The sequence below is a fragment of the Panthera onca genome, chromosome A1 (assembly GCF_046562875.1).
Source record: "Panthera onca isolate mPanOnc1 chromosome A1, mPanOnc1 haplotype 2, whole genome shotgun sequence".
Classification (NCBI taxonomy): Eukaryota; Metazoa; Chordata; class Mammalia; order Carnivora; family Felidae; genus Panthera; species Panthera onca.
Window position 1 is genome coordinate 194926268 of NC_138339.1, and position 72089 is coordinate 194998356.

Sequence of the window (72089 nt, forward strand, 5' to 3'; positions counted from 1 at the left end):
AATGAGAAAGCTGTGTGTCTTGTAAAAAAACAAAAAAACAACAATCAACAGAATAATGTGAACAATACTAGGAGATATATTTAGCAAAGGCATAGTTCATTTGATAAGAAGATTTTTTTCTTTATCTCAACACCCAAAAAATAACTAATAAATTCATTCTCCTGAAATCAGAATTAAATGTTCAACAAAAATATTTTAAAAGCTTTTTAAAAGAATCTGAACTTGAAAATTTATTCACCTGTAAGATGATTTGTATACTTGCACCATGGAATATATTTTTAGGTGGAGAAATGGTAAGAAATTATTTTATATAAATTCTGAAAATTTTGTAAATGTTAATTAGGGACTTAAGAAAAAAGACTATCCATAGAATCAAAGACTTCTAAAAATATGAAAAATCAATGGAATCAAAATTAGAAAAATTGCAAATGATTTTTAATTTAAGAAGACTCATGAAGTAGATAAAAATACCCTTAATATTTTGAGTATTTTGTATCAACAAAGCTCCAGATTTATAAACAAATTCCCATTTGTGGAATAAAAAGTAAAATTTGTGAATACACATATACACATATGAATATATTATGCATATATGTATATTTGAATATTTTTATTTTTCAAAGAAGAATTTTAGCTATATGTGAAAAAATAGTTTTACATCAGACACTACGTATGTTTGGTCAAAATCTATATTTATTGTAATTCTGTACAAGAGACTGATATTCTCCTTTTATTCCATTCTGCTGCATGTTACATATTAGAAATATCTGTACTCAGTTTTCTAGAGCCACCTCTGTGAAAGGTGCAAATGGATGTAATTGTCAAAATGATTCATTTGCATATATATATACATGCAAATGCTCTGAATCAGTATTAGTTTATGGAATTAAAAAAAATATATGATGAATTTAACAATCTTGTGTTCTTTACCCACTCTCATTCATTGAGTCATGGAAGATTTATTTACAAAGATTTATCGTACTGTTCATTCCAATTCAAGATTTTCTTGGAACAAAAGAAACACTTACCAAATATACAATAATAAAAAAATGGCAGTGTGATTTACATTTTCAATCATGAAATCATACTGCTCATGAACAAGCTAAATTTGGAGCTTCAAGGAAAGGAAGAGCTTCTATGTGTCTTAGCTAGACAGGTACACAAATTTATATTGAAATTGAAACTTTTCATTATACAAATCAATAATAATGTTATATTGACACAAGAAGGATTGAATTTATCTAACTTGGGTAGCAATAGTTTTGAAAATTATATGCTTTTTCTTCTAGGTCAAAATAATTCTTGTAGTATTGATGAACCAGTTTTGTTAAAGTCGATGTAAATATTTATGGAAAATCATATTTTGGTATTTGAAATTTTTGAAGTCTGTTTGATACATCTTGGAGATGTAAATCTACTTTCTCAACTGTAAGTTTTTTTACGTGTAAATAAATCAAGTGTTTCTGATGCAAGCTTAGCATCTGAACTGAGCTGTGCTGTAAGTGTAAAGTCATGCTGGACTTTGAAGAGGCAGTAAAAACAGAGTAAAATACATCCTTAATATTTATATAGATTTTGTTTGGAAATAACAATATTTTGGATATATCAGATAAAAATACATTAGTAAAATTTATTTCATCTATTATTTTTTACTTTTTATGTGACAACTAAAATTGAAATTACATATATAATCCCTATTACATTTCTAATGGACAGTACAGGGTCTGATATATACACACACACACACACACACACACACACACATATATATATTCATGTGAATGATTTTAATCCATGCAAAGACATGTTCTTTTTTAAATTTATTTATTTTTATTTTTGTCTTGTGTTTCAGAAATTACTCCCACACAATAATTTTAGTTTTTTTGCCCAATATAACTAACCACAGTCTTGCATTTCTTGTAAGTGTCTGGTATATAAGTGTCTGGTCCCCTAGACACCACATGCTGGAAAATGTAAAGGGCTGATAGACACTGGCAGGTGGTGGGTGTGGACATGAGCTAATACCCCTCCAGGCTCTGTAAGCAAGGCTTGCTTCTGCTGGTAAGTTAGGCTCAGTGGGAGTGGAAGTTTGAGGGTAATTTGAATGAAATAAATCCTTTCAAATATCATTATTCTCAGTATCGGTCTTCCGTTCTTTCCCAGTGTGTGCTCCAATGAGTACATAAGATATGAGAATTTAATGTATTTTGTATTTTCTCAACCCAGAACATCTGGCTCTGATTTTCTTTTAGGGCAATCATATAAATTTCTTTTTTCTTTTCTTTTCTTTTCTTTCTTTCTTTCTTTCTTTCTTTCTTTCTTTCTTTCTTTCTTTCCTGTGTCTTTATTCAAGAACTTAAGACTTAAAGCCTATCATGTTATAGCAGCTTAAACTCTCCAGTGCATGAAATAGTCATTCACTTATGTTCCTATATTCCTTATTCTCTTAGTAGCCTCCATTTCATCTGCTTAAGGGGCATCAACAGGGATAACTCAGGCAACTCATTTGCAGTTTGCCATGTACAAATTCCTGGTATTCTTTTCAGAAATAAATTAATATACTGCTATCAAGAGCAACCCAACATAAAGTCCAAATACCGATCACTAGAACTGTGTTATCAGTTAGTGTATTGTGTGAGTTTCAGTGACAGATGGAGCCTACTCTAGATAATTTTTACAAGAAAGAAATTTAATAGATGTAATTGTTTAAAACTGTTGGTTGATAAGGTATAGAATCCAGGAATGGCTGTCACAACGATGACTTTGAACTGACCTCCCAAGAGAGCTACAAGCTCTACCATTTCTGAACTCTGGGGAATTGAAAACTATCACCACGACTTCAGGCTTCTGGATTACATTGTCATTGTCATGACCTCAGCCAGAAAGTAAATATTTGCCTGATGATTTGTGAGCATCTGCAGTATTTGTTTACAGAGTAGTCTACGCTTACCCGTGGTTTCCCTTTACATAGTTTCAGTTACCCATGATAACTGCAGTGTGGAAGCCAATGATCCTCCTCTGACATATGGGTAGAAGGTCAATGGTAACCTAATGCTAGCTATGTCACAGTGCCTACATCATTCACCTCACTTCATCTCATGTGACATATATGCATTTTATCATCTCACATCCTCGCAAGAAGAAAAGGGTGAGTGCAGTACAATAAGACATTTTGGGAGAGATTGACCACATTCACGTAACTTTTATTATAGTATATTATTGTAATTATTCTATTTTATTATTAATTATTGTTCATCTTTATTATAAAGGAAGTCTGTAAATAATATCAAACACATTTATTTCAACAGGAAAATATTACAGTTCTGAACTTTTATGTACCTATATAGCTCTCTCAGTGGATTAAGGGGACAAAAACTTCTGTAAGTGTCCAGATAATTTGAACAACATAATTAACAAGCTTTATTTACATGTATAATCCTGAAAAGTAATAAATAATAACGGGGATATTTTAAGTTATTATAAGGCTTATGTAAGAGGGAGACATTATCTCTATCTTCCAACATTATTTGCTGTACAAAAATTCTGGGGGTGGCTGGGTGGCTCGGTCGATTAAGCGTTCGACTTCGGCTCAGGTCATGATCTTACACTTGGTGGGTGTGTGCCCACCAACTGTAAGGTCTGTGCTTACAGCTCAGAGCTGTACTGACAGCTCAGAGCTTGGAACCTGCTTCGGATTCGGTCTCCCTGTTTCCCTGCCCCTCCCCCACTCACACTCTGTTTCTCTTTCTCTCTCTCAAAAATAAATAAACAAAAAAAAATTCTGTAAAATAAAATCCTGGACAAAGGGCAGTTAGTACCTTGCTTGCGTGATATAAAAAAATCCAAAAGATCAGTGGATCTTGTCTCCCACTAATGACTCCATTGAAAGATGCCAGTTTCAGATAACTTACTAATTGTATTAAAATTATATCATCAAATGTAATTTATGTTGCCTCTTAAATCCTGAAAGTCTTACCACAAGTTTGACTTTGTCTTTGTTCTAAGAGGTATACAAATGCACTAACTTGTCTTTCACCTTTGAGGGTATAGCGGATTGTATTATTTATTTAGAATTCTCTCTTTACCTTCACCCATGCCATAGTTCACACAGGAAAAGTATAATTCCCAGCCTCATTGACTTTTGGCCATATAACTTACTTTGTTCAGTGGAAGCTGAGCTGGCTTTAAATGTGCTTGTATGGACTTGCCTGATTGGGCATGCACTCTAACTACCCTACACTGCACCATAAGAAATAAAAACACTCTAAATAATGACTGCTTCTTCAACTTTGGTCCTGAAATGAAAGATTACAGAGCTGGTGTGAGCTCAATCTATAGCCTGAAACAGACACTACACCTACTCCACATATATATGTGCAGAAAAACAAATGCATGTGTTGTAAGCCATTAAGATTTTATAACTGATTTTGTATAGAATTGTTCCAACACAAGTTGACTAATACAGGGGCGGGGTGGGGCGGGGGGAAGTTTATGCCCCAGACCACTGGACACATAAAAAATGTACTTAGGTGTAAATGCCTGAGCTTTCATGGGAATGGTTTCTGAATTACTCTGAATAAGGAATTTTTCAGAAGATTTCTCTGAAACTGAGCATGATTCAGTGTTCCATTCTGGTTCCTTCCTCAAGATGCTGTGTGACATTTCTCTTCACCTCAGCCATATGTGTATTGCATGTGAACAAACCTCTGTGTCTACAGGGTGGCTCACTAAGCAGGGAAATTACATTCCAACCTCAAGACCTCCAAGTTGAAAGGGGAATTCACTAGTAATGTCCATTAAAGTAAAGCTTTTTTACTGTTAATCCAGTTCCTGGGTGATTGTTTGAAGTTCTACGATGGAAATCTTCTAATCCTCCAACTTATAGTAGAAACTTTTTTGTTTCCAAAGTATTTTCATATGCTTTTATTATTTTATTACAAAAATATTATAAAATAATCAAGAAAATATTTGTAATATCTCCATTTTTAAAGAACAATGAGGAATCAGACCATACATAAACTGATAAGAAAAGTAACATACTAAGATTTTGCCCAATACAAGTTGGGGGAATGCTCCTTAGATAATGAGGAAATAGTTTCTTAATAAAACACTCTGTTGATGAATAAAACTTTAATTTTCAAATGACAGCTTGAGAAAAATATCTCTGAATGAAAAAATTTGCATATTTTTGGTTCTGTAAGACTTCAATTTTGTGAGATATCCTTGTTGTTAAAGTATCTTTTGTGGTAGGATGGAGTCTACAAATATTTATTTTATATCTGTGTACTTATACATACACAGATAATCTTTAGAAGTTTCAAAACTTTTAATAAATGTTTATTATGTATGATCTAAAGAGCTCAGATAAAGTAAGAATAAGTGACTTGTAAATAACTAATGTCAGTAAAGACCCACCTGCTATTACTTAATCATACTCGTATTCTACAGCAAAATAGCCATATAAGGGTCATTACTGAGAAGAATGTCAAATTGGCCGATTTAATGTTACTTAGGGCTTACTTTATCTATATAACTGTCTCAGATAAGAATTGCAAGCTAATAATAATTGCATTAGTGTCAGAAGTGTAGGGGACACCTATGGTTTATTTAGTAGGGAGAGAGAGTTTTAATGTTCTAAATTGAGTTTTACTCTCTAAGATAGTTAAAATAGCGTATGTAAAATATTCAAGCATCCATTAATGGTTGATATCTGAGAAATACAATATTGTTTGAAATATTTTAGAGTCTTCCAGTCCAAACTGCTTATTAAAAGGCATGGGGTTGCTTAAATATACTATTGATACATCTAAATAAAATTGCTATAATTTCATGAAGTAAAACAAGCTATTTTTTAAAAAAAGTAAAACTTTTTTTAAGTTACAGGTCATCAGGACCTTCATAGATTTAAAGAGTTTTCTCCTCTTGGTATCAGGTTGCATTCTCTAAATTCATATATCTAGTGGAAAAATCTACAAAAGTAAATTTGTAATAGCAAGCTTTGAAATAATATATTCCATATATGACCATGGTTCTCAGCTAATACACACACACACACACACACACACACACACACACACACGCACGCACACAAAATCCATATTTGACACTGAGCCATCAGAAACAATTATGAAACAGTAAAAATTACAGAAAACTCAGAACAACCTCAAAGCTATTTTAGGAAGTGGAGCTTTTCCACCTAAGTTCCTAATTTTCAAAGATGTTGACCCCCTAGCATATATGCATCACTCTTGTGAACTAAGTAATAAGCACCTTAAAAATATCTGCCATCATCACAACAGTAGTTTGTTTTATTTTAAAACATTTATATATTGAAAACATTGAAAATAATTTGTTACTACATTTTTATTCATAGAAACACAAATGAACATAGAATAGCAGCAAAATATAGATGGATAATATGCAAAAAGAGACCGTTCGATGAGCGTGATTAATTCATTGTTAGCATGAATCTATGCTAACTAGCTAACTAATGTAGCATGGCAGCAGGTAGGTGTATCTAGAGAGGAGTTGTGGAGCACCTGTGGAGAGAGTTTCTCTTTTCTATTCAGAATGAAAAATTTGGGAATTGATGACAAAGGCAAACTTTGCTCCCATTGCTACATCAGCAAATACGGCCGTAGTTAGAAAGATGAAACGTCTAGATGTCCAAAGGGGCCCATTTTAGGTTTATATCTTTTGTTTGAAGTTCAGCTTGTCAAATATTCCAGAACAACTGGTCAAACTGTCTGGAGTATGCCTGTCCGGGAACCACCAAATAACAGGAAAACATATGGATACTGTGCTTTACAATTCACAAAATTCACAAAGCATTTTACCACACATGATCTCATTTGTTCTTCATAACAATGCAGATATATTGGTAGGTTAAACATTATATTCTGCAAGTTCAAAGGTAAATGCTGAAATGAGAGAATTTAAGTGATTCATACATGGACACACAAATTGTAGTAGCAGACCCAGGACCTAGACCAAAGTTTTCTAATTCTAATTACAGACTCCTTTCTATTACCTCTGCTCTCATAAGAAGGTTGAAAACGTGCATTTCATTAAGATTTAATGTATGTCATAATTTTATTAAATGTTAAATATGTGAAAATTCTTCTAAATGAATTCAGCCTGCTAGGAACTTAGTTGCTCTTGAGGCAATCAACATCAGGAAATATCATTTTTCAGGGTATTATTGGGTTAAAATTCATATACCATAGGCCTCCTACTTGGGTGATAATTGTGTTACTGGTATGATAAACCTTTATAAGGGTAGCACAACTTGCAGCATTTTAACATTCTCAGGGAAATGTTCTAAAAGCAAAAATGAATGGGACGAAAGAGAAAGATCTAGGTGTTTCTCTGTAAGTGTGTACATGTGAGTATTTTTTTCCACATATATTATACTTGACATGCCAAATTCCAGTTCAATCTTGGAAATGCAATAAAACAATGATCATTATAGAAAGCTCTACTCCTACATTCAAGAAGCTTATAGTCTAGGAAGGGAGACTGATACTAATCAAATAATAATTTTCATGTATTCATTCATTCATTCAGCTAATACTTACGAAACACTTACAAGTGAGAAATTATTCTGTGTGCTGGTAATGTAAACATCACAGCTATGAAGTGATGCAACTGGGATGCCACATTTCCTGCAACTGAGGGACACAACTTGATCTGTCTGAATGCAGAGGTCTTGTGAACAATTAACCATCTCACCACCCTTCTTCATCTACCAAGAAAATGACAACTGAAGCTGGAAATTTATTTGAAGTTTATTATTTGGTTCAGAAATACATACAATTTTACATTATTTAATAATATATTTATATTTTATGCCATATGATAATAATACATTACAATATATTGTAATAATATGAAGGTATTAGTTTTCATCACCCTTGCCCCCAATTTAAGTAAAATTGATTCTTGAAAGCAGATGTCTTTCTGAGACTTGTTTGGGAAATGGTAAGCAATTATTTCAGCTGCAGCATTATTTTTAAATATGTTCTAAAAAGTACAGGAACCGTGGCACTGCTGTGGCTCAGTCAGTTCAGCCTCCAACTGCGGCTCAGGTCATGATCTCACGGTTCATGAGTTTGAGTCCCACGTAGGGCTCTGTGCTGACAGCTAAGAGGCTGGAGCCTGCTTGGAATTCTGTGTCTCCCCCTCTCTCTAACCCCTCCTCCACTCATGCTCTGTCTCTGTCTCTCAAAAGTAAATAAATGTCAAAAAATGAATAGAAATTAAAAAGTACAGGAACTAAGACTGGAGATAGAGAATATGAAACTGTTCTGTAGACCCATAAATGTAAAGGCAAAATGATGTTGTATTTGGAGAAGACTTATTGCAATCTTTTTCATACTATTAGAACTATTAACACCTACCTTGTAGAAGAGTGACAAGATGATCTATGTATAGGCTTCTCTCAGAGTATAGAACACATGGTAGGATATCAATAAATATTAAAATATATATAGTCTTGAGTACTTTTGCAATAGCTCAGTTTAGAAGTGATGAGGGGTTCATCACTTATTCTTAAAATAAAATTTATGCAAAGTGTGCAACAAATAAAACCTATAGAAAACAGATGTTTCCATCACAATCTGTTGCTTTTCCAAATAATATTTTGAAAACACATTCCTTCAGCCATTATACAGTTCTTAAAATACAAAAGATATTAAATGTTTATTTATTTTTGAGAAAGAGTAATGGGGGGAGGGGCAGAGAGAGGGAGATAGGATCCAAAGTGGGTTCTGCCCTGACAGCAGAGAGCCCAATATGGAGCTTGAACTCATGGACCATGAGATTATGACCAAACCAAAGTCTGACACTTAACTGACTGAGCCACCCAGGTACCCCCAAAAGAAATTAAATCTGTAAGAAAGCCTAGTAGATGGGATTCTGTTCACAGGACTTGGTACTTGGTGGTTTATGCTTCAGTACATGTCACACCATTCACCTCCATTCATGCCACCTTGCCCATAGTAACCTCCACTGCCTGTCATGGCCATAACCACTCAAACCACCAAGAGTACCAATCCTTCGCTGGAATTGTCCCCCATTTCCATCCTTCCAATGGATCCATAATCTCTCTCATTATCCATTCCATCTCTGCTACAGCACCCATTCCAGAACCTCCCATGCCAGACTAGAATTCGAGAAGAGTTTAATGTATTGGTATTGCATCTATTCTTACCGTTAGACATGGTAGCTACTGCATCCTTATATGTTACAAACTCTACATCTGCTTCTCCTGTTGCTCTGTCATCAGCTCCAATATCAGTATCAACTCATATTGGATTTAGTTATGGGGAAAATTAGTGATGTCATTTTCAGTTGAATTAAAAGGTAATCCTCCCATATGTACAAAATGACCACCGAAAAAACCTGAACTTGCATCACTAGCTCCCCCTAGCCATGCCCATCAATATCAACTCTCAATCTGGCATCAAAGCCATCATTTCCATAGCCATAATTATTATAGCCATAATAGTTACCAAAGCCTCCATAACTAGGGACACTGGGGGAGAAAAAGACAGGACAGATGCCAGAGATGGAACAAATGTATTATTAACAGAATTCTATTTAGTTAAAAAATACATAGAGCCTAATGTGTGTCAAGCATTGTGCTGAATGCTTTGAAATACAGCCGAGCCCTAATTTGATATAAAACACAAGAAAAAGATAATCCCATAGTTTGGAAACAGTATGACTATGAGAAAGATATTTAAATGAATAAGAATAAAGATGTCAGAAAGTTGGATCTTGATTGCTGGTACAGGTGAAAGAAGACACATCATTTGATTCAACTCTTAATAGGAAACTTGTTTTTGTTTCTAAATAACAAAGTAAAATGCTGCAGTTCTTGTTATTATTTTTGGGAACTATTTGGAAAAATCTTTTCCATCAATGCCTCCCCTCCCTCCAGTTACAGTATGATAGCTTTGATGAATACTTGACTTAGAATAAATGACCTCCTTTCTTCTCACTGGTAGTTTTACATAGCCAGAAAAAGCTGCCAAAACTTCAGAATGGGAAGTATGAAAATGTGGCTCAAACATCATTATTTCATATAGTATATATATATATACACATATATATATTTACTAATTTCCCTTCTAACATTTTTAGAATATTGATACTTTACTCTTCATTTGTTTTAATATAAGGCTCCAGATTTTATCTTCAATCTGAAATTTTCCTTTCAAAGAGAGATAAGGATTTAAATTTTTTGAAGTTTGTTTGTTTGTTTGTTTGTTTGTTTAGAGAATGAGCAGGGAAGGGGCAGCGGAGAGGGACGCAGAGGATCCAAAACAGTCTCTGTGCTGACAGCAGAGAGCCTGACATGGGCTCAAACTCACAAACTTTGAGATCATGACCTGAGCTGAAGTCCGACACTTTGACTGACTGAGGTACCCAGGCGCCCTGAGTGAGATAAGGATATGAATGACTTTCCTTTTTGCCAGTCTAGGTGCCCCGATGAATATTGGTTTATAGGTATTCAAGTACTGAAACCTCTCAGAATCGATTGATTTCTCAAAGTTTCTTTCATATAGGAAATCTTTTCCTCTTACCTCTAAAAAGTTATTATTATCAATATTATGGAGACCGACAGAGAGATGAAAGGTATGGGACATTTTCTAAAATAAGGTGTCTGTGGCATGTGTGTGTGTGTGTGTGTGTGTGTGTGTGTTTGCATGCATGTGTGGTGTGTACACACATGCGTGTGCTCATCCATACCCATTGGTGGTGGTAAAATATTTTCTTTCCCCTTTACAAATAAAAATGTCTTATTCTAAAGAAGATACATAAACTATCAAATGCAATGTGATGTTTTTGTTAAATAATAAGCAACGGAAGCATACAGAAATAAATATTTCTCATGGAGGTAAAATATATACAACTATAAAATCATAAATATACTGGAGAATTATAATATGAATTTGTAAATTGTATGCAAATAGCTTGAAACCAGATCTATAAAGACATAAATAAAGCAACAAGACTGAAAGGTTTATATGTTGGCTTGTTTATAGAGTAGCACAAACATTTTTCTTTTTTAATTGGCAATTAATTTTCGGCAGCCATCTAGGTACTTTCATGTCAAATTACTTTTCCTACACTAAACAAGATTAGGCATCCAAGCAGCAAAGCACTTACGTGAAAAGTGAGAAACTGACTGTCAAGTAGATATTTTCCACCTATAACCAATTAAAATGTTTCTTTTTTGATGAATGGGTGTTGTAATTTCACATTTTGTATTTTTACCTAAGCACATACCTGTGTAACATCCCAGTTCACAAAGGCTAAAAAAGATGGGTACTGAGATTTCTTTTATTCCTTTTATTCAATACACCTTCAGAATGAAGCAAGCATTTTTGTGCTGTTTCAAAAACAGAGCTTTCTTATGCTACTGCACACAAAAATATAGCAACAGTTCATGTACGTATATATGTTTAGGGGCATATATGTGTGTATGTGTGTATAAGTGTATCAACACACGTGTTTTTATAAACCTCAAAAAATATTTTAATCAAATGATTTTTAGTCTCTTGGTTCCTTGTAGATTATCATTTCACATTAAAATGTAGAGATGTCTGTATTTAAAAATTAAACCATTGACACATCAGGTAAAAAAGTAATGTATTATTGATAATCTTCAAGTGAATGACATAAAAAGGAAAATATTGATTTTTTGGAAGATGTCTCATTTTTCTTACTTCACAGAAGACTGATGCAGGTTCATGAGCCTATCAATATTATTTGAATTAATGCATATTCCCTGCTATTGATTGCCTTAACAATGATTGTCATAACTGATTTATGGGCACTTATGCCTGTTAAATATTTTAAGAGGTAAATATCAGATTTGTATATATAAGTAGTTTGACTTGAATAAACAACAGGGTTGGATGTTAACATTATACCTTTTGATTTAATCCATATTATAATACATTATGCAAGATGTATTTTTAAGATAGCAGCAAAAATTCCAACTAAAGTTGATATTAGATCACATTGTTTACTAGAGTTAAGTGCAGAATTCTCTCTAAGGCTAACAAAGTATTTTCAGTTTTGAGGTAGAAATTCTCATGTCATTTGGAAATGTAGCTAATGTATCTATGAGAAAAACTAGGTCTATCAAGCCAAAATATAAAATTTGAGTATCATTGTAATATACATAAAATTGATTTGTTCTTACTGCTTAGAATAGATCAGGATATAAGATTATATTTCAGCTTTCTATGGTGACTGATACCCAATACTTTCCAAATAAATGAGACAAGTTGTGATGGTGTGAGAGGCAAAAAGAGGGTATATATGTATATACCATCTTATAATTAGTATGAGTATCTTTGACTTCAAATGTGAGATATGATTACTACAGTCATTTACCAAGGACCTGCTTTTTTATTTTTTTTTATTTTTTTTTTCAATATATGAAATTTATTGTCAAATTGGTTTCCATACAACACCCAGTGCTCATCCTAAAAGGTGCCCTCCTCAATACCCAGCACCCACCCTCCCCTCCCTCCCACCCCCCATCAACCCTCAGTTTGTTCTCAGTTTTTAACAGTCTCTTATGCTTTGGCTCTCATTCTAACCTCTTTTTTTTTTTTCTCCTTCCCCTCCCCCTCCCCATGGGTTTCTGTTACGTTTCTCAGGATCCACATAAGAGTGAAACCATATGGTATCTGTCTTTCTCTGTATGGCTTATTTCACTTAGCATCACACTCTCCAGTTCCATCCACGTTGCTACAAAGGGCCATATTTTGTTCTTTCTCATTGCCATGTAGTACTCCATTGTGTATATAAACCACAATTTCTTTATCCATTCATCAGTTGATGGACTTTTAGGCTCTTTCCACAATTTGGCTATTGTTGAGAGTGCTGCTATAAACATTGGGGTACAAGTGCCCCTATGCATCGGTACTCCTGTATCCCTTGGATAAATTCCTAGCAGTGCTATTGCTGGGTCATAGGGTAGGTCTATTTTTAATTTTCCGAGGAACCTCCACACTGTTTTCCAGAGTGGCTGCACCAATTTGCATTCCCACCAACAGTGCAAGAGGGTTCCCGTTTCTCCACATCCTCTCCAGCATCTATAGTCTCCTGATTTGTTCACATTTTGGCCACTCTGACTGGCATGAGGTGATATCTGAGTGTGGTTTTGATTTGTATTTCCCTGATGAGGAGCGACGTTGAGCATCTTTTCATGTGCCTGTTGGCCATCCGGATGTCTTCTTTAGAGAAGTGTCTATTCATGTTTTCTGCCCATTTCTTCACTGGGTTATTTGTTTTTCGGGTGTGGAGTTTGATGAGCTGTTTATAGATTTTGGATACTAGCCCTTTGTCCGATATGCCACTTGCAAATATCTTTTCCCATTCAGTTGGTTGCCTTTTAGTTTTGTTGGTTGTTTCCCTTGCTGTGCAGAAGCTTTTTATCTTCATAAGGTCCCAGTAATTCATTTTTGCTTTTAATTCCCTTGCCTTTGGGGATGTGTCAAGTAAGAGATTGCTACGGCTGAGGTCAGAGAGGAAGGACCTGCTTTTTTAAAGATGAGTTTATTGAGGTATCACATATGCATCTTAAATTCATTTGGTTTAAGAGTATAATTAAATGGTTTTTCAAATTGACAGACAAGTATAAAAATTACCACAATCTAATTGTAGAAAATTTTTGTTACCTCAAACAGATACATGGTGCTCACTACGGTCACTTCCTGTTCCTAAACCCAGTCCCAGATAACCACTGATCTACTTACTGTTTCTAAAGATTTACTGTTTCTGGACACTTCACATAAATAAAATCACCCAAAATGTGGTCTTTTGCATCTGGCTTCTTTCATGTAGCGTAATATTTTAGAGGTTGATCCATGTTGTAGTATGTGTCAGCCTTTCATTCATTTTTATTGCCAAATGCAATTCCATTGTATGGATAAGCACAGCTCTATACATTCACCAGTTGATGGATGCGTTTTTTTCACTTTTTGGCTATTAAAAGTATTTTTGCTATGATCATTCATGCAGAAATCTTACTGTGGACATATGTTTTCATTTCTCTTGCATATTCTAAACATGGGATTGCTTGATTATATGGTAAATTTGTACTTAACTCTTTAAGAAACTGCTAAAATGTCTTCTAAATTGGCCAAGCCATTTGACATTCCTACCTACAATGCATGATGGTTCCAGTTTTGCTACATCCTTGACAATATGTTTTACATTTTCTTTTGATTGTAGCTATCCTAGTAGATGTGAAGTGGTAAATCACTGTGGTTTTGATTTGCATTTCCCTAATGGCTAATGATGTACATCTTTTCCTAAGCTTATTAACCATTGCATATCTTTGTCAAGAAATGAATTTTCAAATTCTTTGTCCATTTTAAACTAGATTATCTCTTTTTTTGGTTTTGGTATTATATGTAAGAAATCATTATCTAATCCAAGGTCATAAGGAGTTATTCTTATATTTTCCTATTCCTAAGGGTTTTATAATGTTAGCTTTTACATTTAAATCAATGATTCATTTTGAATGATTTTTTTTTATGGTGTGAGGTAGGAATCAAAATTCATTCTTCTGCATGTGGATATTGTCTCAGCACCATTTGTTGAAAAGATTATATTCCCCCCCATTGAATTGCCTATTTTCCCCCCATATGCATATCACAGTTTACTTCTCCTTCTCCTCCTCCTCCTCCTCTTCCTCCTCCTTCTCCTTTTTCTTCTTTTCTTTTTTTGCATGTCTCTTAACTTTTTCTTGAAAATTGTGCATTTTAGGTAATATAACAAATCAGAATCTTAACTCTACCTACCCCCTTAGGGTTGATGCTATCATTTATTTGTTTAGTGAATTGGCAAAAATAATTCTATGATGTTTATTGCCATTACAATATGCAGTTGTTTTCTTGTGTTTATCTTTTTACCTGACTAGTAATTGGCCCAGGTCAGCATAAGCTTGTTATTGGTCAACAGGTGTGCTTAAGTTCCCTTGGCCTGCTGGATATTTAATTTTGCAATTAAATGCATGTGTGTTTGGAGGTTGCTATCATAGTTCAGAGTTTACATTTTTTCCCTCTATCTTCCACCCCTTTTGATTAGAACTGATAGCATGGATTTTCCTGTATGATTCTATTTTAGAGGATGCAACCTTGGGCATGTACATAGTCTTCCAGACTGCTACAATGGATGTGATTTTATTGTTAAACCTGGCTTCTTAGTAATTATTTCTGAGTCACAGTAGCTTATTGTTTGGCAGTGTTTGGTTAGAGATTGTGTTTAAGCTCCTAGTTCCAGTGAAGCTTTTACTCTTTGCTATGGATCTGTGTGTGACTTGGGGAATGTTTTCGTTTCTGTCCCATCTCCTGCTCTAATTTTTCCTCAGTTCATTCAGCTTGTGCACAGCCTTTCTGTACCCAAGGGTTAAATGTGATCCTAGTAGTTCTTCATGGATATCTATTTGCTTGGTTCTCTCTGTTAAAATATGTGATTGCTCTGCTCTTTTTTTTTTTTTTTCTACTGGTAGAGCTATGTGTACCTTTTGTTGCTCTCTGCCAAGATCACCATCGTTTATGACATCTCCCCTTTGTCCCTTAGGCATGGAATTCTTCATGCTCTTTTCCAAGCAAAGTCAATTTTCTCAGATAGAACTGTGAAACTCTTTGCTCCTGTGCTGTGTCTTTCCCATTGGGTATAAGCTTTTCATTAACTCACAAGATCTAGGACAGGAACAATGATGCATTTCGACTGGAGTCACACCTTTGCTCTATGACCAAGAACTGTGCAAAGCTGGAGAGTGTTCCCATATTACTGGCTGGAACCAGTTCTTGGAACCTCCACCCTAGAAGCAAGATGGGTTGGGGATCAGGGTTCGGTATTCTGGTCTTGTAATGTCTGGAATAGAGATTTTGCCCTGTGCGTGGGGACTGGGTGTTAGAAGGGAGTCTTGGCCCTCAGGGCTGCGTTGGCCCAAAACATTACTTCAGCCACATGGAGTTGGGGACAATGAGAAATACCAGCTGCCTGCCCATCTCATGTTAATACAGTTGCTTAGATTGGGAACTAGAAGGGGAAGAAGCCCCGTAAGATGAAGCTTTTTGAGTGGAATGCAAAGAGTTGTAGCTTAAATGCCACAGATTCTTAATGTTCTTATTAAAATGTAGTAGATGTTATTGAATGAATGTTTGGTCACCTGTTATATGCTTTCAGAAAAATTTACTTAAAATTGAGTAAAAAGACTTAAAATGTTGATTTTTTGAAAAATAATTTTCTGCAGGGGCGCCTGGGTGGCTCAGTTGGTTAAGCGTCTGACTTCAGTTCGGGTCATGATCTCACAGTCTGTGGGTTAGAGCCCTGCATCAGGCTCTGTGCTGACAGCTTGGGAGCCTAGAGCCTGCTTCAGATTCTGTGTCTCCCTCTCTCTCTGCCCCTACCCTGCTCACACTCTGTCTGTCTCTCTCTCAAAACCAAATAAACTTAAAAAAATAAATAAAAAATAAATAAAATAATTTTCTGCATATAAATGGTTGGTTGGTTGCAAAGAGTTTGCTGAGCTTCTGACTCTGCCTTTTCAAAAGAAATCAGTCTCTTAAGGAACTTACTTTTAAAGATAAATATTTTGTTTCTATTTTCAAAAAAATATTCAAAAAATATTCAAAAAAATAAACATTTTAGGGACTCAAATATATGATAAGCTTTTGTAAATATTACTAAACTCAAATGTTTCTGTCAAAATGAATATTTTGACTAAAAATGCAAAATGGCAACCCTTTACAACATATAATACCATTATCATTCATGTTTTTTTTCCTTCTGAACAGTCTTTATTTAATTGTTCGTGATAAAGTACTATTTGATATCACCAACACCAAAGTCATTGTTAGCATAAATTTTAATTGATAATTTATAGCCTAATTGCTAATCCCATTCTGCCCTAATTTATAATTCTACCTATGTCATAAATATGAATGGATAGTTTCTAACATATACTATCAAGCATTGGTTCAAGGACTTCCTTTAATTACTTCCATTATTACTGATCCTGTGGTGTAGCTGGGAGAAATTTGGGTAACCCTTTGGATGCTACCACTGTTTTATGTGTCAAAATTGGATTAGAAACTATGCATAATGCAAATAACCATGTAATTATTTTGAATTTACAATGTATTTACTATGTAATTGCATAGTAAGTACCATATAATTACAAGATGATTACATGATTATTTCTGCCTTTTACACAGCTTTAAAAGCAAAAGATTTTGTTGCAATTATTATTGGCATTTATTGGTAAGTGTTACATAGTAGGGAACAAAATATTTATCATGTAATCAACGAAGCAAGCAACTGTTATTGTGTCTTTTCAGTTGCGAAATTATATTTTAAAGTTATTGAAGTGAACCTGAAACTGGCCTAAAAAATAAAGTTTATTAATTAAAAAAAAGTTATTGCACTCAAAGAGTTAGCCATAAGTACAAGGCATAACTTGATATATCTAAGATAGCTGATTATTCTGGCTATCGTTCTGTTTACTACAGTTGTGTATTTTTAATTGAAGCTCTGAAATTGAAGTTGATTTTTTAAAATATTCCGAGAAAATTTTAATGGGCCAGAGGAGAAACTCAAGAACTTAAGTAAAAATGATACTTACAAATATCCATACTTATAAGAATAAACCATATCATTACTTTTTTTGTTTACCAATACTTTAATTTCCCCAGATTTATTGAGAAATCATTGACATACATCACTGTATAAGTTTAGGGTATACAGCATGATGGTTTGATTTATATTTATTGTATAATGCTAACCACAATGGGTTCATCCAACATCTGTCTTCTCATATAGTACAATAAAAAGAAAAGAGGAAAAAAAAATTTCCTTGTGATGAGAACTCAGGATTTACTCTCTTATCAAGTTTGCTATCTATCACACAACTGTGTTAGGTATGGTCATCGTGCTGTACGTCATATCCCCACTATGTATTTATCTTGTATCTGGTGGTTTATATCTTGACCACCTTCTTACAATTCCCCCTCACCCCACCCTTTTCCTTTTGTAACCACAAGTGTGATCTCTTTTACTATGAGTTTGAGGGTCTTTGTTTTGTTTTGGGGGATTTTTTTAGATTCCACATATAACAGATCATACAAGTTGTTGCAAATGATAGGATTTTCTCATTTTTTATGGCTGAGTAATACTCCTTCATATATATACCACAACTTCTTCATTCATCCACTAATGGACACTTAGTCTGTTTATGTATCTTGGCTATGGCAAATAATGGACATGGGAGTACAGATATCTTTTTGAGTTGGTGTTTTGAATTAGTGTTTTTCAGTTAGTGTTCTTCATGTGTTTGTGAATTTTCCAGTTTTCTTCTTGCTGTTGATTTCTAGTTTCATGCCATTGTGGTCAGAGAAGATACTTGGCATGATTTGGATAGGCCAGGCTGTGCACCAGAGCCCCTGGCCAGGTGAGCCCCTGGTTTGCTCTGCAAATGAGGGAAGCCACAGGCTATGCTCTCTGTTTAAGTGTCACTCTATTTAGGGCTGTTGAATAGGCCATGGGAGCTTCTCATGTACCCTGGTGAGGTTCCCTGGCTGTATACACTAAAGTCTGTATTCTGTGATGAGTGGAGCTATGAATTAGATTCTCTGCCTGGGCTTAGGGGGAGAAGTAGCTCTAAAGCTGGGAAAAATCTTTGTTTGCTGCTTTAACTCAGGCTGACCCATACCCCAAGTTTCTGGCTGAACGAGGTCACTACCTTTGCTTTGCACGCTATAGCCTCTGCCTGCCCTCCTCAGGGCTCACTGCAGCATGCAGAGAGACACTGCCGGGCCACATAGATCCCAGGAGTTGCTGCCAGCCCTTCTGGTCAAATGGGCTGAAAAGACACATCCCATGCTGGGCGGGGCTATATTTCAGCAACTTTGCCTGGGCAGGAGGGGGAGAGGCTGTTCCAGGTTACTCTTATTTTCCAAAACAGGCTCTCTGTGTGGGAGACGCTGGAACCTACCCTCAGCCTTGGCTCTGAATTAATCCTCCTGACTGTGTATAACATGGGGCTTCCTCATGTCTGATATTGGCTTTGCTTCAGAGGTAACTGCTCTGCCTACCCACCTCTTGGCTGGAGCACCACAGGACCATGTAGTTTCTAGTACTTATCACTAGTCCTTCTGGTCAGATGGGGCCAGAAGACATTCTCCACAGAGGGTAAGGCTGTGGTTCTGCTCCTTGCCTGGGAGTAGACAAACCTAGTTCTAGGGACCAGCAAAACTCCTCGTTTGAAGATTCAAATATGGCAGATCTGCACCTGACTAAATCCTGTGGTCACAGCGTGCCACCAACTTTGCTTCTGTGGATGAGCAAAGCCAAGATCCATATGCTGGTTGTTGCAAGCAACAAATTAGGTAGGTTGTTACCTACCCCCTTTATTTGTCACAGTCAGATCCCCAGTGGTTTAGTTCCATAGATTTCCCTGCAATTCCTGTGATATGAGATCAGAGGAAGGGCTCCCAAAAAGTACCCCCAGTGCTGGGGTGGGTGTTGTCTCCATAGGTTCTTTTTCCCCACTGGAGGAACCAGAGACTCTGAGGAGTCTTCTGTGCATGGTGCTGCACTGACCTGAGGGAGGGGCAATGTGGCCCATGGGTAGCCATGTCCATTACCCTTCTAATGTTGTCTGTCTTGGTAACCATGGTACAGGGGGTGCTTCAGCTTCACTCCATGTTCTGGGATTCTCTCAGTGGCATCTTGTTGTGGAATAGTTGTTGGATGTTCTTGTGAGGAGACAACCTATTTTGCCATCTTAATGACGTTACTCACCCATACCTTTTTTAACTTTATAAAAATAAGCATTTTATTTTAGAGCAATATTAGAGTTACAGGAAAATAATACAGTTGGTACAGAGTTTCCACATACCCTACACACCCAATTTCTGTTATTATTAACATCTTGCATCGATACGGTGTACCTCTTGGTTGTGACAGTTTCTCAGACTTTCCTAGTTTCTGATGACCTTGAAGAATATTTGACTTTTGAAGAATATTGGTAAAGTATTTATAGAATATCTCTCAATTGGGTTTTGTTGAATGCTTTTCTTGGGATTGGACTGTGATTATGTGTTTTGGGGAGGTGGAGCACAAGGACAATGAAGATTATATTAGCACACTGAGGTGCTAATAAGATCAGATTATATTAAGAATACATAAAATAAGTATGATTTATAACTATTATTATTAACCTTGATTGCCTGGGTAATGCAGTATTTCTCTGAGTTCTTAACTGTGAAGTCATTCTTTCTTCCCTCTTTCTATGCTATAGTCTTGAAAGGATGTCAATGTTTGCATCCCACACATAAGAATAAGGAAGTTATAGTCAATCTCCTTGAGGGCAGAATATCTGCATAAATTATTTGGAATTCTTCTGTACAGTAGGTATATCTATTTTCCCCACTTATTTACTCAGTCATTTATTTGTACCATTATGACCTCATGGACAGGTATTTTTTACTTTAAGTTCTAATCTAAAACTGTATGATGTTGCTCAAATTGTTTCATTTTTGGCCATTTAATGCTTTTTCTGTTGGCTCCTATGTCCCTTAGACATCCTGGGTATTGTCAATTTTTTTTGAGCAATTATTATAAAGCACTATGTGCACTTGAATAAAGGTTTTTGTGTGGACATGTTATCAGATCTGCTGAGTAAATATCTAGAAGTGTGATTGCTGGAGTGTGTGGTAAGACTTTGATTAGTTTTATAGGAAACTGAGAATCTGTCTTCCAAAGTGGTTCTACCATTGTGTTCTCACCAGTAATAAAAGAGAGTTTCTTTTGCTTCATATGGTTGTCAACAATTGAAACTGAAGATTTTTGGATTTAGTCATTGAAATAGATATACAGTAGTATCTCATTGTTGCCTTAATTTGCAATTATATGATAAACCGTATTTAACATATTTTCAAATACTTACTTGCCATCTACATATCTTCTTTGGTGAGGCACCTGTTAGATCTGTTGCCTATTTTTCAATTGAATTGTTTACTTTTTTATCGTTGAGCTTCAGAGTTCATTATATAATTTATATATATATCATTCTTCATAAAATATGTGATTTTGAACTATTTTTTCATAGTCCATGATTATATTGTGTTTCTCTTAATAGTGTCTTTTGCTGAGAAGAAGCATTTAATGTAAACAAAGTTTATTGATCAATATTTTGTTTCATGGATTGCGCTTTTTGTGTTGTGTCTGTTTCAGTTGACTAGGGATGTTGTTATAATGTACCACAACCTGAGCAGCTTAAACAACAGAATTGTATCCTCTCATAGTTCTGGAGGCTGGAATTCCAAGATGAAGGTGTCATTAGGGCCGTGCTTTCCCTGAAAGTGTCAGGGAGGGGTCTGTCCAAAGTTTTTATCCTAGCTGCAGGTGTTCTTTGGTTTGTGGCGGCTTAATTCCAATTTTTATTTCAAGCATTCCCTCTGTGTCCAGACTCCCTCTTTATATAAGGACACCAATCATATCAGATTAGAGGCCTCTCTTATCACAGTAAGGTCTCGTCTTGCCTTAACTAATTGCATTTCTGCCATCCTATTTCCAAATAAGGCCATATTAGGAGGTACTAAGAGTTGGGACTTCAACATACATATTTTAGGGGACCCAGTTTAACCCATAATAGCCACTAAAACTCACCACCAAACTCATGGCCACATAGATGTTCTCCTATGCTCTCTTTCAGATGTTCAGTAGAATTGCATTTGACATTTAGGTCAGTGATCCATTTTGGGTAATTTTTTTGAAAGTTGTAAGATTAGTGTCTAGGTTTATTTATTTATTTATTTTTTGCATATGGAGTTGTAGTTGTTACATTACCACTTGGTGAAAATATTAGGCTTCCTTCATTGAATTGCCTTTGATCCTTTGCCAAATACTAACTGACTATACTTGTATGGGCATTTTTCTGGGCCCTCTCTTCTGTTCCATTGATCTATATATCTACTGTTTCACCAATACCATGCGGTCTTAACTACTACACCTTTGAAATAAGTTTTGAAATCAACTTGTGTAAGTCCTCTAACTTTTTTTGCCCTTCAGTATTGTGTTAGCTATTCTAGTTCTTTTGCTTTTCAATATGAACTGTAGAATGAGATAAATTTTCTCAAAAACATGACAGCATTTCTTGAAAATTCGAGCAGTCATAGCTAAAAGAACAAAATATTGGCCTTTGTCTCTATCTATGGCTAACATAGCTTCTTGTCAGAACGACTCAGTTATTGGACATTGAAACTTCTGCCTTCTAAGAGAACAAGGCAGGAGTGACTTCCGTAGCCCTCAGTTAATGCCTCAGATATGAAAGCATGGAGAGGAAGTTCGTGTGCGACTTTATAGTGCAGATCTGCTTCTGCTGACATAGGCTGCATTGTTAATTGAAATATTACCCTTTTCTGTTGCTGATACATGCTACTGGCTCACACCTAGAGAAGCTTGAAAACCTAGGCAGTGCATTTCAATATTACTGAACATACAAATCACCAAAGGATATTATTAAAATTTACATTGTGATTCAATGTCTGGTTTGGGCCATGATTTTGTGTCTCTAACAAGCTCTTAAGTGATGTTGCCGGTTCTACTGACTACACTTTGAACAGCAGAGAGCTAGAGAGGTTTTTCGTCAAACTTTGACATGCACAAAATGACTTAGGCTGTTTGTTAACATACAGATTATTGGGCTTCATCTACAGAATTTCTGATCCAGTGGAATTGCCAATCCAGTGGAAGGCTCTTCTGGTAGGCAGGTTACTATCACTGGTTCTGCTGCCAGTATTAGTCTGGCCCAATATCTAATCAATGCCAGGCTTTCCTCTGAGAAGGGCATGGGGTGCAGCTAGAACAGTGTAGGTTCACTTATAACCTCTTTCTGCTGTTTTCCCACGATCTGTGTAATTTCTGGTCAGTGATTCCAGGTTTTATATAATTTGTAAGTGTTCAGTTTCTACACAACTTTATCGTCCGCTAAGAATTTAAAAATCACATTCTCTGTTCAGCTGTTAATGCTGGGATCCATATTTAGTTTTATAAGCTACTCCCTGTTTTTAGTTTTGTTTTGGGTTTTTGGCTCATGAATTTTATTTCTGTTTGTCGATAAGAAATGTAAGAGTGGAATGTTAATAAGTTTCAGTTTAGTTCTGTAATGTCAAGAATTTAAAAATTAAAAAAATAATTTTTTAATACTGAGCCTGGGTGGCTCAGTCGTTTGGGCGGCCGACTTCGGCTCAGGTCATGATCTCACGATCTGTGAGTTCGAGCCCCGCGTCGGGCTCTGTGCTGACAGCTCGGAGCCTGGAGCCTGTTTCACATTCTGTGTCTCCCTCTCTCTGACCCTCCCCCGTTCATGCTCTGTCTCTGTCTCAAAAATAAATAAACGTTAAAAAAATTAAAAAAAAATTTTAAAAATGGATTGGTTTAAAAAAAAATCTAAAATGATCTAAAAACCACATGTGAAAACATTGATCCCGAATTCTAACCTACAACTACTCCAAAATGGAGAAGTACCGGGATCCCAGCCCATTTGACAGGTTGTAGGAAAAAAAAAATTTTTTTCTCCCTACACCTCACCGCTTATTGACTCAGCTATTGGCTACATGATGGAAAGGCTGATCTGCATGTATTTTGAGGGAATTCACACTTACTGGCAGTGCCGATGGTTGTAATTAAAATGGTCCAGCTACTAACAAAGATGATTTTATGTTAGCTTTTTTACCTACATAGATTGTAGTATCATTACTGTAAATAGCATTATTTTAACTAATATATAAATAAAATTTCATCCATAATGAAAATATGAGGCCGAAATCGTCACTCATACATTATATTGTAACTACATATTTCTAAGAATTCTAAAAAATATAGACAAAGATAGGTAAGTAAAGTCGACTGGCTATTTAAGGGGTCTCAGTGGTTCAAAGGAGAAAAACCAAGCCACAAAATCAGAATAGTTTACTCACATGACATTAATATAATTGAAGAAACCAGACAGAATTTATCATTTTTTGATACAAATTTCTGTGATGATTCAAAAAACTATTGCGGGGTGCCTGGGTGGCTCAGTCAGTTAAGTGTCTTGACTTCAACTCAGGTCATGGTCTCACAGTTAGTGGGTTCCAGCCTGTGTCCGGGTCTGCGCTGACAGCTCAGAGACTGGAGCCTGCTTTGGATTCTGTGTGTCCCTCTCTCTTTGCCCCTCCCCTGCTTGTGTGCTCTTTCTCTCTCAAAAATAAATAAATAAACATTAAAAATGTACTTAAAACTGTAATGTGCGATGTGACAATTAGATAACATTTTCTGGAAATAATAATAACAAGCCCACAGAATGACTTGTGAAATGTAAATAAATCAAGAGGAAAAAAACAACAACAGAATAAAATAGACTCCATCTTGTGGGAAATGGCTGTAATCTTCCCCAGCTGCTAATGGCTACTCAAACAGTTGCTGAGTCTTAATGCCTGAACTCTTCTCTTTCTCCAACATTTTGCACTTAATTATTCAGCAAATCCACTTGGTCCTGCCTTCCATTTACATACTGAACTTAATCACCCCCACCATCCCTGCTGCTAATACACTAGTCCAGACAACATTTTTCTTTTACTTGGGTATTAACATACCTGCTTAAATGCCCCCTTTGTTTTCCTTATGTGCCCAGCAGAGTATCCTCAACATTGGCTCAGAGTGATCCTTATCAGGCAGATCATATCAGGCAGATCAAATCACTGCTCTTTTCAAAGTTCTTTAGTGGCTTTTTACCACTTGATATAAACTCATTTCTTACTAATCCTCCAAAGCAGCCCACACCCTGGCCCCTGGTAGTAATCTTCCCACCACCCCTTCGCCCTTCTCCCCTTGCTCATTCCAGTCTTCACACCTGCTGGTCATGCCCCTGCCTCAAGGTCTTTGTTGTTTCCTTTGCCTGCTTCTCCAGAAATCTGAAAGCGTTGCTCCCCCACCTACTTCAGCCTTTGATCAAATGTCATCTTCACAATCAGACCTTTCTTGACTGCCCTAAAGTAGTAACTGCTTCTCTTCTCCCACTTCCTCTTCTTCTTCCCTACTTTATATCTCTCCAGAGCACTTATTATTATCTGACATAAAACATATTTTTCTGATTTGTTGTTTGTAGTATCCTATAACATAAGCTGTAAGAAAGTATTTTTTTGGGGGGTGGAGACTTTATCATTCATTGCTGTATACCTCGTACTTAACAAAGTGCTTAATAATTTAAAACAAAAATATAAACAATTGAAAATTAACAGTGAAAATTTAAAAAAGTGTGAAAGACAAATCCAGAGGATCTTATAACTGAATAATAGAAGTTCAATGGAAAAGAAAACAAGGTAGGTGAAGAAAAAATAGTCAAAATAGAGAATGCCTTCCTAAAATAATTTTTAGGTTACAAGTGCACAGAAAATGACTGGGTAGAATAAATAAGTGTATAGACTGTAGCAATAAAGATAAGTCTGGAAACTTGTCAGACATAACAGGTTACCAGCCAAGAATGAGAACCAGGCTGCCATTTTTTTCAAAACTAAAATTTAAAAAACATTTAACAGCATTTATGAACTTATACTAGAAACAGTGGTGTTTGTGAGGGAAACAAAAAGCAACTCATGGACCCCCTGTTTGTGATGGAGATTGTTAGCTTCTACTATAGTATTAGGTTTGTATCTGGCCCAATGTCTGCTCAGCCACAACATACTTCCCCATCACTGAGGTTAGCTGAGGCCACATAACTAAGTTTTTGTTTTTGTTTTTGTTTTTGTAAGTTTATTTATTTTGAGAGTTAAAGAGAGAGTGTGAGTGGAGGAGGGGCAGAGAGAGAGAGGGGGAGTGAGAGAATCCAAAGTAGGCATCGTGCTGTCAGCACAGAGCCTGATTTAGGGCTTGAACTCAAGAACTTGGAGAACATGACCTGAGTTGAAATCAAGAGTTGGATGCGGGGGAACCTGGGTGGCTCAGTTGGTTAAGCATCCGACTTCAGCTCAGGTCATGATCTCCCTGTTTCTGAGTTCAAGCACTGCCTAGGGCTCTATGCTGACAGTTCAGAGCCTGGAGCCTGTTTCAGATTCTGTGTCTCCCTCTCTCTCTGCCCCTCTCTCTCCCACTCATGGTCTGTCTCTCGAAAGAAAGAAAGAAAGAAAGAAAGAAACACTAAAACAACCAGACCAAAAAAGAGTCAGGTGCTTAACTGACTGAGCCATCTAGGTGCCCGTGTTTAAGTTCTTGATAGTAAGTTAGGAACAGATGTGATTATGTACTGGCCTGTGGCCTGAGACATTTGGATGTGCTTTGTTCACCATACCTCTTTCCTTCCCCAGTTTCTACTACCTAGAAAACTCAGTGCCCAGGTGAGTTTAAAAGAAACCTAGGTCTCTCATCAACTCTGAGGAGCAGAGTTGCTTTACACATCCAGATTGTTCACATCAGTGCAAGAAAGAAGAAACCTTCCCCCAAATGAAGAATTCTTATTTCTTAGCTCAGTGGGCAGATGTAGTGCCAGGCAAAGTGGAGGAATAAATTACAGTAAAAGCTTGGATTGGAAATAACTTGTTCTGTGAGTGTTCCACAAAATGAACAAACATTACTAATAAATTTTAACTTGATATATGAGTGATGGCTTGCAATAGAGTAGTACATGATGCCGAATGTCACATAATCACATCTGAGACAATGGTTCCTCTCTCTCTCTCTCTCTCTCTCTCTCTCGCTTGCTCGCTATGGGATTATGATTGATCATCTCCCATGCTCGGATGCTTGGTCTCAGGCCTCGGTGTTTGGCAGAAATCATTGATTTTTCAGAATGTTTGAAGGTGCCCACAACTGACACTAGTGGGTTTTTTTGGCATTTCAAAGCACCTATGGACATTCCTTTGCTTTTCCATTCAAGAGTAAGCTTAGGAATGCTTTGGTTCATCCTAGGTCTGGCTGCAGATATAGATCCTTTCCTCTGCCTTATTGCCAGTTACATTAAATACTGTGTATGACAAGAGTTTATTAATACTGTACTGTAGTCAGTATCCGTGTGAGCATATACAATGGCAGAAGATTCCGTTCAGCCAATAGATAGCAGTGATTCTGTTAGTGATAGTGAAAGTCGCCCTACACAGTAACCCTCCTCTCTCGTCTCCCTCACACCAGCCATGAAAGTTTTCAAAGGAAAGTGCAGGTTAATTTGTTTATTTTTCTTTATATTTTATATTTTCTTTATTATTTTGTATTATATTACAGTGTTGTAATCATTTTTATATGAATATTTTTGGGTGGTGGAATGAATCATCCAAGTTTCCATTATCTTATGGGGAAAATCATTTGAATATACAAGTGCTTTGGATTACAAGCATGTTTCCAGGGCAAATTGTGCTTGTAAACTAAGGTTTTAATGTACACACATGGATGTATATTTAGATATATTTCTGAAATTGAAGGAGAGAGAAATAAAAGTTTTCATTTTTTAGCCACTGAATTTTGAGTCTTTCCATTATAAAGTACAGCCTTCATCCAAAACAATTCACTACTACCCATTTGCCTTTTCTCTAAAGATTATTTAATTAAATATTTTATAGGAGGAAAGAGTCACTTTTACTTCTCAATATATCTCTCTAATGTTGAAATGATGTGTAAGTTACTTTTTACTGTTTTTTTCCTAATAAAAATATGGATTGTAGAAGAAACTAAAAAATCCATAATTCAGTATAGGTTGATGTGTCAAATAATTTAGCTGAATTGGTTATTAAGAAAAGAATCTATATCTATATCTATATATATATTTCTCATCATATAAGGCTTAATTCAAATATTTCCTTCTCCCATAGAATTCTGTTCATATTTCATTATAACTTGTGTAGCACATGATTTTATGAGAATCTAAATGTTACCTTCTCCTTCAAAATTGTGAAAACCTTAAAGACAAGAAATTCATCCTCTGCTGTGATTTATGAAGAAATACTATTCATACTGTTATCAAATAAGAGATGGACTTGATCAGACACCATAAAAATAAAGTGAAACCAGTAAGGTAAAGTGTAGATGGAAAATGCAAATTCTTATATTTGGGTTCAAAATAGCAATTTTATAAGGGGAAGATGAGAAAGGCCCAGCTTAACCACAGTTCATATAAAATGGCTTATGAGATTTTGTTAACTACATAGTCTGTGAGTCAACAATGTAACATGGCTGCCAAAATAAGCAATAAGCACAATGAAAATGTTTCACTTTGCCAGGCTCAATAAACATTATTTTGCTGTTCTGATGGCCTCTAATTAGGATAATTAAGAACTGAAGTGTCAACATTGGCCCCATCTACTAATTTCCTGACTGTTCATGGACTTTCGCCACTCCACATTTTGTTGCTCTGCATTCAACCACTCTGCTCTTTTTGTACCGCCTAAGAAAGGCCCATCACTCACTCTTAGCTGCTCTGATGCTCGTGTTAGACAATTTTCATGAATGTCTACAGAGATGATGTGCTAAGGTATGCAGTCACAGAACTAGCAAGAGGTATTAGGCAATTGCTTTAATATCAGTTGTATCTTCGGCCAAACAGTAGTTTTAAGACTTTCTGATCGACACTAAATTTGATATTATAAATAGGAAGTGTTCATTAAGACCGTCTGCAGTAAGGTTGTTACACAGAGTTTCATTGAAAGATAAAAAACTGAAAAATCTTGGAGAAATTCCTTAAAATTACATTTTGAAAGGCAAATGAGAGAGATGTGCCAGACTGTGGTATTCAGGCACAGGAAATTTGCACACTTACGTAGGTATATCAAGAGTGACAGTATGGCTAATGTCTAGTCACTGGTTATTCAGATTGCATAATGGCATTCAATTGATAAATAACTTTGCTATTTTAAGAAGAGTATTTCATTATGGTATTAACACAATCCTTTATTATAGAGGATAACTCCTTCAACTTTCTCTGTCCTCAAATTATAGGTAAATGTCTTATCTCAAATCAGGGTGAAGAATGTCTCATCTGCCTGAGGTTCAATTTGTGTATGTTTCTCTCACCCAAGTCCATACACTACTTGTTTTCCCATCATTAAAAGCACAAGTCCTTTATTTTCCCTTATCTATTGCCACCATTCCAGATGTAAATATCTTAGATCAAGTTTCTGAAAAGCAAAGTCTGACACAGAGGTCTGAGTGCACATAAGTTATTAATGAAGGACTTTTCAAGAAAAACTTAAGGGAATAGAAGAAGATAGGAAAGGGAAAAATGCAACGCAAAAAATGTGAGTTCAGGTCAAGCCTAGTCTTCAGCTGACTTACATAAACTGCTCTGCTGCCTTGTTCACATTCAAGGCAAGATGATTGGCATTTAAAACCCTATATCAGGGGGCGCCTGGGTGGCGCAGTCGGTTAAGCGTCCGACTTCAGCCAGGTCACGATCTCACGGTCTGTGAGTTCGAGCCCCGCGTCAGGCTCTGGGCTGATGGCTCGGAGCCTGGAGCCTGTTTCCAATTCTGTGTGTCTCCCTCTCTCTCTGCCCCTCCCCCGTTCATGCTCTGTCTCTCTCTGTCCCAAAAATAAATAAAAAACGTTGAAAAAAAAAAAATTAAAACCCTATATCAGGATATCATGGGCTGTGGGCTTCCCTCAGAGTTTGGGCCGACATGTATGCTTCCTGGGTAAGGTGGCTCTAATTGTCAGCCAGTGACAATTTCCGTAGAAAGAGTGGCATCTGCTCCTAGTAGCAGCCGACGTTCACAGCAGCTCAGAAATGGACTGTGACCACAGAACCTGGAAAGGGAATCTGGAGTGGCTGGGTGGGGGCATCATCCAGACATAGCTTTTCAAGAATTCTATGACCAAAATTCCAGAGGTAATTTACAAGAGGACAGTTACTTGGAGAGCTGCAGCCCACCAACACGGATGCTGCAGTTAGCACCAAAGCTGTAACTACCCCCAGAACTTCCCTTCATTCTCGTAGAGCATTTCTGCTGGACTGGAGGCTTGCAAGGTACAATGAGCTGGACCCAAACATTGGAGAATGTTGGCGTCTGGGTCTCAGGTCGCCATGCACTTATCAGATGTGGATGTTGTACGTGCTCATTTACAGTAAAAACTGGGCATGTGGGTACTGCTGGTTGTCTCAATGGATCATTTGAATATCAGATATTTTTCTTCCTTCCCTAATTACAAAACAGAAGTCCTGCCCTTTGATAATAATTAGGGTCAGTGATCCCTGCCAAACTGTGTATTTGTGTAAAGAGTCCAAAGCGGCCCTATAGCAGTCCTAGATTTAGTCTCACTGTGTCTCTTGTTAGGAGGATCCACCCTTTGAGAATGAGCACTTCTGAACTCATCGATCCTAGAGTTTTAGGGATGAGATCAATGAGTTCCTCAAGTGGGTACCTGGAAGGATTTGTAAGTGGGGACTTGTAAGGGCTGAATTATACCCCTTCAAATCCATACGTTGAAGTTCTAACCTCTAGTACCTCAGAATGTGGCATTATTGGGCATAGAGCCTTTAAAGAAGCAATTAAGTTAAAATGAGGCTGTTAGGATGGGCCCTAATGCAATATGGCTACCATTTTTATAAGAAGAGGAATTTTGGACACAAAAAGAGTTATGACGAACACATGTGACCAGAGAAAAACTATGTGAGGGCACAGCAAGAAGGTGGTCATTTGTAAGCCAGGGAGAGAGATCTCAGAAGAAACTAAACCTGCCAACACCATGATCTTGGACTTCTAGCCTTTACAACTGTGAGAAATAAATTTTTGTGTTTTTTTTTTATATCAGCCCTATCATAAGGCCACAGCTGCTTTTACTTCTTGTTTTTCAGACCAACACACTCTATTTACTAGAGATATAGTACTACATAATGACTATTTTTAAAGGAGCACACCCCATACTAAAGATTAGCACCCCTTCTTTGCAAGGATATGGTTTCTCCATACTACTCCTTTAGGCAAGTATCTTTGGGACGCTGTGGTAGGTAGTGACACCAGTGGATCCCATGGTTTTTTGAGTGTACTGTCATACTAACCTCACTGTAAAACAGGTCCCTTTATGTAAGGTGATATTGCATGATATCCCATGTCAATGAATAATGGCACTTACAGAATGGTGGAATAAGAAGATTTGCAAAATCTTTCCAACAATAATAAACTGGACAAATTTCTCAAAAACAATCATTGTGGTTCTCTGAAATTAAAAAAAAAAATGTGAAATTGTTTTTCTAAGAAAAATTACTGAATTTTATGTAAGAACAGTGGGAGACTATGGGGTTTTAGCCTAATATAGATCCTACCTCTCTACTCACACACACTCCAATCCTGCCCCGTCAGAGACAGTTCAGAACATGCAAAGCTCCATGACCAAAGTCATTACTGAAAACAATACTGATTTTGATGGCGACCAACCTTATAGCCACCTGAAGTTGTGATACTGGTTATGGCAAGCAACAGATGAGCAGATACGTCAGGAGTTTATCTAGAAGATCTGGGGAATAAGACATAGTTTTTTTGATAAGCTACCACATATCCTAGGTGGTCTCAATTATATATATGCATATAAGTATGCATATATATGCATAAGGATGCACATAAACTTTGGAGACACTGGAGAGTCCCCAGTCATCTCCATGTCCCTGCATGAATGTAAGGCCATGTGCAGCTTCATAGAAGACATGACAAGGGGCGCCTGGGTGGCGTAGTCGGTTAAGCGTCCGACTTCAGCCAGGTCAAGATCTCGTGGTCCGTGAGTTCGAGCCCCGCGTCAGGCTCTGGGCTGATGGCTCGGAGCCTGGAGCCTGTTTCCGATTCTGTGTCTCCCTCTCTCTCTGCCCCTCCCCTGTTCATGCTCTGTCTCTCTCTGTCCCAAAAATAAATAAAAAACGTTGAAAAAAAAATTTAAAAAAAAAAAAAAAAAAAAAAAAAGAAGACATGACAAGACTCAGGAAGAAGTAAAAACTTGGAGAATTGTAAACTGCCTGAATTATGAATGTATAGCTCATTCTTTACACAAATGCATTGCGGAGTAGAAACCTTACTGAATACAGGTGTTTAAGCACTATCTCTGGTCAATCACTGGCTGACTATTAAGTTATATAATCCACCTGTGATCAGTAGGATCTAAACTGAATAAAAATCAGCAAATGAATAGATAAAATGAAAAGAGAGATCACTGGCTTCGCAATGCACAATAGGCAAACTCTAAATAATTAGTCCAAGTAAGTGTGTAGAAATATAAAAAAAAAAAAAAAAAAAAAAAACTACCTGCAGATTCAATAGGCACAGGCACCAGAATCCAGAGTTGCTACAATATATTATCTAAAATGTTCAGTTTTCAATGAAGTATTATGAGACATACAAAGAAATAGGAATATGTGACACACACACGAAAATAAATCAATATAAACTGTCTGTGCAAGTCCAGATGTTAAACTTCACAAAGACTTCAAAGAAACCATTACAAATATGTTGAAGGAACTAAAGGAAACCATATTTAAAAAATTATAGGAAGGTATGAGAATGACTCCTTAAAGAGTGGATACCAGTAAAGAGATACAAATTATAGAAAAGTAGCCGATGGAAATTCTGGTGTTGAAAAATGAAAAAAAAAAATTGCAATGAAAAATTCACCAGAAATACCTAAACTTGAAGACACAAGTTATGAAAAACAAGAATGAAAGAAGGGTCATCACTATTAACCTTACAGAAATGAAAATAATTATAAAGAAGTAATACAAACAACTTTTTACCAACAAATTAAATAGCTTAGATGGAATGGGCAAATTACCAGAAAGAGCCAAATTACCAAAATTGAGTCAAGAAGAATAAAAAATCTGAATAAGTGTATAACAAGTAAATAAATTAAGTTAGTGATTAAAAATCTTTAGAAACATAAAAGCCCAGGCTTTCCTAGAAACTCTATCAAACATTTCAAAGGAAATAATACTAATCATTCAAACACTCAGACGAGAGAGGTCTTTCTAATTAATTATGAGGTCAATATTAATACCTAAATATAAGGCTAAAGAAAGCCATCACACACATCTACAGACCATTAGCACTCATGAATAGAGACAAAAAATCCTCCGAAATGTTAGCAAACCCAATGCAGAAACATAAAAAGGACTATACACTGTGATCAAGTGGGATTTATCTCAGGAATGCAAAATTGGTTTAGCATTTGAAAATCAATTAGTGCAATACACAATTTTAATAGAATAAGGACAAAAAACATGATCATCCAATAATGCATTAAAAGCTTTTGACAGTATCTTCTCTTGATGATGGTCCAGATTTTGTACATTTTCATGTGTTATCATTTTTATTTAAATGCCAGATATGAAATGGAAGTACATAATATTTATGCTCAGAAAAGGGTAAGCTGCTTGCATCAGGCTGTTTGCTTGTGAGTTGAGGCAATGTAGTAAGTAGTGGTTTGGGGCTTTGTGGTTGCTTGTTGGATTCACTTCGCTGCATGCTTAAATTATTCGAAGGTAGTATAATCTTCCCTTAGCAGGGATCTGAGTGCCCAGAAGGTTTCTGTCAATTCTCTTGTTGGCCCTCAACCTTTGGCACACCAGGTGGTCTGCCCATCAGTGGTTGCCTCTCAGCTCTCTGTCCCCTCTTGCAGTTTTGCTGGCTGCTGCCTTTCCCCCTAGACCCTTTGTGTCCTTTGGTTACCTTTCAATTTTCCCTCTTCAAACTCGGATTTCAGGAAGGCCCTAATACTCATGCCTCAGGTGACTTTTTCTCCAAGGCTCCCGGCTGGGGCTGGGCTCTCTGCCAGAGAGAGATGGGGAGTGTGGATTACTTAGGTAACATCCAGAGTGCCTGGAAAGTTTCCGTTTCTCCCGGGTCTTCCATTTCTGCCTGTACCCTGATGTCAACCTCTGTCGGCTCTCCCGATTGTTAAAAGGTCAACCGAAGCATATTAAAAATTTCAAGAGTTTATTTGAGCAAACATCGATTGGAATACGACATCGCCAAACTGGAAGCGGCTAACAGCTCTCCCTCTACAGGTGGCGGGGAAAAGACTTAACAGAGATCAGAAGGGGAAGCAAAGGAACTTATTTGATTGGCTACAACTTTAAGCTTAGTTGTTGCTGATTGGCCGTCCTCAGGTTTCCGGTTTGATTTTGTAACGCGGGAGGCTTTTGTACGCTTAGGTTTTGGTTTGCTCAGGCAGGCAGTCTGGGCTTTATAACCACCTCAGTCTATTGGCCTCCTTATTTAATTAATTTAACATTTTCTTTTCCAAGTTTTTTATAAATACTCACTGAAGCCCTCTGGAGGAATCAGCAGGTGAGAGCAGAGTCTCTTTGCGTCAGATCACATCATATTGAGCGTTTAAAATTTTATTTAATGTTCAGTTTTTTCTTCTTACCCATGTGTATGGCAGCTTCTTGGTCTCCCTCTCAATATGCAATAATCAAAGCAACAATTATTTCTTTCTCTTCTGGAGGGTACTCGTCATGTGTTATTTCTTTTATTTCATTAGGTTTTATTTGCTATCTCTGAACTTAAGTAAAAAAACAAACAATAACAAAAACTGACGTTTTGTTGGGGGTATCTGGTTTATTCTCTTTGTTAGGTTGGGAGAGATAAATTCTCTTGTGACTTTCTATGTCCTAAGTGGAAGAAATACCCGTTTCATTGATTCCTGTCTTTATCTGTATTATTTTTTATCTTCTACGTAATTTGGATTCATTTTGCCTGTAATTCTCTTGCTTCTTAACGCACAAACATACATTATTAATTTTATATGTTTCTTTTAAAAAGACTGTATAATTTTTTTCAGCACTGCTTTGACTACCTTCCACAATTTTGTAGGTAGTGCTTTTGCTATCATTTAGTTAGAAATATTTTGTAACCTTATTTATATTCACTCCTTTGAGTCAGAGATAATTTGAAATGTGTTGCTTAATTTCTAATATTTTCATGATTTTCTAGATATCTTACTGTAATTAATTTTTAATTTAATTATATTACAGTCAGAAAAATAATTTCTAAGATTTCAGATATTTTTGATATATATTGTGACCCATTTTGTCGCCCAGCTTATGGTTTATTATGGTAGGTGTTCCGTGGGTATGTGAAATCTTTTTTTCTGCAATGATTGGGATTTGTGTTCTGTAAGTCCCAACTAGGCAAGGTTGAATTTTCTAGTTGTTTTATCAGTTACTAAGAGTGGAACATTAAAATCTCCAATGATGACTGTGCACTAATCTATTTTTGCCTTTAGTTCTCCCAACGTTTATTCATGTATTGAATCTGTGCATCTGACTTTATGATTTGTATGCCTTCCTGATATAGCATCCCTTATATAACTGAAATACATTCCTTTTTGTGTCTTTGACTTTATGTCGATTTATCTTTGTGTGTATGTGTGTCCTTATTGTTTGTATGGTTTATCTTTTTTCATTCATTACTGTTTGACAGTGATGTATCTCTATTTAAAGTGTGTCTTTTATAAGAAGCAAATACTTACTTTCTGCCTATTTATCTGGTACAACAACCTCTGCATCATAATGGAGGTGTTTAGTTCATCACATTTAATGTTGTTATTGATCCAATCTGCTTTAAGCCTACCATCTTGCCATTTATTTTCAGTGTTTTCCTCTGATTTGTGTTCTTCTTTCCCTCCATTCATACCCAATATGGGAGTAATTATTTTTGGATTTTTGGAATTCCATTTTAATTCATCTACTGGAGGAATTATAGTTTTGATCTATATGTTTTCCCATAATTTTCTCAGTGTTTGCTATAGGAATTACAATACGTATCTTTATCATAGTCTACTTAGAGATAATATTGTTCTACTTGTGTAAAATGTTAAGAACTTTACATCTACATAATTCTACTTATTATCTTCCTGTTCTTTGTGCTATTTTCTCAAATACAGTAGTTTATTTCTCCATGAATTTTAAAATCCACAATATATATATATTTTTTATTATTTTGAAAGTTACTGTCTTGTTTTAAAAAAATAATGTTTATTTATTTTTGAGAGAGAGAGGGGGACAGAGTGTGAGCAGGTCAGGGGCAGAGAGAGAGGGCTACACAGAATCCCAAGCAGACTCCAGGGTCTGAGCTATCGCACAGAGCCTGATCAGGGTGGGATGGGGTGGGGTGGCGTTGGGTGGGGCTTGAACTCATGAACCGCAAGATCGTGACCGGAGCCCAAGCCGGTCACTTAACTTACTGATCCATCCAGAGGGTCCTTTTATTTTTTCTTTTTGAAAAATGTTTATTTATTTTGAGGAGAGAGAGAGAGAGAGGGGGGGAGAGGGAGAGAGTGTGTGGGCATGTGTGTGTGAGTAAGAGATGAGGAGAGAGGGGGAGAAAGAGAATCCCCAGCAGGCTCTCTGCTGTTGGCACAGAGCCCAACTTGAGGCTGGAATTCACAAACCTTGAGTACAGACTTGTGTAGTTTTGTTTCTTAATCTAAAGATCAAGTTTCTTTGGGCGCCTGGGTGGCTCAGTTGGTTAAGCATCTGACTCTTGATTTCAGCTCGGGTCATGATCTCACGGTTCGTGAATTCGAGCCCCACTTTGGGCTCTGTGCTGGCAGCTTGGAGCCTGCTTGGGATTCTCTCTCTTTCTCTTTCTCTGCCCCTCCCTCACTCATGCTGTGTCTGCTTCTTTCAAACAAATAAATAAACTAAAAAAAAAAAAAAAAGATTAAGTTTCTTCAGCATTTCTTTTAGAGTGGGCTTGTTGGTGCTCAATTTTTGTTTATTCAACTGTATTTCACACTCACATTTGAAACTATTTGCTAGATATGGAGTTGTAAGCACTCTTTTTATTTTCCTTTCAACACTTTGAAGATCTTGTTCCATTGTATTCTTAATCCTCTTGTTTCTGATAAGATATCAAATGCTATTTTCTACAAATTACTGAGGCTTTTCTCGTTTTCTTGGTTTTTTGTTTTTTGGTTTTTTTTCTGTTCAGATTGAATAGTATCTCTTCATGGCCATTGACCCTTTCTTCTGACTCTAGTATATAGTTAAACTTGTCTCTTGGATGTTTATTTTAGTTTTCTATGATTTCTGTTCTGTCCTTTAAAAAAAAAAGAAGCAATTTCCATTCCTTTTCCGAGATTTCCCTCTGCTCATCATCATATCTACATGAAAAAAAAAAAATCTTAAACCAATTTATCATAACTATTTCAAAGTCATTGTCTGATAATTTCATATCTGGGTTTTCTTCAGACCTGTGTCTGTTGATTTCCCCTTCCCCTTTGATATGGACCGCACTTTCATATTTCTTGAACTATTTCTATTTTATTGTATTGTTTCTATATCTTGTTAAATTCATATTATATGTAACATGTAATTGTATACTTAATTTTCTGTTTACATTATTGTATTTATATCATGTTACTGTTATGAGATGAATTGAGGGCTTCCATTACTTTACTACCACCTATATGCCATGCTTATAACTACTGAGTCTATTTTTTTTTCTCATTTTTTTTTCTGTGCTCAAAATTCACTTAATATACCTGCCTAGTGAACGTCCCCTTGACACTTAAAACCTAAAACAAAACTATTTTCCTCTTGGTGCCTCTTCTTTCTTTATATTAGTTTGTGACCTTAATACAACTCAGGATTGTAGTTTTTATATCTTATCTCTTCTCATCCTCTCATATCATAATTAATCATTGCTTTCTAAATATATTTTATTCAAATACATCAAAGTTATCTACAGTTTCATCCACTACTACTATTTAATATCAAGCCCTCATTCTTCCTTACCTGGATTATTTTAGTAGACAAATAACGTTTTCTGATTTCAGCTTTGTAGTTCTTCAGACTATCTACAGTGCAGTGCTAGTTGCTATAATGACAAAAAATATTGGTGGCTTTATGCAGTAGAAGTTCAGTTCTCACTCATGTGAAGTCCACTGGGTGGTGGTGGGCATGATGATGTCACTGCTCCATGTAGTCATTCAAAGACCCAGGCTGGTGGAGTTTGCCATTGTCAACCTGTGGCTCTATGGTCTCTTTGGATCTCAAGATCCTCTCCTGGATCGTCTACATCCAGCCAGCAGAAAGGGAAGAAGAATGGAAGATTATAAATGTTTTTATGATCCAAGTCTAGAAGTAGTATACTTTACTTTTGAATATTATCCAGTGGTATGAGACCTGTTCCCTGATAACTGTGAGGAGGGCAAAGAAATATAGTCTATCTGTGTACCCAGGATGGAAATGCAATAATGAAAACCTTGCCAGTTTCTTCAGTAGTCCACTCTTCAGGCAAATAAATATCTATCTTATCCTGTCTCCATAGTTTGAACACACTTCAACTTCTCTAAGTGAGATGGTTCATAAGTCCCTTTCAATCATTGCATTTACCACAGAGTCCACAATATGGGACAGTTTTTAATCCTGTTTTTGAGACTTGGTAGCCACTCATTCTAGGAAATAAAAATGTTATCTCTGTTCTTCCTGTCCCTCAATACACACACACACACACACACACACACACACACACACACACACATCTCTTCAACATAATAAATATCTCATTTGGAAGGAATAAAATGGGTGAACATCAAGTCATGGTGCATAGTAATTTGGAAACTTTTTTGGTGGATAGTGTTAAATCTCCTACCCTGAATAAGGGGAGACCTTTGAATACACTCTCATTATAGTTTGTGACAGGAGCTCTTTTATCCATTGTTTGATCTCACTCCAGTATGTTCTTCCATGTCCATTATTTGACTGAGATGTGTATTGAAAGGCATTCTTTTTTGAAAACTCTATAGTGTTTCAGCCATTTCTGTAGACAACTTCTTGTCAGTGCAAGTTTAGCTTATAATTGTAAGCAAGTGTGAACTTAAACTTTGTTGATAATAATTTTTTCTCAAATACTAACTGCTTCCAGATAGTTTCAGGTGACAGAAAACACATCCAAAGTTATTTCCTAGCTTTAATTCTCAATCTGTTTCTTTTCTTCCTCAGTCCCCTACCTCTGTCTCAACTTAACACTGGTGACCTTGAAGTTGACTGAGATAGTAGGCTTGATTGGGAAGACTGAATCCTTAATCTGAACTTTACTTGCATCATTTTTTTTCTCTTAAAAATCTTTCATGCCTTACTGTATATAGACTGAATGTTTGTGTCCTCCAAAAATTCATATTTTGAAGTGTTAACCCCCAAGGTGATACTTTTAGGACATAAGACCTTTTGGTGTTGATTAGGTCATGAGGATAGAGTCCTCATGAATGGGATAATTGCCCTCTTAAAAGACACCCCATGCAACTCCCTTGTTCCTTTGACCATGGGAAGACACAGTGAGAAGACAGGCATCAATGAACCAGGAAGGGGACTCTCACCAGACACCAAATCTGCTGCCACCTTGTTCTTAGACTTCCTGCCTCCAGAGCAGAAATAAATTGCTGTTGTTTTTAAGCCACCCAGTCTATTATAGTGATCTGAATTGACTAAAACAGAAGTCGATACCAAGAAATAGGAGTGTTGCTCTAACAAATAACCTAAAGATGTGGAAGCAGTTATGGAACTGGGTGATGGGGTAGAGGATGGAAGAGTTTTGAGCTGCCTGCTAGAAGAAGCCTGCATTGCCATAAATGAACTATTCTGGGTGATTTGCATGAGGGCTCAGAAAGAAAAAGGAGAGTTGTAGAGAAAGCCTGAGTCTCCTTAAAAAAATACCTAAAGAATTTTGAACAGAATGTGGATAGAAATGTAGATGGTCAAGGCCATTCTGATGAGGTCTCAGATGGAAATGAGAAATATATTATAGAAAACTGGCGGAAAGGCCATCCTTGTGATAGAGTGGCAAAGAACTTAGCTGGGTTATGCTTGCGTTCTGGTGTTTCGCGAAAGATGGAATTTTCAAGGGACGAAATTGGATAGTTAACTGAAGAGCTTACCATTTCTTCAGCTAACTAAAGAGATTTCTAAGCAACGTGGTGAAAGTACAACGTGGTTTGTTCTGACTGCTTATAGTAAAATATGAGAAGAGAGAAGTGAGTTAAAGAGTGACTTAAAAGTGACATAATAATAAATAAACAAATCCATACTGAAAAAAAAAAAAAGGAGAAAGCATGTTCAGAAGAGAAAACTAAGGGTTTATCATTTGATAAGGAGGTAAGTATAGATGTGAATCATGGGCCTAATTAACATGTCAGCAGAGTGCCAGGTTTCATTCCTCAACTGGGGAAGAATGACCCAAAAAGTGGCTCAGAGATCATCAGGGGTACATCTTCAGTTTCAAAAAGAAGGGCCAGAGATAACCTCTGCCCAAAGCAGTAGGGGTAGGGCCAAACTACAAGGCATGACACCTAACCCAGTGGGTCCAGAAGGGGAGACCACTCACTTCACAGTGTGTATGATTGGACCTCCATTCCAGTGGTTCTGGGCAGAGAGTATCAAGCCAAAGGGAATTATTCTCAAACCCTCATATCTGATGGAGTCTGCCTTGTAGTTTGGACTTGCTTGGGACCTGTTACCCTTTATTCTTTGGAATAAGAATGTCTATTCTGTGCCTAACTGCTGTAGTTTCAAAGCACATAACTTGTTTGGTTTCCCAAGTTTATAGCTGGAGAGCAACTGGCTTCAGGATGAATTGTACTTTGAGTCTCACCCATATCTGATTGAAAATATATTTAGATGAGACTTTGATTTTAGAGTTTAGAGTTGATGCTGGAATGAACTCAGACATTTAAGTATGGGACTGTTAAGATGTAACAAACATATTTTGCATGTGAGAAGAACAGGGATTTCTTTGGGGAGCTAGCGGCAGAATGCTATGGACTGAATATTTGTGTTCCCCTCCCTTCCCTTATTCATACGATGAAATCCTAATCCCAGTGTTATGGTTTTAGGATGTGATTAAGTCATTAGGTTGGGGCCCTCATGAATAGGATTAGTCTTTACAAAAGAGGCCCCAGAAAGATCCCTTATCCCTTCCATCTTGTGAAGATACAGTGAGAAGACAATCATCTATGAACCAGGGAGTGGACTCAAATCAGACACTGGATTTGCTGCCACCTTGGGCTTGGACTTCCCAGTCTCCAGAACTGTGAAAGGTAAATTTCTGTTGTTTCTAAGCCACCCAGTCAATGGTATTATGTTATAATAGTCAAAATGGACTAAGCTTTCTCTTTTACTGTTTGGGATCTAGAAGTACTCTTTTTTCCTAACCCTACAAAGCTGCAAAAATCTGTATTCCATCATTGTTTTGCTATTTTGTTTCTAAACTAAACAATTCTCACATCAACTGTTCTTTTTCTTCTAGTAACTACTGACCAATAAAGCAATGTTGTATGTTCAGATTTTTGTTGCAGGATCACCCAACTTCAAGGCACCAATGTTTATTACTTAGGGAAATAGTGCTAGCTATTATAACAAATAAATTCCCAAATTTCAGTGGCTTAAAACAATAAAAGTTTAATTCTTGCTCACAATTAGCCTCGTGTACACAGTGCGAAAAACTCTATTCATTCACAGGGACCAGAAACTAAAAGTTTCACCATATTTGGCAAACAAGCAGCCTGTCTCTGCCAGTTTTCTTCTTGAAATGCAACTCTAATAATATCATTTTCCCTGATGACATCCTTCCTATGAATCCCTTATTACATTGAGAATAAAATCCAAGCTCCTTCACATGCCATGCAAAGATTTCTTTGTTTTGAAGTTGCCCACTTTATGACCAGGAGTACATTGCTGCTTAAATGTATCTGCATTTTCCATCTGTTTACCTTATCATATAATGTTCCCTCTTTTTGGAGCTCAATCCTCCTCCATTACTATGAGGCACTAACACATTCATCCTGCAGAATCCAACTCAAATGTCACCTCTTGATGGCTTCCCTAATTCCACATCTAACAGAGATAATCAACTCTTCTTTGTGTGTAACACTTTGAAATTAATTATGATTTTATGTGTAACCTGATGCATCCTATACATTTTTGTAATGTCTTCTTATTCAAGCTCATACAAATTCTAAAAGTATGTTTTCCTCGACACCAAGCACAGTGCCTATAGTGAAGGGAAAGCAGCCAAAAGGATGTCACTAAAATACATTGCATGATTAGCACTTTCTAAGACACATTATAGTAGCACTAAAAGTTTTAATATTTTTAAGAACTATGAATTCAGATGACTGTGATTCACAGAACTTAGTTTTGTAAATAAATAAATAAACATTTGCATTTTTCTGACCCTATGATTATCTTTCTTGAAATTCAATCCCCTTTTTTGTTTTTCAGAATAAAAAAAGTCATTTTTTTTATTTTGATCTAACTTTCTGATAAATTGTTAAGTTTAAAGTTATATATGCCATGCATATATAGTGTGTATAAATATATCTATATATATAATTTCATTGAAGTGTATTTGACATATGATATTATATTAGTTTCACATATATAACGTGGTGATTTAATATTTATAGACATTACAAAATGACCATCATGATAGATACCATCTATCAACATACAAAATTGCTACAATGTTATTAACTATATTTTCTATACTGTACATTACATCCCCATGCCTAATTTATTTTATAACTGGAAGTTTGTACCTTTTATTTTTTATTTAAATTTCAGTTAATGTACAGTGTAGTATTAGTTTCAGATGTACAAGATAGTGATTCAACACTTCTATACATCACCTGGTGCTCATCACAAGAGCACTCCTTAATCCCCCTCAACTATTTTACCCATTCCCCCCACCTCTCCTCTGATAACAATCAGTTTTTTAAATTTATTTTTAATGTTGATTTATTTTTGAGAGAGAGAGAAACAGAGTGTGACTGGGGGAGCGGCAGAGAGAGAGGGAGACACAGAATCCAAAGCAGGCTCCAGGCTCCAGGCTCCGAGCTGTCAGCACAGAGCCGGACGCGGGGCTCAAACTCACAAACTGCGAGATCATGACCTGAGCCGAAGTCGGATGCTTAACCGACTGAGCCACCCAGGCACCCCACCGTCATTTGTTCTCTATAGTTAAGAGTCCGTGTCTTGGTTTACCCCCCCTCTCTTTTTTTCTCCTCTTTGCTCATTTGTTTTGTTTCTTAATTTCCATGTGTACGTAAAATCATATGGTATTGTCTTTCTCTGACAAACTATGTCACTTGGCATAATACTGTCTAGCTCTATCCATGTCATTACAAATGGCAAGATTTCATTCTTCTTATGGCTGCATAATATTCCATTCACCTCTTCTTTATCCATTCATCAATCTGTGGACACTTGGCCTATTTCCATGTCTTGGTTATTGCAAATAATGCTGCATTGAATATAGGGGTGAGTGTATATTTTATTTTATTTTTTAAGTTTGTTTAAGTTTACTTATTATTTTGAGAGAGACAGAGCACAAGTGAGGGAGGAAGAGAGAGAGACAAGGAGAAAGAGGATCCCAAGCAGGCTCCACACTATCAGCATAGAGTCTGATGTGGGGCTCGAAACCATGAACCATGAGATCAAGAGTATGGTACTTAACTGACTGAGCCATCCAGGACGCCCCAGAGCTGAGCATATATTTTTGAATTAGTGTTTTCGTTTTCTTCAGGTAAATACCCAGAATTTACCTGGTAAATTGGAATTGCTGGATAATATGTTATTTCTATTTTTTTAATTTTTTTAGGAAACTCCCTACGGTTTTCCACAGTGGCTGCACCATTTTGCATTCCTACCAACAGATCATGCGGGTTCCCTTTTCTCCACATTCTTACCAACGCTTGTTATTTCTTGTGCTGTTGACTTTAGCCATTCTGACTGGCGTGAGGTATCTCATTGTGGTTTTGATTTGAATTTCCCTGATAAGCGATGTTGAGCATCTTTGCATCTATCTGTTAGCCATCTGTAAGTCTTCTTTGAAGAACCGTCTGTTCACATCCTCTGCCTATTTTTTTAATTAAATGGTTCAGGTTTTTTATATGGTGTTTTGTCAGTTCTGTTTGTGTTTTGAATATTTACCCCTTATCAGTTGTATCATTTATAAATCCCTTCTCTCATTCAGTAGGTTGCCTTTTTGTTTTGTTGGTGATTTCCTTTGCTGTGTAAAAGCTTTTCAGTTTGATATAGTTTCATTTCTTTATTTTTGCTTTTGTTACCCTTACCTAAAGAGACAGATCAAAAAAAAAATTGTTCAGATTTATGTCCAAAAGCTTACCGCCTATGCTTTTTTCTGGAAGTTCTATGTTTTCCAGTCTTACTTTTAAGTCCTTAGTACACTCTGAGTTTATTTTTGCGTGTGCTGTCAGGAAGTGGTCCAGTTTCAGTATTTTGCCTGTAGCTGTCCAGTTTTTCCAACAGCGTTTCTTGAAAACCCTGCCTTTTCCTGTTTGTATATCCTTGCCTTCTTGTCGAAGATTAATTGACTATATAAGCATAGGTTTATTTTTAGATTCTCTACTCTGTTTCATTGATATACATGTCAGTTTTTGTGCTGGTGCTCTACTGTTTGGATTACTATAGCTTGGTACTGTATTTTGAAATCAGGGAGTGGTACATCCAGCATTATTCTTCTTTCTCAAGATGGCTTTAGCTGTTCACGGTCTTTTGTGATTCCATACAAAGTTTAGGGTTATTTGTTCTAGTTCTGTGAAAAATGCCATTGGTATTTTGATAGGGATTGCACTGAATCTTTAGATTGCTTCGGGCAGTACGGACATTTTAACAATTTTAATTCTTTCAATGCATGAGCACAGCACATATTTCTACTTATTTGTATCATTTTTAATTTCTTTTATCTGTGTCATAGTTTTCAGAGTACAGATTATTCACCTCCTTGGTTACATTTATCCTAGGTGTTTTATTTTTTTCAGTGCAATTTTAAGTGGGGTTGTTTTCTTAATTTGTCTCTCTGGTAGTTCATTATTGGTGTATGGAAATACAACAACTTAGGATATTTTTTGAAGCATTTTTTTTCTTTTTCTGAATGTTTCAGACAAGTAACTTCAAGTTTGGTATAGGGCTGGGTACCTGAGATTTGGTTTTGCTTGAATTTAATTTAATGTCATAAATACATTAATCTGCCTTCTGCTATGTGTGAGGAACTCTGTTAGTATCTCAGAGGGATGAAATTGAGTAAGATGTACTATTTCCTGAAGTCCACCATATCGCATTAGAGAATTATAGTAGCCTTAGCTTTTGGTATTTTCAGAATGATTTTCTGTGACTCGTGCTTTTAATTTTCTACCTGCAGAGTGTTAAATACTTGTATTGTCACTAATTACTTAGGTGCTAGGTAACAAAGATTTTCCTTTAAAATCGTTATCAGAGGTTGAACTTCTTAGTTTTCATCCCCAAATTAGTGCTGACTAAACCAACAAGTTCATACTGAAAGGACAACATTGTGATCCTTTTCTCTAAAGTGTCCATGTCTGGAGGTATGTGATAGAAGGAAGGTATACTTTGGATTCAAGAGACCTGACTTTACTTTCCAACTTCTTCCTTAGCCACTGTGTACTGTCTGAGGGAGTGAGTCAGTGGACAGTGACTAAGTTACAATAAATGAAATAATATATAAAAATGTAATGCATATATTCCAACAATATTAGAGGATTTTGAAGGCTGACAAGTCACTTCAATTCCATTTTGGACTTAGCATGATTTAGATGTTAAATATATTAATAAGTCAGTATTAAATAACAAAAAAATCTTATCACATACCTCTGGTTTCTCCTCTAAATGAGAGATTGCTCATCAAGTGTCCTTTGATTTGTGATATTTTCTCAATATGCACAAACGTAACATACAAATAAATCACACATATCTTTGTTTTCTCCTTCCTTTCTAGGGACATGCTATAGACACAAATCTGGTTTATTGAAAAAGCTTTCTGTGTCAGAGGGTACAATAACTCTTGATTGACCATGATTCGTTCTTTTTGAATATATACAATGTAGCCAATGAAATCTTTTGAAATAACCTGTATCAACCAGTTTTTTAATGACTACATCCTTTGGATTTGGTGTTGAATATGACATCGAACTTGTAAAAGGAAACTAGGTGATTTTGAATCAATTAATCAAAAATGAATTATTTGATGACTACTCTTTGTTCAGGAACACTAAGTTTACTTTTCTGTTACATAAAAATTACATAAATCATAATGGAATTGGTGTTGCTAGTACTTAACAATGTGTTCTTTGTTGTATGTTCCAACCTACATTACGGTATTTATCCATCACAACAAGCAGGCAAGAAATATTTTCTCCTTATGAACGAGGAAACATATTTAAAGAGTCCAAGTTATTTTTTCAAAATTGCAGAAAGTATAAGGAATCAAACTCACTTCTTCCAATTCTAAGGCTTCAATATTTAAACAAAACAAAACAAAGAAAGGACTTCAAAAGCTAACACCAGGAAGAGACTGGTACTCTCATTCCCTGAGGCTTCGAAGATGAAGACTAAGTCCTGCCAATTCTAACTGTCTCATTTATTCAAAGAGCTAGAATAGAAAGCTCAGAAATCTTTGGGGACCCACTCCAAAGGCACCGGATTTGGCACGGAAAGCATCCCTAAAGCACAGATTGGAGCAGAAGCAAGGAAAAGGAAGCATTTGCAATGTACCACTTGTATTTAAGGCCTTTTTTATTATGATTTTATTAAAGCGTTTTCAGTAGCTTCAAGGATCAGGATAAACTCAAGCACAGAGGTGTTTGGGATAGGGGTTACGGCGAGTTGAAGTTTGGCCTATGGATACCAAAAGCATCTTCCTGTGTTGTAAAAATAATGAAAATGAGTCAGATGAGACATTTGGGAATAGTAAATCTAAGGTCTGTATCTCAGCCAAAAGATGCAATCACATCACACAGCCACATGTCTCCCAACTCTGCTGTTTGCCTTGTTGTTGCCAAATTCACCAGTGTAATGTCCATTAAAATAACATCTTTGGGAAAATAGCACAGTGTCAGTGTTGTCTATGAGAATGAGAAAAACAGAAAGAAGAAAATGGCACTTGTGGCGATCTCTAACTGAGTTACTATGGGGAATCAAAACTTCTAAAAGAAAAACTCCATCATACGAAGAGGGGTAAAAGGAAGCAAACTATCTCAGACCCAAATACAAAGTTTCATCACTGAATTTAATCATAGCTCAAAGACGAAGAATGAAATGGATCACCATCTCATTGATTTATGACCCAGTTATTTTCTTCGTACTTCAAAGCTATAATACAGAAACTGTTGTGCATTAATGTATGATGAGAATACTCACTTATGACCTGAGAGGCTCTCAGTTCAGCATCCTTTGACTTTTCAAAATTAGTCACATAATCATCACATGTTAGTGGATTCCTGTCTTACCCCTTTAACTAATTCTCTCCTAGAAAAGTAGGATAAGGAGATTTGGGTTAGTAATTTATGACATCAGTGATAACAACTTGCTATTGGATTTGCCTTTGTCTTTCTCAGAGCTGTCCTCCTCTCTTGTTCCCCAGTGAGTGAATTCTTTTTGAATTTCTTCTCTTCAGAGTAGCCCTGCTGTGACATCCGTGATGTGTGCCTCTAACCACCTATCTTCCTCCACAAAAACCCACCTTGCATTTGGAGACCGTTTAGGATTTTGACAAACTGTTCTACAAATATTCCATTTTTCAAGCAACATATAAAAGTATTCTCTATTTTCCACACCACAGACTGCACTCCTGTGACCTGATATAGGCACTTGCCTATAAATTTGGTTTTCTTCTCAGCTCTGACCTTCCACATGGTGAGCACACTAGAGAAGCCTTATTTCTGATCTCCTAATATTCAAGCGATAGAGGGATGTGCTTTCTTTGCCAAGTAAGATAATATTTGTGATAGTTAATTTTATGAGTAAACTTGGCTGGGCCAAGGGGCCACAGGGTGCCTAGATATTTGGTCAAAAATTATTCTTGGTGTTTCTTTAGGAGTGTTTTGGGTGAAATAAACACTTACACACTTAATTTTGTGGACTTTGAGTAAAGCAGATTGCCCTTATAATGTTGATGATCCTTATGCAATTGGTTTGTGGCCTGAATAGAAAAACTACTGGCCTCCCCAAAGAAGGCAGTATTCTCCAGCAGTCTGCTTTTGGATTTCATCTGCAACACCAGCCTTTCCTGGACTGCCTTTAGACTCAAACTGGAACATCAGCTCTGCCAAGTCTCCAGCCTGCCACCGGGCTGGACTTGATTTTGGACTTGCCAGACTCTAAAATCATGTGAACCATTTTCTTAATATATCTCTTTGATCACATATTCTTTAACAGATCATAATATATCTAAAAGTGTCAACAGAGTTCAAGTATTCATGTCACATAGAAAACTACTATATATTATATATTTCCATCTATAAAATTTTTAATATAAAATTTTGTGTTTATTATATTAGGGAAACCACAAATAGGACATATAATAAGTTTTAATTTTATTCATTGGTATTTATTATTCTCTATTTCTCTAAGTTCTCACCTACTCATTTTATTGATTTTTTATAAGTAAAAATAGCATATAGTTGGTTCAATGTGACATTTTGATATATGGTTACATTTGAAATTATTACTAGAAATAAGTTAGTTAACATATCTATCACTTCACATTGTTACTGATTGTTTTGTTGTTGTTGTTGTTGTTGTTTTGATGGTGAGGATATTTGAGATCCACTCTCTTAGCAAACTTCAAGTATACAGCACATTATTGACTGACGATAGTCTGAAGTTTGTACCGATGATTCACATCTTCCTTTTACCCCTACACTTAGCCTTAGTAATTATGTTACCACAGTTACCAAACTCTGTTGCTATGAGTTCATGCAGTGTTTGCCTTTCTGTGTCTGGCTTATTCACTTAGCATAATGGCCTCCAGATTCATCTTGTTGCTCATGGCAGGGTTGCCTTCTTTTTGAAGGATGAATAATATTCTCTCTTCGAATATAATAGAGTATATACATGGAATAGAATGTATGTGTGTGTGTGTATATATATATATATTTACTACATTTTCTACATTTTCTACATTTACTATATATATGTGTGTGTGTGTGTATGTATAGAGTATATACATGGAATAGAATGTGTGTATATATATAATACATATATATATATGTATGTATGTATTTACTACATTTTCTGTATTCATTCATCTGTTAATAGACACTTAGGTTATTTCCATATCGTGGCTACTGTGAATAATGCTGCAGTGAACTCAGAAGTGCAGATATCTCTTCCAGACAATGATTATATTTACTTTGTGTATTTATCCAGAAATGGAATTGCTGAATCATACAGTAGTTCTATTTTTAAATTTTTGAGGAACTTCCATACTGTTTTCCATAATGGCTGTACCAATCTACATTTCCACCAGCACTGAACAAGGATTCCCTCTTCTCTACATCCTTGCTGACACTTACTATTTTATTACTTTTTGATAATAGCCATTCTAACAGATATGAGGGGATGTGTCCTGTGGTTTTGATTTGCATTCCACTGATAATTAGTGATGCTGATCATCTCTTCAAATACCTGTTAGCGATTTGTATGTCTTCTTTGGAAAAATATCTGTTCTTGTACTTTCCCCATTTTTTAATTGGGTTATTTGATTTTGCAAATGAGTCACATAAGTTCCTTAAGTATTCTGGATACTAACTCCTTAACAGACATATGATTTGCAAATGTTTTCTTCCATTCCGTAGGTTGTCTTTTCATTTTGTTGATTGTTTCTTTTGCCGTGCAAAAAGTTTTTAGTTTGATGTAGTTCCATTTGTTTATTTTTGCTTCAGTTTGTGTTTCAGTGCCAAATCCAAAAACTCATTGCCAATGCCAGTCAAGGAATTTTGTCTTGTGTTTTCTTCCTGGACTTTTATGGCATTCTGCTTTCAGGTTTGCTTTTTTTTTTTTTTTCAATTTTTGTGAAAAATGCCATTGGAATTTAAATAAGGATTGTATAGAATATACAGATCACTTTGGGTACTCTGGATATTTTAACAATATCGATTTTTCCCATCTATGGGATATCTTCTATTTGTTTCTTCTTCAGTTTCTTTAATGATTAAAAAAAATGTTTACTTATTTATTTTGAGAGAGAAAAAGAGGCAGATATCAAAAGTTAGTCGCTTAACTGACTTAGCCACCCAGGTGCCCCTTTAATAAATTTTATATAGCTTTTACTGTATGATCTTTTGCCTCCTTGATTAAATTTATTCCTAAATATTTTATTCTTTTTCAGATCATCATTAATATATAGAAATGCAACTCTATTTTATATGTTGATTTTGTATCCGGCAATTTTACTGAATTTGTTTATTAGTTTTAATAGTATTTTGGTGGAGTCTTTAGGGTTTTCTATATGTAAGGTCAAGTCATCTACAAACAGACAATTATGCTTTTTCCTTTCCATTTAAAATGCCTTTTATGAGTTTTTCTTGCCTAATTGCTCTGGCTAGGACTTCAATAGCATGATTGAGAGAAGTGATAAGGCTAGACACTCTGTTGTGTTCCTTATCTTAAAGGAAAAGTTTATGATTTTCACCATTGAGTAGGGTATTAATTGTAGGCTGGTCGCACACTCACACACACAGACACACACAGACACACACACACACATTCACCTTCCTTATATTTACCTAATTTGTTGAGGGTATTTATCATGATGGATGTTAAATGTTGTCAAATGTTTGTTTGTTTGTTTGTTTTTTTCCATACCCACTGAGGCAGTCCTGTGATTTTTTTCCTTCATTTTGTTAAAGTAGTGCCTCACATTTACTGATTCACATGTGTTCAACCACCCTTGCATCCTGGGGATAAATTCTAAATCCACCTTGATCATGATGTACAGTCATTTTAATGTGCTGTGGAAATCAGTTTGCTAGTGTTTTATTGAGGAATTTTGGACTTATCGTCAAGAAAGATACCAGCCTGTCATTTTCTTTTTCTTGTAATGCTGAGATATCTGCTGATATCCTACTGGGGATTCCCTTGTATGTGATGAGTTTATTTTCTCCTGCTGCTTTAGAAATTTTGTCTTAGATTTTTGACAATTTCATTATAATGTGTCTGGGTGAAGTCCTTTTTGGGTTGAATCTGTTTGGAGATTTTATGAGTTTCATATAATTGAATGTCCATGTCTCTCCCCAGATTTGGGAAGTTTTTAGCCATTATTTCTTCAAATATACTTTCTGCTCCATTCTCTCTCTTTTCTCCTTCTGAGACTTCTTTAACTCATCTATTGCTAACTTGATGGTACCAAACTCTTTTTCAGCCTTTTTCTTTCTTTTTGCTCCTCTAAAAGTATAATTTTAAATGAGCTGTCTTTGAGTTCACAGATTCTTTCTTTAGCTTGATTAAGTCTTTTGTTGACACCTCTACCATATTTTTCTTTCTCTTTTCATTTTTTGTATTCTTTTCTTTGGTAATCTTTTTTTAAAATTTTTTTTTAACGTTTATTTATTTTTGAGACAGAGAGAGACAGAGCATGAACGGGGGAGGGGCAGAGAGAGAGGGAGACACAGAATCGGAAGCAGGCTCCAGGCTCTGAGCCATCAGCCCAGAGCCCGATGTGGGGCTCGAACTCACCGACCATGAGATCGTGACCTGAGCCGAAGTCGGATGCTTAACCGACTGAGCCACCCAGGCACCCCGGTAATCTTTTTTTGTTGTTGTTGTTTTATAATTTTTATCTGTTGAAAATATTTTGTTTGTGTATTGTTTTCCTAATGTTCTTGAATTATTTATTTGTGTTCTCTAGTAGCTCTCTGAGCCCCCTTAAAACAATTATTTTGATACTTGGTTAAGCCGTTCATGGATCTCCATTTCTTTGGGATCAGTTAGTGGAAAACATGTGTTCCTCATGTGGTGTCATGTTTCCTTGGTATTTTATGTTTCTTGTGATTTTTTTTTTTTTTTTTTTGGTAATATCTGTACATTTGATGAAATAGTCACCTCTCTTAAGCTTTACAGATTGGTTTTCTACAGGTGAGTGTGAGGGGCTACCTATGTGAAGTGTAGCAGTTCTGGTTCCAGAGAGGGTATAGCAGTGTAACCTCTGTTCAGCTATACCAGCGGATCTTAGCATCAGTGAAAATTGCAGTGGCCTGTGGTGGCCAAGACTGGTGGTATCTGCAGCAGGGGCAAGTGCAGTTAGGTGTTCAGTGGCAAAGCCAGTTGGAGTCCTCCTGATGTCTTTTACTTCCATGGAAGCAGTCATGGCTGGAGCATTCTGTCTTAAACCTGGGTCCAGTTTGCAGGTGCACCTGCAGTGGCAGTGGTAGTAGTGTCTAATGCACAGGCACCTGAGGAGTGGCCACAGAACTAATGTTTGGAACATGAATATCCTTGGAGCAGCCATGTATCTGGGGTCCAGAATGCAGGCACACATTGTTGCTCCAGGGTCAAAGGCATGGGCACTCTCATTGTGGCAGATACTTCAGCATCTAGGTGCAGGGGTTTACAAAACCATGGAAACAAGGGCTAGAATGGGAGCTTGCCTACAGTGGCGGTGGCTCCAGAGTTTAAGATGTAGGAGTGCTTGAAGTGGCTGTGAAGCTGAAGTCTGAAGCCTGGTCATATGGTACTCAAACAGCAACTTCCTTGGTTAGGGGGAGTGGTTCTACAATGTCTTTTTCTTTAGGGGTCAGTAGTGGTGACGACCATTGAAAGCTGCTGGTGAGCTCTTCAGATTCATGCTGGTGAACACTATGTGGGCATTCACTGTGCAAAATGTGCATAATCCACGGCTGCTATCTGCCATGAGGGTTGTTGAGGTCCTCAGTAAAGGCTGCCAGGGTCTTACAGACAGTAGGCTACTAGGGACCATGGTGGCACCCACTAAATAGGCAGTTCTGATAAACTCTGCCCCTTTCTTTGTTTCTGACCACCCCTGACATCTCAGCTATGCCAGTCTTTCCAGCAATCCTTCATGTGCAGTGGTTCTCTGTTTTTGGCTCCATTGTGTTGCTGCAGGTTCTGAGTGGACTCTTGAGCCCTCCTGGGGGCTATTTTCATTTGTGGATGGCTATCTAATAGTGGTTGGTTTTTATGGGGGGCACAAAGTCTGATATCTCCTATCCCAACATCTTGCTGATATCACCTAAAAATTACACACACACACACACACACACACACACACACACACAAACACAGGTGTGCGCGCGTGACAATGAAATGCATTTAAAACAGTATCAAAAATATTACCAAGGGGCACCTGGGTGGCTCCGTTGGTTAAGCGTCTGGCTCTTGATATCGGCTCAGGTCATGATCTCATGGTCGTGAAATCTAGCTCCGCATTGTGCTCCGCACTGAGCACAGAACCAGCTTAAGATTCTTTTTCCTTCTGCCTCTGCCCCTCTACTGCTTGTGTGCATGCTCACATATACTCTCTCTCCCCCAACCAAAAAAAAAATTTAAAAAATTTAAAAAAATGACCAAAATATCACAATACTCAGAACTCCTATTTTTTATATTTAAGTGTTACTTCATTTATAATTTAAAATATACATTTGAAGTTAGGATGCCAAGGTTTTATGACCGTAAATAGTTCTGTTAAGTTTTTATAACTTTTGATAAATTATTATAAATTTTCCTCTGAGCAACATTTTGGTTATATTTGATAAGTGTTAATACATAGGGATATGATTGGTTATTTGGTAAATAACCTTTTATTAAGGCTTTGATTTTTTTTATCTGGGAGTGTCCTTAATTCTTTTTTTCATTTCCAGTAAAGGGAATTTCTTTGATTCTAGTATTATTGTGATTTCTAGTTTTGTTGCATTGATTTACTATCTAAAGTACTATCTAATCAATTTTTTAGATATTTAATGAGTGTGTTATACTCTTAACACTAATATTAGGATCATAATAAAACTGAAACCAAAAGTAAATTTGAAAACAAGTGGGAAAACTTTTTTTTTTTTTTTTTTTTTTATCTTTTTCAACGTTTTTTATTTATTTTTGGGACAGAGAGAGACAGAGCATGAACGGGGGAGGGGCAGAGAGAGAGGGAGACACAGAATCGGAAACAGGCTCCAGGCTCCGAGCCATCAGCCCAGAGCCTGACGCGGGGCTCGAACTCACGGACCGCGAGATCGTGACCTGCCTGAAGTCAGACGCTTAACCGACTGCGCCACCCAGGCGCCCCGAAAACTTTTTAAAAATAAAATAAGCTTAATTATGTTTATATAAATAACATAATAAGTAGAAGTATCAAATATAAAAAAAATGCAAAACTAAGTGGACAGGAATAAGATGTTATACTAGGCATCTTATCTCACCATATAAACTCATGAAACAAGTAGATAGAAAATAAATAATGGTGAGGAGGCTCTAACTGACAGAGCAGTGAAACTTGTAGTGATAATTCACATAAACTATTACTTTTTATAAAGGTAATATTTTAGTTATTTTTGTTACTTTATAATTTGAGACTTAGACATAACACCATAAAAGTAGTGCCATCAGGCATATAATAATTGATGCCTAGTTATTTTAAAAGTAATATAAATAGTTTGTCTTTGTCAAGCAAAGATTAAATGGCATGCTGATGTGCTGCTTTAGGGAAGGACCTGCAGTCACTCAAATAGAGACCATTTCTTGGGGATTCAGGACACCGGACAGGAAGATGTTATATAACATAGACTTAGGACTGGGTGCTATAATATAGAATTAGAAAACTCGAGCGGAAAGTATGACTAGGATTTTCACAGCAGTGGGTCTGTAGTAACATTTAAACAAGCATAGTACACGGTTCATCTTTTGCACATCTCAACATACAAGAATTTATTAATAAAAAGGTTTAATATTTAATTAATAATAACATGTTCACAAGGAAGAATATTGAGTAAATTATGTATTTAATGTTCAGTATTACATTTAGATTGTGCTCCTTGAAATAAGGCCTATCATTTTAAAAAATATTTACTGTGTGTTTTCTAAATACTGGACTATCTGTAAAACAGACCAAAGCCCTCAACTTTTGGGAATTGTATTTTAAGTTGGGTACGGATGAAGAGATTAAAAATAATAAATACCAAATTTGAAACAAATATTGACTAGGTATATCTTTTTCGTTAAATTAACATGAGTTATTTCTTATACTGTATCTGTTTGAATTATATTTTATTTTTATTTATTAAATCTTCAAATCTTTCAGTTTTAGCCAGTTTCTGAAATCTGGATAATCAATTTCATGAAATTGGTTTATCTCTTAAGTTTTCATGTTAGGGGACACTTTGTCACTTCTAGACCTTTTCCTCTTTCCTCTTTTCTTTCTCTTTAAAAAAATTCAATTCACTGAGCTTTGATACTGGGTATACATTATGATTATGTCAGATATTTCATGAGATTTTTTGAAATGGATTTAGGAGTCTATTTTGAATTCCATGATTTTTCCTAAAGCTCTATGTATTTGGATTTTGATTCCTATTTTGTTTCCACAGGAGACTGCTGTAGCTGAGACCAAAGAAGTGACTTCAGGATCAGCATTTTAGGTAGCAAAACAGGTGAGCTATAATTTCAACATTCTGATGCTTCCCAAACTACACATTAGCACTCTTATCAACACCAAGTATGGACAAAGCAGTTTGTCTTTGTGGTAGTGATGGTTGTCTGTTGGTCACAACAAACACATAATGACACAAGCCTTTGTCGTAATACTGAGCTATGTTCAGTTGCAGTGATTTTGTGAACATGCTGGAGTAAGGAAGAACAAAAACTCCATGTACCACAACCTCTTGTCAAATGCTTTTTTCCTTTATTAAGGTTTCCTGTAAAATGCATTTTGTAGCTGTTTGGTAAAATATGTGGCACGTAAAATTCAAGTACTAAAATATAAATCTTGTCAACTTACTCTGTTTTGATGGGGATTTGTATGTATGTTTACTAAAATATAGGCACAACACAATTTCCATGCTATCTCTAAAATGTTTTATTAATTTTTAGAGATAGCAGCCCAATATTAATTGTTACATTTTATACAAAACTGTTTCTTTACGGTTAAAATTGCATAAATTTCTTGAAATCAAAGAATTTACAAAAAAAAAAATTACATTGTAGGACACACAAAAAGTCTGGGAACAAAGTGGTATATAGATATATAATCTAAATTAATATTTTTAATGGGCTTTTAAAATATATTTTTGTTTGCTGATTTTCCTTAGGAATTACATCTCTGCAACTTAGGAAGCTGGAATTTCTTCCCATTAGAGATACAGTAATAACTTTGTAATTAGTGAAATCATTGTCACACGGCATAATCAGCTCATTGAACACATACATTATAGTAAGAAAAAATAATAAAAAATCCTTGATAGTAACATAACTGTCCCATTAAAGTCTTGATTAACTTTATAACAATAATGTAGTATCATTTTACTTTTATAAATTAGCAGACAAATTGGAAATATATCAAACAATGCTTCTGTATCTTTACAGAAGGGAGGGATGCTTAATTAAAATAATATAATGCTGGCAACATTAATTTCTTATTGTGGGGATTTAGCAACTCATTTCAGAATGTGAGGCCAAAATTATATTTCAGCAGTTTTATGTTAAATGTTTCAAGGAAAGCCATACGGCCCCTGGGCACCACATGACAGACAGTAGTATCAGAAACAATTGATGTGTGTAATGACAATTGCCAGCATCCTTTCCAGATGAGCTGACCCACCCTGATTCCACCCTGCTGCTCCTGTTTGGTCAGCAGGTACCTTTCACCATCTGTTTCTCTCATAGCAGCTGAGTTGTTTCTCTTATTGTGCACCTAGATGGTAAAGCATGTTGAGTATGAAATATAGCTTGTAGGTCATGGGATATTCTAAATATTTGTTTAATTTGGTAAGACTAATTTTAGCTTTGAATGCATTTTCCTTTGGTGGTAGGTAAAGAGTTTTGATTCAGAGCGTAATCAGACCAAGGCATGTAAATTTTTAATAGGGACCGTACATATAATTACAAAGATTGCTATAATTTGCTATTTGTATTATTAACATCCTTAGGACGATATAATAATCATTCCTTCTAACTAAGTACCTTGCATGATTACTAAACTGGTCATGAAAACTATAGAGCCTCCGAGAAAACACGTATATATTCTGTTGGCTTAAAATCTAGACATAATTTTTGCTTTGTTCTTGTATGTCTTCCCAAAAGATCAAAACTTAACATTAAGTTTTTTTTAAATCTTCTATTGAAATGAATTAATACTTCTTATATTTTAATAAAGCCCTGATTTTTAATATTATATTTAAGGGATTTAATTTACGCTTCCTTAAAACAATTCTTTCCTCTTGGTTTGAGTGAATGGGAAATAGGAAATTAAGTCATGCTAGGGGCAAGCCTACATTGGGATTCTTCTCAGGAGGGTAGGGTAGGGGCCCATGGAAGAGATGGGTAGAGGAATAGCTCACTTTTAAAATTTGTTTAAGCTTAGTTATTTATTTTGAGAGAGAGAGGAAGAGCAGGGGAAGGGCAGAGAGAGAGGAAGAGAGAGAATCCCAAAAGGGCTCTGCACTGTCAGCACAGAGACCTTTGCAGGGCTCGAACTCACGAGCTATGAGATCATGACCTGAGCCAAAATCAAGAGCTGGATGAGATCCTGGGTGCCTGAGCCACCCAGGCGCCAGAAATGGTTCATTCCTGAGAGAAGGAGAGTAGCTGAAATCTGAACCTAGTCATTATAATCAGCATTTCCAATAACATTGAATAACCTGACAGGCTAGTATTTTGAAAATGTTATTTTCATCACATTTGTCTTTATTTGTTTAATTATTTTAATATAATGACAATGCAGAGAAAATCAAGAGTGTTGGTTTTGAGTTATTCCATTAAGCTACTTCTATAACTCTGGATTGATAATTCAAATTCCAAAGTATTTACAGTGGCCTTCCAGGTCCGGAATGATTGGGGCTTTAGTAATTCTGTGAAGTTCTCATTACTCTTGTCCTTTTCATTTACTTGGCTCTGTCTTAGTAGCTTCATCACTGTTCCTTGAACTTGCCAAATAAACTCCAGCCCCAGTTTTTGCAGTTTCCTCTGCCCAGATCATACTTACTCCAAGCATTTTCGCTTCCTTCAGTTCTTTGATCTAAAGTAACCTTATGGGGCGCCTAGGTAGCTCAGTCGGTTAAGGCTCTGACTTCAGCTCAGGTCATGATCTCATGGCTCATGAGTTTAAGCCCAGTGTAGGGCTCTGTGCTGACAGCTCAGACCTGGGAGCCTGCTTTAGATTCTGTGTTCCCTCTCTCTCTGTCCCTCCCCCGCTCACACTCTGCCTCCCTCTCTTTCTCTCTCTCTCTCAAAAATAAGTATTAAATAAATAAATGAAGTAACCTTATCAAGGAGGCTTTCCTTGACCACTGAATGAAAAATTTATTCCATCCACAAGAACTTTTTCTCTCTTTTAAACTCCTTTAATTTTCCTCAAGTCCTTCCCAAGCATCTTGACCAAGTTTACATTTATTTATTTATTTATTTATTTATTTATTTATTTTCTCCTCCTCTTTCCTAGAATATAAACTCTAAGGGGCACAGGCTTTGTCTGCTTTGCCTGTAGTATAACCCCTAGACTTTAGAACAATGCCAGGCATACAGCAGACATTCAATAAATAGTTGTTGCATGAAGTCATTCAGCAACCACTTAATCAATAACCTTTTTGTACAAGCATTATACTACAAGTGGACTAGAGATACAGTGCTGAATAAGACACAGGACTGCCCCTTGTGAAGATAAATTCTTAGATACAAATTATTTATAATCTGTTAAATCTGCACTTTGTTTAATTTTTCTTTACATATTGCTCATTAATGAAGGGTTTAGTTCAGTAATCACTAACGTTTCTTTTGGTTATAAAGTTCTAAGGTCAAGTTAGAGTCCAAATCCTCCTTAATCTATCTTCATTTCACTGTTCTTCTTTATTTCTCTCTAAAGCCTCTGTTGTAAGCAGCAACCACTGTTCCTAAAAGTATGCCCTCAAAATGATCAACTCTGAACTTGTGTGAAAATTCTTCCTTGTACTGAGGGGCACTTGGGTGGCTCAGTTGGTTGTGTAAGACTCTTGATTTTGACTCAGGTCATGATCTCAAGGTTCGTGAGATCGAGCCCTGCATCGGACTCCACACTGATAGTGTGGGGCCTGCTTAGGATTCTCTCCCTCTCTCTCTCTCTCTCTGCTCCTCCCCCACTCACATGTTAGCGCTCTCTCTCTCTCTCTCTCTCTCTCTCTCTCTCTCAAGATAAATTAACATTAAAAGAAAATTCTTCCTTGTCCTGAGATCATTCTCTTTACATATCTTTGTCTGTCTGAATTTTTATCTACTTTCAAAGGGGACCCAATTCCCTCTTATGTAGATTTTACTGAACCAACTCACAGTGGTTACAAAAAGAACCTGCTGATTCTTTTATTCAGTCTCACAGTGAAAAAATAAACTGAGAACTTGACACATTACTTCTTACTTAAAGTTTATAGCTCATTGAGGACAAATTTTGCCTGTGTCCCCAGGCTTCCAACTCCGAAATCTTTTGCCTAGACCTGAATATCATGTATTCCTTTGTGTTGATGTCTTAGTCCTTTCAGGCTGCCATAAGAGAATACCACAGATGAGGTAACTTATACACAACTAAAATTTATTTCTCACAGTTCTAAAATATGGGAGGCTCCAGATCAAGTCACTGGCAGGTTTGTTGTGTGGCGAGGCTCTACTTCCTGGTTCATAGATAGTCATCTTCTTGCTCTGGTCTCACATGACCCCTATCAGGGGTCTTATTATAAAGGTTCTAATCTCATTCATGAGGGCAGAGCCCTCGTGACCTATTCATGTCGCAAAGGTCCTACCTCCAAATACCATATATCAGGGACTAGGTTTTAACATAGGAATTTGGGAGGAATATAAACATTCAGTTTATAGCAACTGTTAGCTATCTATTTATTTATAATACCAAGTAAATACAAATTAACTGAAGTATATTTTATATTGGAAGGTGCAAGACTTTTGACTTATGATAATTCTCAGAGCTTTCCAAGCTTTTCAAAAATATATATCTGATCCTTGTGTACCATTTCCTGAAAAAGATGTGTTATTTAATGAGATCTCAGTTTATATAACAAATCACACTACTGTAATTTCTTCTAGAAAAACATATTTACACACCTTTATATGTGTATATATGGGCAAATGTGTGTTTCATCTCTGTTTTTCTAAATGTAAAAAAGAAGACAGTAGAGATACTTCTTAGATCTATGCATTTTTCACAATGCTTTTTGGAGATTTTTTCATATTATATTCCTTTTTATTATCTAATGCTTGCAGACTATCCTATTATATAGAATATAATAATATAACTTAGTTAACTAAGTATCCAGGTATCTCTTAATAGACCCCTTAGGTATTTTCATTGTTCTGTTTTGCCATTCCTGATAAGTGTAATAAATGGAATATATATACTTATAAATTTTATACACACACTCCACCTAAATATAAATAGTTTTTCATAAATTTATGGGCCATTGACTCTTTTTTGTGAACTACGTGTTCCTATTTTTGGTTGATTTTTGTATTGATCCAGTCATCCGTTCCTTTTAAATTTGTGTGGGTTCTTTGTAAATTGAAGGTATTAGCTCTGTGTCAAGTGTTGTAAATATGTTTTGCCAGTTGTCATTGGTATTCACTTCTTTGAGATTTAAGACAACTCATGAAAGTAAGGCTGTGAAAGCTACTCAAAATTAAGTGGATATCCGAGGCAATTATTCAGCAGAGTCTATCCAGAAAAAAAATGCTCAATCACTTTAATATTTCAAAAGGAAATGTTAATTTGGCTTATTTTTTAGGAAATAAAATAACTGGCATAGCAAAATAATCTTTTCTTTGGAGTGCAATGGTATAAATAATATTTAATAGCTTCTGCAAGACAGTTCATATATAATTTTAGATACGTTGTAGGTGTCATTTTCTCTTCTCAGTTCTTGGTCATCTCCTGAAAGTAGTTGTCTCTGGTCATAGGGACGTGTATTGTGTCTCTTCAGTGTTACCACGCCATTAATAATTCTAACATAATTTAAAGTAAAAGAAGATTACATCTTGAGAATTAAATATTTAGCAAAGAATGATAGATAGTGACAATAATGTTAACCAAAGCAGTCATTTAAGACACAGGAATAAGTACCAAACACAGGTAGAATCCTCCCCTCTTGCCCAACATTGAGAGGTCTGCCTAATCTCCTGTGTTTCTCTGTCTTCATTTTTCCCACCACATACATGAAAAATCACAGATCTTATTGAGAGAAAGTCAGTTGCATGGTCCCCTTTTCTGATCATTGTGCAGAAATTTTGAATCTTCCCTTTCTTATATAATGTTTTACATATGAAAAAATACATCATCATTATTTTCATTTTCACACTTGCTGGCGTGGTTCAGCAAATATGGTCAGGTTTCCACATGAGCTCACCTCGTACACTTTTCTTCGTTTAAATCATGTTTATTGGTAGCATAGTGGTTTCGATTTTAATTTGTTTCTACTTGTAGTTTAACATAATTCTTCTTCCCATTTATTTGCTACATATGGAGATACCATTTAAAATGGTTTCTGAAAAACATTATTTATACACAGATGTTGTTACATACACATACAAAATCTTTTATCCACAATGCAATAACATAAATAATATCCAATAGCTTTTACCACAAAAGAATTAACTAAGAACACATAAATGTGTTCTAAATAAAAGTGGAATTATTTTTCATATCTATCAATCATCTGTGTATCTATCCAGCTACATAACTAGATACATATAGATAAAACAAAACCAAGAAATACCTAAAGAGTATATGTATGTGTATTTATGTATATACTTTGTGTGTGTGTGTGGTGTGTGTGTGTGTGTGTATGTGTGTGTGTGTGTAAACAGAGAGAGAGAGAGAGACAGAGAATTTCACTTGTATTTGGTACATTTTTCATTATTGAAAATCCATTGAAAACACAGTGTTAGAGAAACTATTATGTTTAAAAATATAGAGTATCTGGAACAAATCTCACAGTTTTCTATGGAGAATTGAGGTAAAAACAAAAACAGAAACAAAACAATCTTTTTTTAAGGGGTTATTTATTTATTTGGGGAGAGAGAGAGTGGGGGGGGGGGAAGGAGGAGGACAAAAGAGAAGGAGAGAATCTCCACTCTCACCTCAGAGCTGGATACAGGGCTCAAACTCACAAACCTTGAGATCATGACCTGAGCCAAAATCAAGAGTCAGACGCTTAACTGACTGAGCCACATGGGCCCCCTGAAGACGACTTTCCATTACCTATAGCCAAGGTGTAAGCACTTTCCTGGGGGACGAGGGCCTGAGTGAGAAGTCACATGGTGCAGATGTTAGGAGGGTGGGCTCCTGATGCCTGGTGATTGGGTTCACTAGCAGTGTCTCATTAGCAGTGACATAATTGTTCTTTGTTTTCATACACTCATTTATAATATATGGCTCATAATAATCCCATCCCTTAGAGTGTTGTGAGGATGGAATGAGTTAATATATGTAAAGTTCTCTGAAATGTTTGGCATGTGGTAAATGCTGAATATCTGGTTGTGTTATTACTGTTATTATCCCATCTTAAGCCTGTAGAGAAGAGACTTTTTCCACACCTTCCTCACATGCAGCAGTCACCCCGCTTTATTTGAAGTTCAGCAGTGAGTTGGCTTTTAGAGGAATGCAAACCGAGTGGGAGAGTGAGGAGGGGGCATGCCAATTAGTGGATGGCAGCTGAAAAGCTTGGGCAGAACTGTTGCAATGAGACGGAAGCCTAGGGCACATGGGAGGGTTGGCAGTAAGGTGAGAAAGGTAGGCTGGCATCAAACTGTGACCAGCGTAATTGTCATATTGAAAACATTTAAAAGTCACTGAACCCCAGCTCCAGGGACAATTTCTACAATGTTCCCTGTGATAATAGCTGTCTTTCTTCCTGAACAGTCTCCTGATCAGGTACTATAGATCTTATAATTTTTTCCCCTATTTTTAAGTGAAGAATGTGATAGACAGGGTAGACTCTTGTGAGAATTAAATGAAATTAAATAGTCCGTGGCTATTGTATTGTATTGTATTGTCCCTGGCTTACAGATGTGTTCCATAAATTATAGTTGTTATTATTATTAGCAACATCATTATCGTTATCATTTGTATATGGTTTGCCAAAGGAAATCTAAAGAGTCAAAATTACGTATATAAAGAGCAGGACAAGGAGCAAGGCAACAAGTTTTGTCCTTAAACTACAATAAGACCAAGACTAGATCTGTGTCCCTGTCGGAGTGGCTCACCTTATGTAGACAGAAATATTACCTGTTACTGAATGTTGCATCATTTACCAAAATTTTCCTTGATTAACTTTATTCATAAAAGATTGTAAGTATGAAAAATATCCATGTGGGGACAAAATAAGGAAGCTAAAATGTACCACATCCAAGTGAATAAGATATCACATCAGCATCGTTACTATTTCACAGCCTGAAGACAACTGCAGTGTAGTCAACACAGGGGCAAATACAGGCTGCCAAGGAACCAGATGCTATTGCTGGAAAGAAAATTTTCTCGGCTCAGCATCTGGGTCTTGGAAATGCAATCCAGAAAGAATTAGGGCAGGCTGAGCTTTGCAGAGGGGAACACAGTGTCCTTACCTAAATGCTGTATGTAGTATAAGAAGTAATATTTGTAATGATTTTCTTTTTTATTAATTGACAAACACAAAACCAGACTGGACTTTTACTCAATATTCCTCCTGTTCAGTGATGACATCTATGAAGACATTTACCGGTTATTAGGTTTGCAATAATAATTATTTTTGTCTTTGGAGGAAAGTGAGGTTGTATACAACCATGTTTTCGGTATAACTTCTGTGGATGCAAAGATCATAAATGGAAACCTCTGCTTTCTGCATGACTGTATCTTAGAAAAGTGTAGGACTTGTAGGTTTTGGAATTCTAGTGTTTTCTCCTAATGTAAACTAGTCTCCATAGGGATGAACACTTATACACTGGAAAACATTGACTAAATCAGAGATTCGATGGACGAGGCAGGAGTTAACATTGGCACCAGGTAGAATAATGTGCTTGTTTATCGGAAGTAATCTCATCATCTTTATTTTTTTAGTATATTTCTGTTCGGACAAGGATAAAGTATATATAAAATGATACAAGTATTTGCAAAACACACCCATGCATTTCAGATCCTTATATTTTGCTATACAGGACTGTTATAATATTCTACAGGAAAACTTATTTGAACATCTAGGTATCTAAGATTGGTTATAATGTCCTGTCCTTCAACGAATACTCTTAACTTATTTTTAAAATATCATTCAGTGTTTGGTAATGGAAGCATACAATTAAATATCCTAAAAGCATGTACCTGGCATTTAATAATTTGAAGTTCAGAAAGTTGTGTATTAAAAACTGTGATTTAGAGGTGCCTAGGTGGCTCAGTCGGTTGAACATCCACCTTCGGCTCAGGTCATGATCTCTCAGTTCGTGGGTTCGAGCCTCGCATCAGGCTCTGTTGACAGCTCGGAGCCTAGAGCCTGCTTCAGATTCTGTGTCTCCCTCTCTCTCTGCCCCTCCCTCTCTCACCCTCTGCCTCTTCCTCTCAAAAATAAATATTAAAATTTTTTAAATGTAATTTAAGTCAATAAATCCTAGTTGATAACCTGTTATGTTTAAGGCATTAAAAAACTGCTGGAGCTGACTCAAAGATTTGGAATGGGCTTTTCATGTCCAGAAGTATACCATATTTGACATAATTACAAATATGAGGACAATAGCCAAATACTGACAGATAAATAAAAATTGTGATATTTTTAAAATACAAATGTAGATTTGCTTTATTCCATTTTAGAAGTCTGCAAAATTCCTGTTATTTTAGGTTATCTGCTGAGCAATAGGATTCATTTGGTCATTTGTTTATCTATTTATTTATGTCTTCTAGAACAATTTTCTTTTAATTTGCCAGTGTCTTGATAACTTAAAAATAATGATATGGCTTTCTAATAGTAAAATAGTGATGTAAACTTATGCTGAGTGTCATATATACACATTACTTATAAAATCAAATATGTGCTGAAAAAAAATCAAATATGTGCTGGCTTTAGGCCTTCTCCTCTTTTATTTTAAGTGGTTTCAGTTTAGGTGGTTAGAGAAATAGCATCAATGAGACCAGGTCCAGTGATCAAATCCCCCACTTAAACTATTTAATTTCTCGGTCAAGAGCTATGCCACCAAATCTGGAAGGCAGTTTTGGAAAGATGTGACATTGATGATAAGATACACTTGGCGGTCCAGTGTAAATACAAAATTGTTAGGATTTAAAATTAATCCCACACACAAATAAGTCCGTAGTGTTTTCACTTTAGGATCATGGATTATATGTGTGTGTTTGTGTATTTGTGTGTGCTTACATGGTAGATGAAAATGACGTGAAATTGAAATATATCTGAAAAAGAAGACAGAAAACAGTATTTCACATGTGGAACATTCCATGAATAGTTTGTTTTCTGTTAAATCAACAGTTCTACTTGCAAACTCTCTAGGGTTTTCAAAGTCACTGAAGAGAGCCCAAATTAGATTACTTGAATCAACAGTCTTGCGGCTACCCATATATCCACCTCCCTGCTTTTTATTGGATAGAAATTGCTCCAAGTTTTCCAGCTGCATAATCTCTGTACTTTGCATACAAACCAAATCTATTAGATGTATAATAAGGATAGGGTCTTTGGCCACGTTGTTTTTTTCTTGGCTGTGTCCAAAACCGTGTTTACACCTTACTCTTGTAATTACCTCAGCATCTAGCATTGTGTATATTGGCATTTACAGAGAATGTCTGTTGAATGCAGGAATAAATGGATGAATAAAAATAAAGAAATAGGACATGAGGAATTTAAGTTTCATAGAGATGAAGAAGCCAATGAGAGAAAAGGTGGAAAAATGTATACAGAGTAAACAACCTCACTTTTTGGCAAGGATACTGTAACATTGGCAAGAGAATTAGCAGTATGCTGGCAATGAAGGATGGGTTTCTAGCTGCAGCTCCGCGGTAGAGTGTTTGATAAATCATATAGCTTCTCCAGGCCACGGTCTCCTCATGAGTTCTGGTAGGTCATGAATTGGAACCAGGACCCTAGTGACTTCAAGTGCCAATAGATTGGCAACTGTTTTCTGAAACTGTGTGTAATTCTAAGACCACCTCTCTATGCAATGAGCAGTCAAGAGCATTGTGGATGGTTGGTTAGTAATGTCTGTCATGGGCCTTATGGGAATGGTGACATCCATGAGCTAGAAGTTTTTGGAGGGTTTTCAGTGTGTTCTCTGGATTCTTTAACCATTGTTTTTTGGGGGCCGAAATGCTTCCCTTACCTGTTTAACCTCTTGCCAATGCCTGTTTCTTACCAGTTTCACTTAAACCTTTTGGAGACAGAGATTCCAAATTCATCACTTGTGTTCCTTGTGCTATGTTGTCTTTTCCTTACTGTTTGGTTATCATGGGTAAGAAGTGCTATTTTAAGTCTCAGATATAAGCAACCTCATGTAAAGCCATTAAAAATTTTAGTGCTATAAAAATGATTTGTTGTTTAGCTATTTAATAAGAAATGCAAAATTATTTGATATTATATAAGCTTCTTTGGTCACATAAAGCTAATGAGTTATTTGACAACATTAAGCAATGGGTGATTCTAAAATAATTCAGAGTTTTCATATAGGACTAAACAGTTACATTCAATTTTTACTATAATTAATTATGTTTTGGGAAGGGTAATCCTAAACTTCCATCTATTATTTCAAGGCACTGATAATCCAAGTACCATGAAATGAAAATGTTATTAACTTTAAACATTTCACTTCAAATTTATATAAGTTTGCATATGCACTTGCTTAAAAAGCTGCCATTAAAAACTGTTTAGTCAATCTTGTTACAAAAATTCTCCTCTGAATAGCACACATAACAATGTATTGGATCTAATGCATTTTAATTTATCAGTTTAATCAACTTCGGTAGCATGTTGCCAATTTTTTTCCTTTAAACAAGAATATATGGCAATTGATCAGAAAGAATATGCTTTCTGTGTGACTTTGAAACTCTGCCGTTCCTGCTGCAGTTGTGTTGCCGCGATGGATGACTTTCACAACAGGAAATCAGGCCAATTTAAAGTCCAGGCACCAAGCAATTTGAGAACCACCAGCTTTATGCAGTAATATAATTATTCCCTCCGAGGCTCTTAATTGTATTCATCACACCATGATTTCTGCACAAATTAAGCATGCATTTACTGCTATATATAACTTGCTTTGCAGTTAACATTCTGGAAACAAATTTCAAGGAGATAGAATTTCGGACTTATTCATGCCCTGAAATCACAAGTTCTAAATGTTCTATATACTTTAAGGTCATATTTTCTACCTTCTAGCTTCTAAATGAATGAGATACCAAATTAAGAAAGAACAAATATCTGGAACTGGACTGGATATCTATATATATATTTTTTCATTACTCCAAGAATTTGCAGGACTCCAAATTCTAAGTATTTCTTGCATGGATGCTGTTTTCCTGGAAGGAATTTGTAGCTAAATCTCATCTACATGTTAAATCACTCAAAAAAAATGTTTGAATGTATACTCTATCAAATGTTAATTAATCACAAAATAGATTGCACACATATAGGACAAAAAATAATCAAAGACAGCCCGATGAGTATGCATAGGTAATCTTTCTGTGTTCAACCTAAATAATTTTGTCTGATATACTTAGAAAATGAACTTATATTCATACATATTTCTTAAAAAATAAACTGGAATAATGAAAGTTCTTTTTTTTTAATTATTTCATTTAAAAAATCTTAGCTATAGAAGCAGTTTGAATTTCTACAGTATTTTCCATTTGATTCTTTTATTGGGTTATCTCTCCTTACCTCTTTTATTTTTAACCATATTACAAACATAGCTTTCTAATATTTGATATGGTTTACTTATTTTCTCTATTCTTCTCAAGAGGGCAGGGATCTCTGCCCTCCCCGCCCCACCATCTGGGTATATAGTCTATATGTACCTCTCTACTGCGGTATTACTAGAACTCCAAAAAATGTCTAACACATAGTGGGTATTCAGTAAGTATTTGTTGAATGAAATGCTGAGTAACATTTTCCTCCCTTAGTCTTATCTCATTAGATATATTGTAAACTCCTTGAAGGCAGGTACTCTACGGAGGCAGAATTAGTGCTCTGCATTCTTTCAGTTATTCAAAAACCTTTGTCAAGGAGCAACCATGAGCCAGGCAGCAAACTAATAAAAGACCTATATGGTGTTTGTATTCATAAACTGCAGTGGTTCAGAATGTGGGCTTTCAATTACGTGTATATCTTTCTCATTCTTTCTAATTGCTGCATACTCTTGTATAGTTTGATGTATTATAATTTATCTAGTCCTTTCAAATGTGGTGGTTATTTAGGTTGTTCCTGTATATTTATATTTAAAAGCAGAGTAAAAGAAAAGATTTTATCTGGAAAAAAAACAGAATGTGGGCTTTCAAATGGCTTTGACCTGCTTTTGTTGAATAACATAATTTACTTAAAGCCACTAATATTCAGTTTGTCTATTTGTAAAAACAGGCTAATGACAGCTGTTTAAAAAATTGTTGGAAATTAGATCCTTTGCATACTGTTGGTGGGAACACAAAATAGTGCAGTCATTATGGAAAACACTATAGAAGTTGTTAAAAAATAAATAAACTAAAAATAGAGCTCACATATGATCCAGCAATCCCACTTCTAGTTATATGTCCATAAGAATGAAATCAGGATCTCAAAGAAATATTAGCAATGTCATGTTTATTATAGCAGTATTCATAGTAGCCAAGATGTGAAATAATCTAAATGTTCATTGATAGATGGATAGAAAGAAAATATGGTATATGCATACATGAGAATGCTGTTCAGCCTTTAAAAAGAATGAAATTCTGCAGTATTCAGTGACATGGATGGACTTTGAGGACATTAAGCTAAATGAAATAAGGAAGAGAATGACAAATAATGCATGATTCCACTTACATGATGTATCCAAATAGTCAAATACATAAAATCAAAGACTAGTATAGTACTTAACAGGGACTGAGGGAGGAGGGGGAAATAGGGAGTTATTAAACAACAGGCACAAAGCTTTAGTTAATTAACATGAATAAGCTCTAGATGTCTAAGGTACAGCATTGCATGTATAGTCAACTATAAAGTATTGTAAACTTAACATTTTTAAGAGGTTAGATCTCAGGTTAAGTGTTCTTATCATAATAAAAATATAATTCCTATTTCCATATTGACTTTTACATTTCTCTTTTACATATTCTTTTACATAATTTACATAATTCTTTTACATAATTCTTTTACATAAAGAATTAATAAATTACTTTAGAAGCAAAAAATAATGTTGGAACACAACGCAGTACTGAGTGTATATTGCAGGGAACATAGGTCTGGCAGAAAGAAAGCACTTAGTGGATGGCAACTTACTTCAGAAGAATTTTTCTCTTCTGTATTTTTTACCTAGTATTAAACATACTAGATGGGTAATAGATATTTTTGAAAGGTTGATTGATTTTTTTTTCTAGAGCCCATCATCCAGTCAGTTATCCTTAGATCATGGGCTTCTGGAAAAAGAAGGGGTGTCCTAATTTTAATTATAGCTCTGGGGGCAGCTATGAGAAATTGTCTTTGTCAGAGTGGGGGCACAAGCCACAGAGACATGAGAGCAGCTGAGCAGACGTGGGGTCTCAGTATTATAGGAAGGTTGAGGTTTCTTGTTAGGGCAGGCAGCTAGCTACAAATCTATGATAGATGTCTAAGGCAAGATAGAAAATACCCAGAGGTATTAAAAAATTAGATTAGAAAAAACTTGGTGACCAAAAATCCAATTGTAAGACTTCTTACTAATGCAGGTGTGAAATAGTGGAACACTCTATGAGAGCAATTGTAAAATGATAGTTAAAAAAAGCAGGCAAGAGAAATACTCACAAGAACTGGAGAACTGAGTGGTAGGGCTTACAGATAAGGTATAAAAAGCAATCAAAAATATATGGGCTCCTGGGTGGCTCAGTGGATTAAGTGCCTGATTCTTGATTTTGGCTAAGGTCATGACCTCACAGTCTTTTTTTTTTTTTTTTTAATTTTTTTTAATGTGTATTTATTTTTGAGACAGAGGGAAACAGAGCGTGAGTGGGGGAGGGGCAGAGAGAGAGGGAGACACAGAATCCGAAACAGGCTCCAGGCTCTGAGCTGTCAGCGCAGAGCCCGACGCTGGTCTTGAACCCACAAACTGTGGGATCATGACCTGGGCCGAAGTCGGACGCTCAATGGGCTGAGCTACCCAGGTGATCTTGGGGTGATGACTACATTGAGCCCTGTGTGTGCTCCACACTGAACGTGGTGCCTGCTTAACTTTCTCTCCCTTGCTCTCCCTCTGCCCTTCCCCTGCCTTCACTCTCTCTCTAAAAAAAAAAAAAAATAATAATAATAGTAATAAGAGTAATAAATAAAAAATGAAAACAAAAAAATAAATTACTTACAGAAAAGTAATCAACTATAAAATACAGATATCTAAGTGAATATTTGTGCCATTTACAAAGGAAAGAGATATAGGATGAGGAATAAGTATCCTTTGGACATATTTCAACCATGTATTTTAAGCAGAAATAATATGCTACATAATTATTGGACAATATATTAATGTTCCCTTCCTATCTCTCACCTAAATTTAAGCTTTCTTCTGCTTACAGATTAAAACTTAAGGCTAAAAATTCTTAGATATTTTCTCTGTTGTTATCTTTTAAAAAATAGTCTATAAATTTAACTAATATTTTTGTTCAGGTAGAGAATACACTTATGCTGCTGTAGAAGGATTAGGAAGTCCAAACTGTAAAAGTAACATAACAATTGGTGGAAACTAAGCCTTCTCATCTATGGCATTTCATTTTTACATTAATGTTTGAAAGCTGATGATTAGAATAATTGATTCTCTGTATATACACTTAATTGCAATATTTGCTACCATATTATTGAGCTGAATATTAGATTGGCATTTTGCAAAATCTTTCATTTGCAGATTGTAAGCTTTTAAATGCTGTGCTCCCATCTGTCAACTACAAGTCCATGCCGTCTATATCCTTTTAAAGTGGTGTTAATACAACTTCATTACATAGTGATGTATACTATACAAATGTTAATTATGTGTTTGCCCTTGTTAATGACATGGCAATGTTACAATTTTGATTTGCTTTTAAAAACTATAGATAAGACAAATTATGTAAAAGGATATAGAAAAGAATCATTAATGTAATTAGATCCAAACCCATTTAAACACATAAGCATAAAATGTCCCTAACATGTTATTAATTTATTCAATCTATTTTTAGGAGGAAGCAATAACATTTGTGATACATTGTTAATTTTTTTTATTTCATATACTATCATTCTTATGTGCTAATTAAGGGAAAAAACTAATATAATAACATGACATTGTTTCAAGGTACATCAAAAATAATGTCACGTGTTTTACTAAGTAAAATTCATTCTTCATATGTATTCCCTTTTTGTGGAAAGGATAGTAAGCACAATACTTTGAAATTGATTATTATCAGAGTTGTGCCTATTTTTATTAAAATATAACAGCCAATACATTCTGCACACTTCTAGATTTATGCTATTCACATGTCTTGTCATATAATAATTGACATAATGATAATGTAAGAAGAATCAGAGCTAGAGAAAGAAAGAACCAGAAACTGCTAGGTAGCAATTTTCCCAGTAAAAAAAAGAAATCAACTGGAATAGATTCACTGGTATTTTATGTGCCATCTCCTTTTAATAAGATCACATTTTCAGAAAATCAAATCTGCATAGATATGGTAAAATACAGAGCTATTAAAATCACTAAGCTCCAGCCTTCCTGAATGACCAACACAGATAAAGAGCAAACACATGAACAAAAAAGGCTAAGGAATCAGTCATCTGCAGCAGGAGAAACTGAATCATTACAAAACAAAAAAAAAGCATTCTGTGGAAGTATCAAGAAAGCAGAAATTACTGGCAGAGCATAAACTACGTACAAGGAACATTTATTGTCA

The 72089-nt window shown here is 35.9% G+C and overlaps 1 long non-coding RNA gene and 1 pseudogene across 1 annotated transcript; one reads left to right on the forward strand and one right to left on the reverse strand.

The window, feature by feature from the left end:
• The first annotated feature begins 1295 nt into the window (after nt 1-1295).
• Nucleotides 1296-7842, forward strand: LOC132680279 (uncharacterized). Its single transcript, XR_009610605.1, has 3 exons — nt 1296-1428; nt 3309-3380; nt 7567-7842. It is a non-coding gene; the product is annotated as an uncharacterized LOC132680279 (long non-coding RNA).
• A 1109-nt stretch (nt 7843-8951) lies between these two features.
• LOC132680552 (uncharacterized) lies at nt 8952-52340 on the reverse strand (annotated as a pseudogene).
• Nucleotides 52341-72089: the final 19749 nt, after the last annotated feature.